Source organism: Malaclemys terrapin, chromosome 4 (assembly GCF_027887155.1).
Source record: "Malaclemys terrapin pileata isolate rMalTer1 chromosome 4, rMalTer1.hap1, whole genome shotgun sequence".
Lineage (NCBI taxonomy): Eukaryota > Metazoa > Chordata > Testudines > Emydidae > Malaclemys > Malaclemys terrapin.
The window spans coordinates 11,331,706-11,401,207 of NC_071508.1; the positions used below are offsets into that span (position 1 = coordinate 11,331,706).

Here is a 69,502-nt window from a genome sequence, read left to right on the forward strand (position 1 = left end):
TCTAAGGCCTGGATGAATTGATCCAGTTCATGAAGTGAGGGGAAGGGCAGAGGGCACAGGAAAAATTGGGGGGCAAACTGTTCTGCAAATGGAAATAAACTTTTAATCAGGCAGGTTGGAGAAGGAAGGGCATAACCCCAAAGTGTGCAGCACGAGGCAGTGTGGGGAGAAGGAGTACAGTACGGTCTGACCTGCATCCCCTGGATTGTTTTACTAGATTGTCTGTATTGTGATGGTGCCTAGCAGTGCCAGTCATTAACCAGGACTCCATTGCTCTGGGTGCTGCAGAAACACACAACAAACAGAGGGTTCGTGCCCCAAAGAGCTTACAATCAAAGGGTCTCTCTTCATTGCAGAGTTAGCCCATGGAATCAGCCCACTGCTTAGCCTAGCTTGGGTGTTAGCTGCCACACTGCAAAACCAAACTCAAGTCATTGGACCCTCACTAGCAGGGCCGGCTCCAGGGTTTTGGTCGCCTCAAGCAGCCAAACAAACAAAAAAAAGCCGCGATTGTGATTTGCGGCGGCAATGCGGCGGGAGGTCCTTCGCTCCGAGCCGGAGTGAAGGACCGTCCGCCGAATTGCTGCCGAACAGCTGGACGTGCCGCCCCTCTCCGAAGTGGCCGCCCCAAGCACCCGCTTGGTAAGCTGATGCCTGGAGCCGGCCCTGCTCACTGGGGCCAGGACTCTTGGTTTCTTGGTGTTTGCTGTAAACTGAGCCCCTCTATGATACTTTCCCAGGGAACTGTGGGAAAATGTGTCCACCCTTCTGATCACACAGCAGGAATTGCGGGAAGGCACTGAAAGACTATCAGCACTTTACTTGAGTGGCTTAGCCTGCATCCTCATTGCAAAGTATGTGGGTTACCAGCCTGAATGAAAAGAGAAATGCTTGGCTCGAAACCACATCTCCGAAAAGGGCCAGTTAGCTTGGGTTTAAAGCATCACTAAATATGGGTGATGGGGTTTGTGTGGGGACAGGAGCAGAAGCAACACCTGAATAAAAGGCCGAACTAACTTTGCAGCGAAGACAGACCCTAAGTAATCTAGTAACTTGGATCTTATCTGTGTGGATTCCCACAGGAAGACCTTTGAAAGGTGTGGATGCTGGGTGCTTTGAAAAATTTGGCTCAGGGTTTTTAATAGTCACTATTCTTGGCTACCGTGGGCTTTATGCTTCATTGCATGATGGCAAAATTACCACCATTATAGCTGAAGTGGTGCCCAGAGTCAGGAGATAGATGAAAAGTCATTGCTACAAACAGATACTTTGGGCTACCATGTATTCAATACTCAAAGTACATTCACAAGCAAAAAGACCCAGCACACCTGTCTGGTTTTTTTTTTTTTTTTTTTGAGTATTAACATTAAATAGACATGTGTGGACAGTTAAATATGTGTAATCCGAGTTTTCACTCAATGTAATCAAATCACTAGAAATGACAGGTCATAGGTATTGTAATGATGCTCACTCTGTAATATGATAACACCCTGTTAGAGAGATCGGATTATTATATTCCTGCTTAATGTTTCTTTAAACAAACGTTCACTGTGGCAATGATATTTTTGTTTCACATGGCAAGCGTTTGTAAACCTATTAATACTTCCTAAATACAAAAATAGTAAAAAAGAGAAGTCATTGCTGTTAATGCTGCATTCGAGCAGATATCATCTAAGCATATTTCTGAACGAGGTGACATTATAACATTCCCAAAGTTATGCTTAAAAAGCTAAAGGGCCTACCCTGAACAGACATGGCAAGGAGATTCTAAGTGAACACTGTCACTTCCTCCATGAAAAACCTGCACCCCCAGCAACAGCATTTGAATGTGGAACACCTGAGATACTCAGTCCTAGATCCTAAAAGGCATTTAGGCATCTAAATCCAATTGATCTCAATGTGAGTTAGGTGCCTAAATACCTTCAAGGACTTGGCCCTTGGAAACCAGCTGTCCTCTGCCACAAGCTATGGCAGTCCAATATCCTACAAGCATTATTCCTCATTGCACATCCCTTACCTTTCCTTTTCCTGATAAAGTAGATGGTTGTAAATACCAGCATGGTCAACAGGACGGCAGAGATACAGGCCACCAATATGTAGAGGAACTCAGGTCTGTTAGTGCACAGAATACAGTGGGTTAGAAACAAACAGCTCCCCCCTTTCCTACTCTCTGTCCTGGCTACCACACTGGCCAATACTATCTCAGCACCTCAGGGCCTTATGCTGAGTTCAAACACTAATGTTACCAAAACCTCCGGAACCACGCCCGGTGCACTGAATTCAAATCAACAGAGATAGATGTTATTGGATAACAAAAATCACATGTCAACAGAGAGCTGCTATTTAGCGGGCCAAAATTCCAAATGAGAGGGAAGAAGAAAGAACCTAAGAAAAACCTGTGTGATAATATGAGATGTTTGCAACTAATAAGTGTGTCATTCAGATATTGTTATTGGCATTAAAAGCATTACCACAGGTTATGCAAGCTGCAATATGGACCCTCACATTCATAGGAATAAATATGGGTAACAAGATCAGCAACTTATTTAATTCTAAGTAATGGGAAGAGACTTGATCCAAACAGACCAGATTCAGCCCTGATGTAACTTCATGGAATTACACCTACTTACACCAGGACTGAGCCTGGCCTGGTAATTGGAAAGCGTTGTACTAGAGACCATAAAACCTATCTCCCATTGAAGTTGATGTCTTGAAGTGGAGCAGGATGAGGACCTCAGTGTATGTTTTAAAATGTTTTGGCTTTTCACACCCATTACGGAGCCTGAGTTTCAAAGACATAAAAATGCTACATTCAGAAAATGAACATAAATCTGATGAAAAAGGTAAGTATGTGAAGCAAACATACACATACAAAAATATCCTTTCACTTCAGATTTAAACTCAAATATATACAACCACCCGACCACAGGGATATTCACTGAAGGCATTAATCTGCTGGAGGCAGATTATCCAATTCACACACTAAGAAATATATTTCAGTTTGCAACCTGCATCTCTTGTGGCTGGAGAAAATCTCTGGGGGCGGCGGGGGGGATGGGGAGACAGTAATGGGTGTTTTTACTAACAGTTTATATCTTTGAAGGAGTCATGAGGTATATTTCTGCTCATTGTACATTTATGGATGACAAGATTCCACTCTCATATGCTCCAGTTTAAATCAGGAGTTACGCTGCTATAGTCAATGGAGTCACTCCTGATTTACAACAGCGTAAATAGGAATAGAATTTGGCCTGACATTTTCATTTCCGTGAAATTTTGAAAAGCTAAACAGTTTATCACAGCATCACCACTGGGCATATCACATCAGCCTGTCAACTTACATTGTTCTTCTATTATCTCATTTAAATCAAAATGTGGTGGTGAATGTATCAGAGAGTTATCATTTTCATTTAAAAACATCTCTTTTGGAATCTGATGCAGCACTTACTTCCAAGCTCTTTATGACTTACTGGTTATGTGGTTTCCATTAGAATTGCATTAAGGGCTGATGAAGAATACATATTGTTTGAGTATCAGCAATATAAATATATAGATTCTGAGCAACCCTTTACAATCAGAAACATTAAAGTCACTGCCCGTAACAACTCTCCTTGGAGTCTGTGAATGATCTCACGCCACCATGACAATTAACCCACAAAAATAGTTCTTGTTTACTTATCAAATATGGTCTTGTCTCTTGTAATCATGACTACTGTAGTTGTGCTGGAACTGGTGCTGGCAGTGGTGGTGCTGGTTGCAGGTGATGGTGCTAGAAGTGAATACAAAGAGCATTAAAACATGTTATCTGTTTCTTAAAATAAGTTTCATTCTGCAGCAGTGTTTCCAGTATTGGATCAGTTCTGCCCAGAGGCCCATGACCCACAAGGGAGCTATTAATGTACATTAGCGTGAGAACGTTCTTTAAAATCTTCTTTTTATGTTTACTAATTGGAATGAAAGCTAGACTATGGTAAATCATGCTGCGAGATGTACACAGCCACACTATCCCTGCTGTCCAATGATGACCAAATATTATCAACTACACTAATGTAGCTCTGTTGAAGTCTTGGGATTACACCAGTGTAACTGAGAACAGAATTTGGTTCATTTCCTCCCTGTGCTGGGTTGGACCCCCCGTCAGGGATGTCACCTGATGTACTGTGGTTTTACTGAGCCTCTCCTGCTCCACCAGCCTGGATTCCCTCTCCCTGTGTCGCTAAATTAGGCTCTCCGGTCTCCTGCAGCGTGCACACACACAGGTAGGGCCACAACCAGCTGCAAACACAGACTGAAATCAGCGCTGTGTGAGAAGGCTCCCCCAGCACTCACGTGCACACCCCTTTTGGGAGATATATATTGTTTTGCACTGTATAGAAAAATCTGCACAGCGCAAACTCATATCATAAGCATATTTTCATAAAGGATATGGAGTGTAACGTCACACCCCCATGCAAGATGTAGTTACCTGGATGTGATTTGTGATTGTTTTTTGAGCTCCAACTTCCCATTCTCTCTTCCACTGGTAACTAAGGATAAAAAGTATGTATATACTGTTTAGAAAACTCTGTAGATTCTGGGTCTCTGATTTCTAAGATCATTAGATTGTGTTCTAAAGTCCTGGTCTGATTCATGGAGGCCAGGTGTCTCTGGGTCATTATTAATTACTAGTATTAATAGTTTGTACTGGAAACCAAAACTCTGGGTCTAAACAGCCCCAAACTCTGGGTCCACTCTCATTTGTACTTCTCTGGAGGCTTTCATCCAAGGAGCTCAAAATGCTTAAACTGCAATGGATTAAGCCTCATGACATACCTGTGAGCTAAGAAAGTATTATCCACATTTTAGAGTGTATGTGAACAAACATGGAGAGGATAAGTAACCTGCCCAAACAGAAACAGCATGAAGCCTCCTTCCTCCAGCAGCCTCCATGTTTCCTTGCTCTCAGATGGAAAGAACTTTAACTAGGGGTCATACTCAGGAAAATGCTTTTCAAAGGGTGACGGAACTATGAAAATGAGGGGCAAAAACACCCTCCCTCCCATTATCTCTCCCTACCCATCTCTCTCTTTTCACCCCAGATTAAACAAACAGCCATTGCACTTTGGGAGCAGGCCCTGGCCTGAGAGATTGGTCAGCAGTCTTACTGGAAACCTGGGGTAATGGACTTCACTTTAGTTTGTTTAGGTTAGAAAGCATTTTATCTTTATTTTTCTTATACCCATTTCTGAACTTTAATACCTCATTACCTGTAACTCAACCTAGTTTTGTTCTTTAATCAAAATAATCCAGTGTTGTGAATTGTTTGGGTAACTCGATTTAAGGTGGCAAGGTGTTGTGTATTGATCCCATTAGAGGGGCAACAGACCTATGGACTGGACTGTGCAGGAGAGGGCTGGATAGTGCAGAACACACATTGTGGGGGAAAATTCAAGCCTGGAGCGTGTTGTCACCCTGTAACCAGTGCTGCTGGAAGCCAAAGTGTGGGCTGGTGTGTTGCTGTCAGGCTGCTGGGGTCAGAACTGCTGGACTCACACGGTAGCTTTACACAGACACTCAGGGAGTAACCTGCACGTTGACAGGCTGCTTCTGAGGAACCTCAGTTGGAGTTACAACAGCAAAGTATTGTGAGGCACCCAAGGTTGCAGAGCAGGGGTGACACAGCCCCTCACTGGTCAGCATTGCACTCTGAAATGTTCTACTAGGCAATACTCAACATATTTTTCCATGCTTATAAACAAAAGGTCTATCTACTCTTAAAGACACTGACTAAAGTAAATCCTGTTTCAATATCAGAGGGAAACAGCCAACTTAAAAACCTCACTTCTGCATGAAAATTTTTATCTATTTTGTGCAGCAGCTATGAATATAAATGAAAGGTTAGGAAAAAAATTTCTTTTCAGTTTATGTTGTGCATTTGACAGCGCTTGATGTTCCCCGGTATAATCAATTAGTCCTCTATTGTTTGTGTAGGTCTTTCACACATCAACAAAACAGGAAAAAGTATTATTTTTAAAATCTCAGGAGATGATCTGAAAACGCTCAGAGATCTGAAAATACTGATTTATTGAAAGGCACAAGCCCTTAAAAAAAAAAAACTTAATTGACCAGATTTGGCGATAAATATGACTGATTTATTCTTTAAAAAAAAAAAAAGAGAACACACATTTTTACTGGTAATTAAGATAAATGAAATAACTACCTCTTACCTCCTTCCATAAAATTGTTGCCCACTGGACACCAAGAAAATGTTCCAAAGCTTTCACAGCTGCAAAAATGACTTGATTTTCCAAAGTAGATCAGTAACAGCTATCAGAGGTAATTCAACATATCTACAGCCGTTCAGATGTTGAAACATCTGCTGTCAGAGGAAGTTTAGTAATATCAGATTTTTGTAACACAAGAAACCACCCATTTTCTTTCATGTAAACAAGACCTATTTTTTGGCCAACAAATATGTTTGAAATCAGGTGTCAAAATTCTGATTTACTTTTTATTAAGGGAGAGTGAACACAGGCAAATGTTTTGGTTTTGCAAATCTCTTGAATTTTTTTTTCCTCCTCTGAATTTAAAACTTTGTTTTTAACAAAGCCAGTCAAAATTTTGGTTGACATTCTGAATTTTTGAAATCTTTATGATTGGTTCTATTTTTTTTTTTAATTGAATCACCATGTTTAAAAAACTAAAGCTTTTTTCCCCCCTTGTGTTAAATTCTCATCCCTTTTCAGCACAGCATTTAAACACAATAGTCTTATTTCAATGGGAAGTAATTTATGAATAAATTACTTACCAGAGTAATGTGCATAGCTGAATAAGGATGAGATTACTCACATTTAAGTGTTTTGCTCAGTTGGGGCTTGTATTAGGGATAGACCTCCACCCCAAAAAGATCAGACAATCAATAGAAGGCCCTATCTATGCAGTATATTGATTTTTTGTTTAAAATTCTCCACTTGCTCCTTTTTCAAGTCTCCAGTAAGTGGAACACACACTCAATAACATTTGAGTCAAGATGACTGAATGGGTTCAAATGTAAGCCAAGTGATTTACCTATCCTTACTCAACATTTATACTGGTGGTTTACTTTCCACAAGGCACATTACTGTTGTACTTGGATTCTCACTCTGCTCAGGAACTGTTTATATCCCAGTAAAACTATTTTCACATTGAAATTGATGTTTTTGAATGGGTAGGGTTAATAGAAATGTTTATTAACCAAAGCCTAAATTTTGGGCTTATTCCACCATTGTTCAGTTATGAATTCTGTGCCTGCTTTTCTAGTACAATTGGTGCAATGGATAGACAGTAGGATGGAAAACTGGAGGGTAGTGGTCTCCATTTCTTTGGAAATATAAGCTATTTAACTCCTGTTTGCAAAGTTACTTTTACCTTAAACCACTCTACATCCAGCAACCATAGTCAGTTCTGCAGTGAAAGCAGGTAGATGGGTAACAATACACTGAAGTTGAGGACACGGAGTAACAAATATCAGCTCCATTACAGAACATCTGAAGGAAGGGGGGGGAAAAAAAAAAAACCACCACACTAATTCAGTCTGAAACCACAGAGAGAAGGAAATTGCACTTCCTTGAGTTTTAAGTAACTGGTTAGCAGATTAGCAACCATTTTCTTCTCTGCTTTATTTCTTTGCAATAATCTGTCCCCAAACACATATATAGCAAGTCAGGTTCATATCTGCCTTCAGTGGTACTTTCTGCCCCCCACTTCCTCCCCTGTGGACTAGTAGCTGGCCCCATCTTAGCTCACTTTTCATTGTCAAGACACTGCAAATTGGAACAGTAGAGTTGTTAAATGTAGAATCCACAGAAATTTATATGGCATGAGTACAGAGGAAAGGGACACTGACAATTCTGATTTTTCAGTTTGCTAACTGAAAGTCAAAGGGTATGTGCTTTGGAGGAGACAAGTGGCAGACAGCGTGCAGAGTTGGAAGATTGTTTTAGCCCTCAGAACCACTGATAATTTCTAAAAGCAACTGTACCATACCAGAGGGAGCATGATCACATCCCTGCTTGTGGAATAGATTGTGGGAGGGAGCCATATATTCATCCAGAAAACAGGGGTACCGTGCTAGAAATGCACAATTGAGAGCATTAGTCTTTAACAAGATCCACAGGAAAGTTAGACAGACAGAGGTTGAGTCTTTGTGATTTTTTTTTTTTTTTTTTAAAAGGGAAGAACAGCCCCTTTGATTAAGATGCTTCATAACAAAATTTCAATTTAGCATTGTGAAATACAGGTATGATCTATGGTCTGCCAGCAGGGCTTTATCGTGAGAACTTCTGCTTGCGAGGTGAACCAGATGACAGACTTATCATATACTGAAATTGATCTCTGCCTTACAACCATGAGTACTGAGAACCTAATGTGTTTTCCCAAAAGTAAGCACAGAGGGTGAGAAATATAGAACTGGGGAGGGGGGGGGGGAAACTACCTTCCTATGCTCTCCCCACACTCTTCATACTGCCTCTCTCCTTCCCTCTCCCCACCTAGGAACAAATAAGCCATGGCTGTCCGTGTAATTGTTAGGCCATAACCCAAATGTATATCTAGTGTAAACACTGTTTTTTCATATTACTCAAGGATATCAAAGTGCTTTACAAGTATGAATCATGCCTCACTCTCCCCGTTCCCCATATACTTATTTTACAGAGAAGAAAACTGAGGCACAGGCAAAAGCAGTCACTTGCCTAGACACACAGTGAGTCAGTGGCAAAGCCAGTCACAAAGAAACATGAACTGTTTGGCTTTAACAAAGGAAGAATTGTTTTTATTCATCTGCAGAACCCTAATTTCTGCATAAAAAACTGGAACAAGTACATAGGTCCCTGTTCACATGTCAGAATTAACTGCTATAACCATAGTCTGGGACTGCTGCTAGTTCAGTGCTACTAATCAGACAGGGAGAGTACAGAACTTATTTTAATTTAGAGTTACAGTTGTACAGTTTCCAACAGCAGATCACAGAAGCAACGCAGAGCTGACTGGAATTCAATGTTGTGCAATTATACTGCCACCCGTGTGCTCTTCGATAACATCTTCAAATCGGAGATGCACTTGGCAATACTCTCCTTCTCCTGCAAAAGGAAATGGATAGACTTTCACAGGCCTTGAAACAACTCAGGGAAGAGAATCATTTGCATGAACAATGTGTGCACACCAACCATATTCAGATTTTGCTGGGTAAAAATTGAAGCCAGGTACAGAAAGGATCTAGTTCCAACTCATGCACGATTAATAATTTGCAAAACCATCTAAGAAAGTCATGGAGATGGAAATCCAAATATTGGGCTATGTCGTTTGCTAATGCTTGAACAATCTAGATGATTAAAATCTGATCCTACAAAAAGTCAGCCTGCACAATTCACAGGGGACTGCAGGATGTTGGCAAGTGTCAGGCCAACCTATCTTGAGGAACAATAAGCTTTGGGAAGAGTGAGTGGATCCTCCAAAGTGCAGGTAGAACTGACCGAGGAGAGATGACAGAGTTATGTAAATGAACTCCCCATCTAGTGCACTTCAACTCCATATCTAGGTCTACCCATTTTCTTCACCTCCCAGTGTGGAGACAGTCCACTGAAGCGTCTTTAGCCCTGTGAGGTACCAAGGAAGGGAAATGTGCAGGTGCTCTAGTCCCATCAGTCATCTTAAAAATCCACATTTAACCATCCATGCTTTACATCAAGGGATGCTGCAAGGAAGTACCCCAGCCTCCTGGGCACACCTCCCACCCACAAGCCTTCTATTGTGCAGGAAAGTATTCTCTCAATTGGAGTTACTGGGCCTGATTTTCAGAAGCAATCAGCAAACCAAACAAAACCAGGAAATGCTGCAAGTGCTCAGCATTTCTGGAAAACAAAACAAAAACAAAAAAACCACACCACACACACACACACCACAACACACAGATCCCATTGGTTTTGCTCAAAAAAGTAAGAATGTGCCTTGGGTGCTCTGGAAGCCAGCCAGAGAAGAGTTAGACAAAGAAGTACTAGTCATGTTTGGCCAAAGATGTCAGGCAGCTGAGAAAAACGGTATTCTGTATTAGGACATGGGAGGCACAGTGAACTGCTAGAAGCTCAGAAGCTTAAAGTACCTGTTGAGCAGTGAGGCTCTGGACGACGTTTTTCTCTATCCAGTTGATCATGTGATCTTGTTCCTTACGACGTGTCAGTTGCTGTACAGCAATTTGATAGTCTAGCCGCTTCTTCACTTCATTGTATACGGTGAGCAGTCTTTCTCGGTAGTTAGTCTCTAGCAGCATAGCAACGTTATTCTAGTTAGAGAAAAGATGCATTTCAGTTTTCCATTCTGACTTTTCTGACCATCTTATATTTCAGATTTAAGATTTTTATTAAAGCTAATGTTAAAAAATTATATAATACTACACAGGTTAAGAAAAGTGTCTGTACATCTGGGTATAGTTTTTAGATTACCCACAGATACAAAGTGTGTTTTAAAAGTCATAAGATACATCAGCAATAATCCAAATTTAGATGAATACATTTAATACAGTTTAGATATTAGCATCCTAGTATTCAGATACATCAATCCTGAAAAGTTATACACAGAGTTGGTTGTGGAAAGCAAATACATCAACGAGTGAAAATTATCCCTCAGTAGTTGAGAATTTAGGGTAGGTTGTCCATTAGAAAATACAATCCATCCGGAAAGTATTTAAGTTACTTTCCCGACCGCGCTTCTCATTGGCATTCCAGCTTATCCCTCCCTGGTATTGCCAATGTCCAGTGATGTGTTCTAGGTAGATGTCCCTCGACCACTAACTCACATGTTGCTTTTCAAAGGAACCTAGAGTATTTTACAAAAATTGGCTATGTGTTCATTCACAGATGGAGGCACAGAGAAGTTAAATGACTTCCCAAGGTCTCAGAGACAGGAACTGAACCCTAGAATCCCAATTCTATATTATATGTTAAGACTATAGAGCCTGTCAAAAGCGAGAGTCACCCTATTTAAATATAGGTAGCATTAGTTAAGTGGATATGGTATTTTAAAAAATGGGCAGCATTTTTAGGCTTTTCAACTGAGAAGGTCTTTATACTGAAAATAAATAAATGGCAAAAATCTAGCATAATGCAGCTCTACACAGGAGCTCTCACCATAATGTTCTTTTAAAATAGACCGTGTAATTTTCTAGCTTTAAAAAAAAATGGAAAAAATGTCACATCAACACCCACATGGGTTATTAGCAGGGTTGGAGCCTTTAGATCCACAATACAGACCTCTGCCACTGGAGCTTCGGGAGTGGTAGCTACAGCAGTAGGTGGCACTCTTTAGGTGGACCAGGACTAGGAGGATGAAACACTTTGCCAGTGGGTTTCACAAATATTTGGAAAGGAGATGACAGACCGTTCCCTGCCCCTCTGCGACATCTCCTAACCCATCCCTGTCCCACTCATCTCTCTTCTTTACCCCCCAGAATCTTTGTCCCATTCCCCACTCTTCAGGCTTCTTAGCCCATTCTCCTTGTCCAGACAGTTCCAGTTCATTCCCTGGCCCTCAGCCCCTCATCCCTCTCTCCTTCCCTATGTTCCTCATCCCATTTCAGTATCCCATTCCCCCCAGCTTCTTGTCCTAGTCATCCCCCTGTGCTCAAGCACTTCACTTGATCTGTCACCACTCCCCCTCTTACCCAACCAAAACTCCATCCTGTGGAAGCAGAATTAAAAGCAGGGTAAATGTTTTAGTCAATTTAAGGATAAAGTGAAAGGTAGCCCTAAACCTACCCACGCGAGAGTTTTAAGAAATGCTGTTTCTCATCTCACTTTTAGTTAAAAAGGAAAGAATGCTGATTTAAGCAGAAACCTTAAGATAAGGTAAAGTCTGGAGGGAGTTTGTTTATACAAAGGATAACCATTGGCCGTTGATGCATGTAACAGGAAGGTATAAATACTTGTCTTCTATTGCTTGTAGGGGGAAGATCTGCCTAAGGTCAGGGGGGACCCCCTGTCCAACTGAAGTCTTCCCTTGCAATTGCTCGTAAGAAACTGTCTCTGACTTGTTGCTAACAAACACAGAGTAAGGACTTGTTTTCTTCCACAATCCCAATCTACACCCATGCAGGTCTGGCTCTTGTCCCTTCTGCATTCAAATTAGGCAGCTTCCTCCTCCATGCTGCCTGGGCCCAGGACAGCACAAGATAGTCTCCCTGCTCTCAGTTCAGGTGCTCAGACCAAACACTTCCGCAGCAGCCCAAAGCTGCAATTGCCAGGAAAGTCCTGCTTAGCCCTATCCTGCAGCATGGATGAAGTCTGAGAAATTTAGCAGCTAAACTCTAAGGAATCTCTGTTGATCGTGTGTGAACTGTGATCTTTCAGAGGATTACAATTTGGCCAAATTTGGGATGGTTCACAAACTGCAAAAGGAACATCAACACAGAGGCCTCCCACTGCCAAATTTCAAGTCTCTGCTCCATAACTTGCAGGTTCTAGAACTTCCCAAATGAAAGGTCGCCAGAATGTTTTAACCATGTATTTTTCCCTAGCTTCGTTTTCCAGAAACGAACCATTTTCGAGAAAGATTAAAAAAATTTAAAAAGCCTGGGGCAGATACCCAAGATGGAAAAATTAAAGCCTGAATAATTCTGGTAAAGTTACATGCAACTGAAAATAGGGTCTTATAATGGGAAATGTCATACAACTTTAGTTGCCTATGTGACCTGCCACACCTAATGTACACATAGTCAACGTTTGCTGCTTGTTAAGTACATAGAGACAGTCAGGGTCTGTGGTTATGAGGGCTACGTAACTATGTAAAAAGATATTTGTAAAGTTATATTTGTAATAACGTACCCGCTTGGCATCAAAGAGATAATTGCGGCCTTCAACCCTCCATTGCTCCTTCTTTTCCTGTTCAATCATTGACTCCAAGTGGTTGATTGAATCATTTTTCACAGCTAAAGCTTTGGCAACTTTCTCCTGAAATAAGAAGGAACTTTAAAATCCAGACTAAAACATAAGGAAGAGAAAGATCAACTGCTGATCTGATTGTTCAAAATGGCATCATCTCCTTAAACTGTAACTTATCAGGTCTGAAGGTGAACAGTAATTGCCACTGAAGTTCCCATGTTTAAAGCTTAAGCCTGGTCTACACTTAAAATATCCATAAATGCAGTTTTACCAGCACAGATGAGTTTCTGTCAGTATAACTTATTTCACTCAGGGACCCAATATAAGCCACAAGGCAAGCATTTTTCTGATAAGGCCTTGTGTATACTGGAAAAGGTTTACCAGTACAGTTATACCTGCAAACAATCCTAGAGCAGACGTAGCTTATTCTGGCAAAGACGTTTTTACTAGTAGAGCTTATACCAGGTTACCCAACTGAAATAAGCTACATCAACAAAAGCATTCCTATACCAGTATAACTCAGGTGTACAGTATGAGTTACTTAGGCCAAGACTAGAAAGAAACTATAGTTATACCAGCAACCCTTTTCTAGCATAGAAAAGGCCTTTGCAGAAAAGAACCAAGGAACACATGTAAGAGTACAGAAATAAAATGGCAGGCCCCCAAAATATGAAGAATGAGTCAACGAGGTCTCTAACTTCCAGACTAAACTCCATTTCATTCTGAAGTAGATGCAATAAAGACTGCAATGCACTGGCTCACAATGCACCTACATGGTTTAGTTATTTCTAAAAAAACCCCACCAACTAAAAAGCAGCGAAGGTTGAAAGTCAGAGGCTTATGCTCCCCAAGCATTCAAGTCACTGCTGAAAATGGGACTTAAGATGCTTTTGAAAAATTTTACTAAAATTCTACATATATGGATATTGATTCATGACACCAACTATAAATGCATACTTTGCCCTCAGCCCCTTTAATTTTAGATTGACACCCCTGACAAAATACCATAAAATAAGCATTTTGCAAACAGGTGGCTTCTTAACATGCATGACAGAGTCAAGTTCTGGCTCCCTTAGCCAATAGGGTCTGGAAGTACTGTTCTGATGAGTTTCATTTATTTCTTCAGGATTAGTAGGCTATCAGCCAAAATGCAAGAACACTCAGTTGCGAGACAGTCACTACTGTACCCAATTCTACATCGAACGTGCCCATGAATTTAGATTAAGTTGCCTACCCTGTAAGATTTATTTGGCAGAGATCACCCAGTGTAAAGTGTCATGTAGGCTTTCAGCACTGTACAAAGAGAACAATCATTAAAAAAAGCCATTACTTTTCTTCACTATTAGAAGAAGAACTGGTGATTTTTTTTTAAACCACACGCAACTGAACACCTGGAATTGTTGCATTGAGAGTCAGTGTCAAGTTAGATTATGTTCTTTTTTTTCCCCCTCTTACCTCATTGAGCTTATCAGCAAAAGCTGCTACATCACCCCCATATTTTTTAACTATATAGATGATGACTCCCACCATGCAGGCACCTGCAACTGTTTCATGGTTGATTATATAGATTTCCTTGGAGAGCAAGTAGAACAGTAGCCCAGTCCCCAGCATATAGGGCCCTAAAATAGATAAAAGGATACTGTTTTAAATACATTACTTGGAAACAGACCCATTCCAAGTTCAGTTGGCTGAAAGCAGAGCTAGGCATTTTAATTTTTTTAAGTTGCATAGGAATATTGAGGGACTTGTCACTCCTCTCCAAAAAAAGGATGACTCAGGTAGAAGAACCAGATAGAGGAAACTCCATCTTACACCCTTCCCAGAGATATACTGCTATATGAAGACTTCCATCACCAAAAAGTAACCATGGAATTCCTAATATGTTATCTGTAGCCTCTGCTGCCCTCTCAGCATGGGGCATTAACCTCCATGTTTAGAGGTTACTGGGAGCCAGGAGCTGCAAAAACTTTTCTGCTAATCAGGCCCATCACACACACTTAGGACTTATCCTTTACCGAAAGCTAAAGTCTGTAAGGTGCCCTCTGATCAACTCCCCCATTTGCTTCCCAAACTTCAAAAGAGTTGAAGGTTCTCAGTATTTCAGAGGGAAACTTATTTCCATACAGGACCAAGCCCATAATTAGTGCAATATCCTAAACAGTGTGTGTTCTTTCCCACCACAAAAGCAAATTCATCATCCACATCAATGTCAAGTTACTCACACCAGTAAAACCTAAACTTTTCAGACACTTTGCCTTACTTGATGGCCATAGCAGGTGTGCAGCACCAATAATCAAAATGAAACCCACAAAGGTACAACATACTAACCTGTGACTCCTGTTTTAGGATACAGGAATTGGAAAAATTCCTCTGGGATCAACCCATGACGAACTTGCCCTCCTTTCTCAGGGAGAGGTGGTAAAGGAACCAAGCAGTGCTGACCAGTGTGAAATGGTCTAGACGCATGCAAAACACTATGAGTAAAAAAGAGATTTTCTGAGAAGTGTATTCCCTCGCAAAAAAAAAAAAAGTCTCAAATGAAGTTAGGACACTTGTTCTTATATGCGGGCCCCAAAATCTTTTCAGTTATACAGAAGTCAAAACTGTATACCAAACATTCAAAATAGACTTTGGTTAACGCACATACAAACTTACCCTTGGTAAACATCTATTTATTTGCCTAGATTGGGTAGATTTTACCCAGTTTCACATAAGCAAATGGGCACACATGGAGGTTGCAGGTATATGGAGGGGGAAAAAAAACCTTCACGATCTTGTCTCAAGATTCACAGCAGAGGCTTCTTAAATGAGAAATTGTAGTAAATCTATACTTCTACAAGAACACTTTTCATTCCTTTAATTTTCTACTGAAAGATTTCAAGATGCTTAACAAAAAATTAGTCTTACACATGCATAAAGGAAGCAAATCCTATTACCACAATTTAACAGGTAAATAGACTGAAAAATTAGGTGACGTGCTCATGGTCCAACAAACTCAAGCATCCCAACCTCCAGAATCCTGATCATATTAAAAAGTTTGATTAGAAGCTACCTGAGTGTTGCCATAGCAGGGCGGATAATAGCACTCACATAGCTGCCAGAAGGTAGTTCAAAATATTAAGGCCTGATTAACACACAAAGTTGCACCATTCAAGCTAAATGTGTTATTTTATACCAATTTAAACTGGTCTAACTTTGTTGATAGGTTTGAGCTGAAATAAGCCTTTTGATATTGTATTTGCTGGTACCTATAATAGACAGAAGCTAGCTAAACCAACATAACCAGTTTGGAAATTACCCCCTCTATAAAGGGCCTGGAGATCTACTCACAAAAAGTGCGATATAAAAACTAGACATCATCATCACCACTCCAGTAAACAGATCAATGAGTGTATACACTATTGTGTTGAATTAAGCTGGCATAGGAGTTAAACCAGCACAACCTCAGTGCTTCAGCAAATGCTTCACCTAACCTAAAGCAGGATTCACAGAAGCGACTTTAGCTCCATGCCGAGGTAGGTCATTTCTAAGCAGCAGCCAGCAACTCTAACCCCCAGCCCCAGGAACGGGCCCCGAGAGTCTTAATTCCTAGCCCCCCTTCTCCCCACTAGACCCCTCGAGAAAAAGAACCCAGGAGTCCTGACCTCTCCCCTCCCCCCCCCCCGAGGAGAAAAAGAACCCAGGAGTCCTGACCTCTCCCCCCCCCCCCCAGGAGAAAAAGAACCCAGGAGTCCTGACCTCTCCCCTCCCCCCCCCCGAGGAGAAAAAGAACCCAGGAGTCCTGACCTCTCCCCTCCCCCCCCCGAGGAGAAAAAGAACCCAGGAGTCCTGACCTCTCCCCTCCCCCCCCCCAGGAGAAAAAGAACCCAGGAGTCCTGACCTCTCCCCTCCCCCCCCCCCAGGAGAAAAAGAACCCAGGAGTCCTGACCTCTCCCCTCCCCCCCCCCCCAGGAGAAAAAGAACCCAGGAGTCCTGACCTCTCCCCTCCCCCCCCCCCAGGAGAAAAAGAACCCAGGAGTCCTGACCTCTCCCCTCCCCCCCCCCCCAGGAGAAAAAGAACCCAGGAGTCCTGACCTCTCCCCTCCCCCCCCCCCCAGGAGAAAAAGAACCCAGGAGTCCTGACCTCTCCCCTCCCCCCCCCCCCAGGAGAAAAAGAACCCAGGAGTCCTGACCTCTCCCCTCCCCCCCCCCCCAGGAGAAAAAGAACCCAGGAGTCCTGACCTCTCCCCTCCCCCCCCCCCCCAGGAGAAAAAGAACCCAGGAGTCCTGACCTCTCCCCTCCCCCCCCCCAGGAGAAAAAGAACCCAGGAGTCCTGACCTCTCCCCTCCCCCCCCCCAGGAGAAAAAGAACCCAGGAGTCCTGACCTCTCCCCTCCCCCCCCCCAGGAGAAAAAGAACCCAGGAGTCCTGACCTCTCCCCTCCCCCCCCCCCCGAGGAGAAAGAGAACCCAGGAGTCCTGACCTCTCCCCTCCACCCCCCCAGGAGAAAGAGAACCCAGGAGTCCTGACCCCCCCCTCCCCCGCCCGAGGCAGGGCCAGAGCCCCGGCGCCTCGCCCGGGCCGCACTTACCCCACGGAGAGGGAGGGAGCCAGGCTCTTCAGCGCCGCCGGAGCTGCGGGAGGACACAGAGCGATCAGTGCAGGCCCCGCGCCCGCCCCCCGGCTCCCCCCGCGCCCCCCCCCCGGGGACGGGCCCCACTCACCGGCGCGCAGGCCCAGGCGGGACAGCATCGTCGGCAGAGCTGCGGCGCGGCCCTCTCCGTCCCGGTGACCCCGGCGGCGGCGGTAGCAAGATGGCGGCGGCGAAGGCAGCCTCGCGAGAGGAGCTTAGGAACGCCCCACATCTCGCGAGCGGTGGGGGCGGGAGCGGTAACCGTGTCGCGAGAAGAATCGTAATCTCCCGTGATAGGGCGGAGGGCGGGGGTTCTGGGGAATCTCGCGAGAGGAGCGCCGGGGCGCCGGCAGGGGGCGTGGCCCAGTCGGGGTGTCCCGGGAGCAGCACGTGGAGGCTGCCGCTGTCCGTCTGCTCGTGCCGCGGGGCTGGGAGTCGCGCGCCGCCGCCGCCGCCATGCAAGAGCCGGAGCAGCCCGACGGGGGGGCCTCGGGCGACCCCGAGTGGAACATCCCGCCCAACGCGCCCGCCTGCATGGAGCGCCACCTGGACGGGGCCCACTACCGCCCAGGTACCCCAGCGACCCCTGCCCCCCCCAGGGCACGTCCTTCCCATGCACCCTGCCCTGCGCCCCTGGAGCATTGTCCCACGCTGTGCCCCCGGGGCACCTCTTCTGTCCTGAGCCTGAACCCCACTCTGCTCCCCAGCCCTGACCACCCTGTGGCCCGTGCACGTCCTGTCCCAGGCCCACGTGAACTTCCCCGGGTGATCCCAAGCACTGCGTTCTGGGGGATCCCGAACATCATCCGTCCCTGGTGGGGGGACAGTGCATCACAGCTACTGCCCAGTGATGCTCCCCATGCCACCTCCTGGGATACACTGCAGCCAAGTGTTACCCTCCTGAGAGTGAGCTTCTGAACAGTCTCACCCCCAGAGAGAGAGCCCCTGGGTTGTCTATCCCTGTGCCTCTCTTGGGACCTTGCAGGGCTCTACAGTTTTCTCACACCTGCCTACAGTGCAACCACTGGGCATTGCTACCCCATCCCCCCAACATCTGTTCATTCAGTGCAGGTTTCAAGGACACCATTCATACCCCCACAGAATTTAGAAATGGAATAGAAAAATCTACACTCCTGAGTGACACGGTTAAAGTGACCTATCCCCTAGTGTAGCTAGTACTAGTTCAATGGGAGACTTCTCCCATTGACCTAGCTACCCCTTCTCTGGAAGCTGGAGTACCTACGCTAATGGGAGAAACTCTCCTGTTGGTGTAGGTAGTGTCTTCGGTGACACGGTGCATCTGCAGCACTGTAGCATTTTAAGTGTAGATAAGCCCTTATTTAGCATGTGTTAGCTAAGTCAAACCAAAACTTTTATCGGCCAAGATGATGCTTTAGTTATGTTAACCTAGATAACCTGAGTTCTGTATTGTGCTTTACGTATAGGCTCAGTATATCAGGAATTGTGGGATTTAACTCTCTCTCTTCTTTTTATCTCTTTTCCAGATGGAGCTCTTCTCCTGGGTGCTTCTAGCTTGAGTGGACGTTGCTGGGTGGGTTCCATTTGGGTATTTAAGGATCCAGAACGGGCCCCTAATGAAGGCTTTTGCTCTGCTGGGGTTCAGACGGAAGCAGGCGTAGCGGATCTGAAATGGGTAGCGGATAAAGGAATACTAGTGGCCTCAGATTCTGGTAAATTAAAATGGATTGAATTTTTGTAGCTCTGAAGTTTGTCTGTAATGTGTGAGCATGATCAGTAGTTGGTCTCCTGCAGCTCAAGGGAGTTGTCTGGGATGCCACGTGGAAGGAAGTGGACAACATGAAGGGGACCAGCTCAGTGGTCTGTATTGAACAGAAGTGGGGTGTTTGTGGGATTAAAAACTTTTCATAATTTTTTTTTTTTTTTAAGCAAACATTGTGGGCATGCAGATTGGTCAACAACAATTTGCTCCTGTTTGAAATGGCAGGGGAACATGTAAAAAACAGACTTATGTGTACAGACCTACAATGCAAAATCAGATGTATTGCTGGATTCCAGCCCCTCACCCTGGGCTCTTAGCTGAGACCATGACAATTCTGAACCTTTGTAAACAATGCCTGAGCACAGATTTGGAATTAAGACGCCTGAAACATGTTCCTGGCCCAACTGTAAATCCATGGACAAGCCATGTCACCGCTCTGTGCCAGTATTCCCATCTGTAAAATAAGAATAACAATAGGGACTGTCTTGTTTGTTCTGTTTGTACAGCACCTAGCACTGTGGGGTCCTGGGCCATGCCTGGGGCTCCTAAGTGCCATGAGTAGTAATAATAATTTATCTCAGAGGGATGTTCCAGATTCTGTAATTTAGGGTTTTCTGTGACGCTCATCTCCATAATATTGAAGCATTGTTAAGGTTTTTGATTGCATGTGTTGTAATGTGCTTTGAAAATAAAGACCACCGTGTAAATGCTACCTAATATTCTTAATACGATCATGGTGGCATTTTTGAAAACTTTCTTGCACTTTGTCTCTGTTAATTGATTTGTCTATGGGGGTATTTCCATTTAGATCCCATCTAGTTTGCCGCAGGGCCCTTCTGGGTAATGAGTCCTCTTGGGAAGAGAGCATCTTCTCCCCCAGGCTTTTGTATTGTTTCTTGGTTGAACCCTCTCGGTAAAATGGTTGGCTTTCCCCGTTTTCCTTTAGGTGCTGTGGAGCTCTGGGAGTTGGATGAGAACGAAACTCTAATAGTGAACAAGTTTTGTAAATATGAGCATGACGACATTGTGACAACAGTGAGCGTTTTCACTAACGCCACTCAGGCGGTTAGTGGCAGCAAAGACTTCTGGTTAGTTTCCTTTGCATTCCTGCTTCTCTCTCTTGATTTGAGTGAATCATCCCTCGCTCTTCCTAACTGGTTGTGTTCTTACTTGTAGCGTGAAGGTTTGGGACATCCCACAGCAAACAGTGCTGCACTCTTACAGAGGTGAGTGCCAAATTGACTTACGGATTTTGCTTCTCCTATTCACTTCTAGGAGCTGCTTTGGGAGTCTGGACTTCAAATCCAGCTGTTCCCGATCTAATAAAACACACACTGCTCTGCAGAGCTGATATATGCAGCATCCTGGCTGGTGACCACACCATAATCTTTGACCCAAGATTATTCACTTTGGATTTCTTGCCACTAACCCCAATTGTATTTATCCTGATTATAATGCATGATGCTCAGCTTTCAAGCAAAAATGACAGTACAATATATTTCAGGTGGACAGTGTTCATGATTTAACACAATTTATAAAGTTGTCTGTTTTGTGGGATTATCCGTAGGAGGTTTGTAGGCTTCCTAGAATTTTTCTAGCCCACATCTTTCCAGGGATGTGAGTCATTTCCCTCGCTCTCATTTCTTCCTCCAAACGTCATACTGACAAGTGACAGTTCTCCTCTCCCCTCTCGGTGGATCCATTGTATGGTAATTGTGCTGGGCTGAAAATATTTCTCCCCTAGAATTTTATATTTATTACTTTCTAATGCAAGTTTTTGTGAATTTAGAGCTGATGGAAGATGGTGGTGTAACATCCCTCCTAGCCACAGCCCAGGTAGAGGCAGTGCAAGTGAGCCACCCAGTGCCCCTCTTTGGCTAGGTGTTGCATCCAGCCTTGATCCACATTCCCAACCTTTCAGTAGCTTTATCCTTTTTTTTCTTTTGATAGCTCATTCCAGCCCAGTGACATGTGTGGCCTCTTGTCCTGGTAAGGATACCGTGTTCCTGTCCTGTGCTGAGGTAAAACTAACTCTGTCTCCAGATCTCTATGGTATAAATCTGATTTGGCCTGTGAACTCTGCAGTTAAAACATGTATTTACGTTTTCAATAAGTAGCAGGTGTTTTTTGACATTTTGAAGCATTCCAGTTTGGCACATTCATTGGTCCATAACTTACAATGATAATTTGTATTGACTACATTGAAATATGCTGTTGGTTTGTTAAGGTTCAGTCTGTATTGAGGGTATATCTACCCCAGTTTAAACTCTTATTGCAGATCACAGCACCAAAGTAATGCAGAGGTTGCACTGGTCTGAAATCAGGGTAGGCTGCATTGGTGCACTACATCTATACTGGGAGTGTACACTCATGTAACTACCATGATACAAATAATCTCAGTTTAGAGCGACCTTAAACCTGGGGTGTGGGAGGGAAAAGATGGACTTATAATTAAAGGATGGGAAATTACTATACAATTGCAAAATATATTTATGAAAATATACATAATAAACTCTGCTTTTAGCAGTTGTCACAATTTGAAAGAAAACTCTCTTATATGAAATCATCTGAATCAAAATATTTATGTATGTTATCGGAGTATTGTGATTCAAATACACAATATTGCCTCTAACTGATACTACTTAGCAGTTACACAGCAGTACTTACCCTTTGAAATGCTATACAAACACTCTGGTGTGGTAGGTAAGTGTGACTGTCCCCATTGTAGAGAAGGGGAACTAAAAGCACAGAGTGAATTATCTAAGCCCATGGAGAGAGTGAATGGGAGAACAGAGATTACTACTCCTGATTCCCAGTCCAAAGCTTAATTCATTGATGTGATATGTGGAGGCACAGAGTTCATAAAACCTCTTCTCTCTTTTTTGTTTTTTTTTTAATGTTTTTCTTTTTCCCCTCCATTAACTTTGAATGTATAGGATGACAGAATTTTACTGTGGGATACCAGATGCCCCAAACCAGCTACTCGAATTGGTAAGTCTGTGGATATACAATACATGGAATTTTCTGGGGGAGAGGGGGAGGAGATAAACTTGCAATGTTTCATTCATTAAGTTTGTATTGTTCTACTACCACATAGAATTTATCTCAGCCAATGATAGTGCTAGGATGAAAGCACAAAGAAACCAGTCATAAAATAGCATCACATAAGTACAACAACAAGTTTAAAAAAAAAAAAAAAAATCTTAGCCAATTGGCAACTGAGGGTGCTAAAATAACATGGGAATATCTGAGCTCACAGTTCTCGTCACACTCACCATAGTTTCTTTCTTGACAGTTTGCAGTGCCTCTGCTTACCTCCCTACCTCAGTTATGTGGCATCCAGAGCAAAGTGACACATTTGTTTTGGGTAAGGAGCTATCTTACTATTAACTGATTGTCATTATCCAGATTACACATTGTGACTGAATGCTCTTTGTGTTCTCTGTTTGATTTTCCCTAATAATCCCGTTCTCCTTTGTTCTTTTAAAGGTGATGAAAATGGGACAGTTGCTCTTGTAGACACGAAGAACCCAGACTCCGCTCTAAGTTCAGCTGTGCACTCCCAAACCATCACTGGGTTTGCATTTTCTACACACAGGTACTGATGTTATGGTGGAATGAGGCAGTTTAGATGCTGATAGATAGACCTTGTTGGCTCTCAGAACTAAAGCAATTGGAAGTACTCTTGGCCACAGCCTTTTGTAATAGGCAATGTGTAAAGTTGATTTGAAGTGCATAGGAATTGGTGTCCCATGTATGTGTAAAGTCCATTCACCTTGCTGCTCTGTCTACTGTCTTTCCAAATCTCTGTGTATATATTGCACCTTAACAATTCTGTCCTGTTCTTTTAAAAAAAAAAAAAAAGAAAAAACCCTCTGAACCAAGAACCACGTGGGGAAAGATGTTCATGCCGCTCTGCACTAAGAATGGGGCTAGCAGTGTATATTTGACTCCAGAGTGATGTGGAAGTGCGTGTCAGTAACACTTAAGCCACTTTGAATCATCTTGTACCTTCATTTCTTTTCCTTTATGCAGTAACAGAATGTTGCCTGTTAATACTGATTGACATCTATAAGATATTCATAGAATATTAAACTATTGGTCAAAGAAACTTGCGCAGATATGGGTTATAATATTGCCTGGTAGTCTTTGTTCACTTCATTAAGAAGCATATGTTGTTTACTTTCGAGCTTTCAGGTATATATAGTAGTTTTAACATCAGTCTTTCTTTTACCCTCCAGTTCGCCCCTTCTGGCTTCAATTAGTGAAGACTGCTCGGTAGCTGTTCTTGACTCTAGCCTTTCAGAGGTGTAAGTACTAACTCCAATTAATACTTGGTGCATTTTGAAATTTTAGTCATTAAATGATCGTTAAGCGCGTTTTATATGCAAAAGAGGTCAGTTTTTTTTTGTTTTCTTTTTGTAGTACTGCAGAAATGGATCAAATGCACTCTCACATATTTATAGGAATGGACTTGGCTGGGGGAAATAACAAAGCAACACTAGAGCCTTTTTTGAACTTGAACGCCTGTTTGGGGATCAAGAAGGGGGTAGATGATAAAGAAGCTTATAGCATATTAATCAGCAGGATTTAGTTACTGAACACTGCCTGGCTGTGTGAGTGTTGGGATTTTCCAGGAATGACAATGCAGCTAAGTAGTAGTTCGTAATGTAAAGTAACGCGGTGGGGCCATTCAAATATTTTATCTGTCTAATCCCATTTTATGTCTTCTGCTTTTCCCAGTTTCAGAAGTCGCTCTCATCGAGACTTTGTGAGAGGCCTATCGTGGTCTCCCTTGAACAAGGCCTTGCTCTCTACAGTTGGATGGGACCATCAAGTTTTACATCACACAGTTCCAACACAGACTACTGAAGCTGCTGGGAGCAACAGTGTACATGACTAGTTTTATAAACTCACTGGTCCAGATTTATCCCCGGTATAACTCCACATGTTATGCACCAGGGATGTATATGGCCCATTGCCTGTCTCAGAACTTATGGCTTGCAACCAAGAAGGCAGGTCCTGTAGCAACTTTGCATTAGGCACGAGCTAATTACAAAAACAGCCCCTTGATGTAGAGTCCAGATTCACCTGTGATAAAGCTTTAACATGTTGCACCAGAGAATGCTGATTTCAGGCACAAGGAATTGCAGGGAAGTGGGCAATTAGGTAAAAATAAATAAATAAAACCATAAAGGGTTTGGCTTTTATTCTTCTTGGCATATCAAACCACTTACAGAAGTAGCAGAATAGAATTCTCCTGCCAGTTAAAAAGTTTGGCAGTCTTGTGGGGGCCTTGCCTGAGTTGGGATTATGGAACAATGAGATTAAGAGCAAGGTAAATTAACCCTGACAGATGAACAGGAAACCTTGGTTCAATATTTATAGCACAGAAAGGCTCCACCATTACTGTCATTCATGCAACCTCCGGTGCAGTTAGGGATGCTCTATCTTACCTCTGAGTGTGTGAATCCCATACGCAGGCACAGAATCTGCTAGTCTGTACTTCTGTCCTGTGAATGGACATCTGAACGTTCAGATAGTCAATAAGAGAGAAGATGGAGATCTGTGCTGTTCAGCAGGAATGCCAAGCGCAGCTCCCACAGTGTCCAGTGCAGCCTTTGAGTGCTTTCATGGTGAAGTATTATCTAGGGAGAACTATGATCTGGGCTCTCCAGGATGTGTGTCTGCGTCAAAGATGTTTGTAGTTTAGTTGGCTGCATTATATTTGACACTAAGGGCACGTCTACACCCTCCGGAGCGATCAATCCAGCAGGGGTCGATTTATCGCGTCTAGTGAAGACGCGATAAATCAACCACCGAGCGCTCTCCCCTTAGACTCCGGTACTCCAGCTGGGCGAGAAGCGTAGGCGGAGTCGACAGGGGAGTGTCAGCCGTTGACTTAGCGCAGTGAAGACACTGCGGTAAGTAGATCTAAATACATCGACTTGAGCTACGTTATTCACATAGCTGAAGTTGTGTAACTTAGATCGATTTTCCCCTCTTCCCACTCCCAGTGTAGGCCAGGCCTCAGTGGAGCCCTGAAGCCACAGCAAGTTACCACTGGGGCTTTCCCAGGGTCAAAACTTCAGCTTCCTTGCTTTGCAGATACTTCACTTAAAGGATTGAAGAGATGAAGAAAGCTGAGGGGAAGAGCTCCCTTGTTACAGCTTGGAGTCAGAGTGAAGATTTGGAAAGCTCAAATTACTTGTTTCTCTTTTGAAAGTCACTAACCAGCTGCTGCCGGTAGCTTTTCATAAAAGGGTGACTTCTGTTGTACTACTTATGTTAAGTGGCTTTTTGTGCTGGAGAGCGGGGCATACGCCCCAAATTCCTAGTATTGGCTTTGCTTGTCCTTTTAGTATTTTTGTAACTTATTGCATAACGTTTTTAAAACCTGGCTGTTTCCCTTAAACTACAGTATGGTTTTGAAAAACTCCACTGCTGCGTGTGTTGCCAGCTGCTGTTTGGATATTTTGTTCACCATATGGTTCCTGCCCCTACCTATTCCTCTCCACAATTTAAACAGGCCATCTATTATGAGGCAAATAGACAGAAAGTACCTGATTGGAAGCCACTTCCCTTCTTCTTAGTCTGTAACATGCTGTTCTGTATGAGCCAAGAAAGCAAAATGAAGGATAATGTTATCATCATCTGATCTCCTATACAGATTATATCATAGCAGACCCAAATTGTGCAGTGCCCACAGTTAATTTGCAGGCAGGTAGATTAAGTTTCCCTGTGTATTTTTTTTTCATTTGTTCATTTAAAACTAACTTGGCTCTCGTGAATTCCAACATAGTGAAATGTTTCACAGAGAACACATGCTGATCCGGTTCAGTGCAGTGTATTCAAAAGTGAAAGTTATAAAAGCAGACACCTTTCTTAAGAGCTATTTTAAAATAAAAGAAGAGAAAAAACCTTGTACTTATTATCATGGACCTCTGTGACACTAGTGAGAATGGAAACAAGTCTTGTGCTGTTTACATGTGAAATGGGTGGATGTCTTTGAAAAATGGAAGGCAGCTTTTAATAAATCATAGTTTTAATTTCTAAATGGGTACAGATTCACTGGGACACTTTCTTCAAAGACTTGCATTATTTATCTTGCATTCGCTTCAAAGAGTAAACCTGAAGCCTATAACTTGCATAGAGGGACCTGCAATATATTTGTCTTTTGGTCCTGGATGTGAATTGCAGAACCTTTTTCTTGGTAGAGGCCTGATCTAGCAAAGTACTCCTAAATCAGGAAAGGATGTAAAAACATGGACGCTACCACGGAGGTCAGTTATCCTCAGGGAGGATAAAATTCATCCCTGTGCAAAGTGACGAACATACGGCCTTATGCATTACTGGCCTCCTGAACAGGAGTGAATTTAACCTTAAGTGAGGCAGACTCTCTTTACTGCGAAGATATATTTGTTGTCTCCAGTTCCCCTCAGCCCAGAATCCATGACAAGCTGCTATAATCCTATGGTATTTTTTAATGAGTTTCCACTTAAGACCGCTCTCAAATTTTGCAGCGGGATTGGCACAGCTGTTCAGTATCACGTTTCTCTGCCCATGAACACTAATCTCCAAAATGTCAAAATCCATGGATGTTTTAAAACCAAATGCTGAAACTAATGGAGTCTGTAACTCCCATGGCATAAGTGAAACTACTCACATTGAAAAGGTGGGTGATGCTGAGCTCAGGCTCAGTGGGGCTGGGTGTGTGTCCGAAGACCCCTAAGACTGTACTGGTTTTATAAAATTGTATGTTGTCCGATCAGTATTCAGTGCTTCTGTTAATGGGCCAGTAGCGCACAAAGGCTTTGCTCTTCCCCTTCAAACTTTTTAATAGTTTATTCTGAATGCTAAGCTTCCCTGCCTCCTACCACATGGGGGCAGCAGCTATCTATTTCTGATTGGGTTACCTAATGAGGAGCTTTTGATTTCATAGTTGAGAGCAGCATGAAAGAATCTTGTTTCTCTGAAAGTTGAGCTGTTTCTTTTAGGTAAATGAGTATCTGCCAGGATCATTATGCATTAAACCGGTAGGGTCTTCTCCATCAGGATATTTCAGCATAATGGGAAATGAGACATTGCAGTTGGAAAAAGCCATTATCTAGCTAGTTTAACAAAGTTGTACATAGTCTTCTATACCCAGTACTGCTCTGCTTTCATATTACGATTTCTGACAGTTGAATATAAACCCTCCCTTTCTTTGAGGATAGAAATATCTCATCTTTCAGCCCATATTTTTTTATTATTTATACTGTGGAAGTATCTAAATGGCTCAATTAAAATCTAAGCCTCATTGTGGTGGTGGAGGAATACATACTTTCCACCCTCAGGAGATTACATTCTGTGGCCTTAGGGATGCATGTGTTGCATGCAATAGAGTGTCTGCTCATTGATAACTGAACTGGTAACTTAATTGGTTAACAGAAATCTTAGTGCTATAGAATATGAAACAATAAGTTATGTTGATAACTCAGTTGCATAGTGTTAAAATGTACAGAGGTATGTTTCATTCAAAGTATGTTTATACAGTGCTTTGGGTAATGCTAAGTGCTATATAGGTGCTTAACTAAATTATTTAGGAACAGATGGAACATATAATGGTATTTTTGTCATCTCTAAAATGGCTTTTTATCTAACTTGCTCATTGTGCCCCTGTAATTTAGGGGACTGGCAGGGTGTGTGTGTGTGTGTGTGTGTGTGTGGCAATTCACTTGTATATCCCTTGATGCTAATATTTTGCAAGTATTGCCAAAGCACGGCTATCAGATCTGGATATAGGTCAAGACAGGAGCTGTGCAAGGTGATTTAATGCTCACCTTTGTACTCTGATCTTGCTTTTTGTAGTTACAGCTACTTGAATTTACGTCAGCTGCAGAGGACCCATTTTTAAATGTTAGTGCTCAGAACATTCATTTGTCCATAATGGGTAAATGTATAATTCTAGAAAGGATTGAGTTTATTCCTCATACAAAAGAGGTTGAATCCCTGCTTTAAGTGCAAAACTTGACTGCCTTATCTGGAGTTTTGACTAATGCCTCCCTAATAACTGTTTAGTGCCTAGTTCCCATTGAAGATAATGGGAGTTCAGTATGCATAGCAGCTGCAGAATCTGGCCCCAGCTAACTTAAATTAAGTCTGTAAGCCCTGTTTTAGTTGTTATAAACCACTGTTTGCCTTTGGAGAACCAGTGGATCCTGCCAAAAAAAATGGAAGAATGAATAATTTAATTATCCATTTACATCTGTTCCTTTTCTACAGGGCGAGTTTTTTATATGGAGCATTCGGCTCCCGTTTAGGCACCTAGAAAGAATGGTGTTGGCAGCGTTCTGGAGCCAGCAGGCTGAGCTCCGGGAAGATCCAGTCACTTATTTTGGTGCTCTAATAGCAGATGAGCTCTCTTGAAAAAGCTGACCTGGAATGCCAGGCTAGTGTAAGAACTAACTTACCTGTAGTGGGCTGCATAGATTGTGTAAAGAAAGAGCTTAGTGTGTGTCAGAGGAGACTTGTGTTAAGCAAGTTCACCCACCCTCTGCCTACAGTGGTCTCGGCCAGAGAGCTTCCACTGTGTTTTGTTTTTAACTGATACAGCTGTTAACTTTAATAATTTAAACAGGAATCTTTATCTCCAGAGATGCTGGTATTTTTGGCCCTGGAGTGAAATCTGGCATGTAGGTCCGTTCTTGATAGCTTTGGAGACCAGCATACCTGGTTCAGTTATGGATGAGCCTTTTTGTTTGGAGGGTGGTGGTTTGACTTTTGGTTTCTATTCTGACTCATGTGTACTTCTGCCTCTGCAGTTAGTTCTCTGCCAAATGTTGAATGAGTGTTTCTTCAGTAAATATCTTTCTAAATGAAGGGAGCAGCAAACAAGTTCTTCCCTGCTCACATTCCATTAACCCATTTTGCACAAAGATGTCATTGGCTATTAGTATCCATCTTTCAACCAGTTTTACAAAGCTTGTGCGTCTGAGCTTCTAAATCAGACATCTTTTCTTATAGTAATACAATCTAGGAGCCCTACTCATGGACCAGGACCCTATGGTGCTAGATTCTGTACAAATACAGAACAAAGAGAACCTCAAAGAACTAAGTAATAACAGCCTGAGGTAGCTATATGCTATCTACACTGTACTTAAGGGAACAAGCTTAAAACTATTATTTTTCTGTACAGCAACAGACTTCAATAATCTGAAGTAAGTCTGCTGAAGGGATCTCAGGAAATTCACACTGATGTTAACCGACTGATGTAAACTGCAACCGTGTAAACTCCATTTTACATCAGTGTATGGGATCTGCTTTAGGGATTTGCACCAGTGCGTTTACAGCTACAGCCATCTGTGTGTGTGTGAGCTTCCTTAACATAGGCAGGGCCTTAGAAGCAGTTTAAAAAAAGGGGGGTGGGGAGGGGCACGGACCATAAACCCCACTTTATGTAGAAGCCCTGTGTAAAAAGGGCTGTGGAAAGTTAGATTCATTGATGTCTCCACTATTAGACTCATTCGCACACTGATCTTAGTTTTTGGTGTGCCTCCCAAGTTGAGTATTCATTTAGGATTTTTTTTTTATATATAATATTCTGCACTTCCCGAGTAAAGAGTCCAGGTCTGTAACCAGAGCTGAATGAAAGAAATGCAAATGTGTATTTAATGTGGAGGAGTGGAAAGAAAGAGGGAGGCTATGTTTAAAACAAGCCTCAGTCTTTTCTCTTCTCATTGTAGTGTGAGTAATGCAAGCATTTTCCATTTTAAAAGACACTCGTGTTAGGACTTGCAAATGCATATGTGAGTTTCAATGCTAGTGAAAGAAGCTGGACTGACAGCTCTAAAGACTAGAGTCCTATGATTCTATAGAACAAGGGTGGTATAGAGTATAAATAAGCTTCCCTGCCCAGATGTCCTAGCCAGAACTAGAGAGGGGGCCTATAGAAGGGCAAAGGCAGTTCACTGTTTATACCCATTCAGGCCTTGGACTCTCTAGTGCCCCTGCTACAGAGGACAGTACCAACTGCAGTGGTGTTTTGTTATGGACAGTCAGCTGGACTGATCCATAGACAGATGGTGGTAATTATACAGAGAGGCTGAATTTCAGTTACCTAGAAATGAAAGGCTCTTTTGTCCTTTACCAATGGCAGGAGACGGGCAATCCCTACCACCCTCCTTTTTTCTCCTTAAATCTTAAAGTTGAGGGAGATTATGCTTTTGCACCAGATGTATCGGGAGCACATTGTCTCTAAAACAACATTTGGATAACCGAATAAGTCAAACAAGGTTTTATTTAATTCGACAACCAAACATAACCCAGCCCTTTCAAGCAAAAACAAAAGTGAAACACATTTAATGAGAGAGAGAGATTGCACAGTGTGTGACATTAATACAGTCTATAAATAAAAGCTTGTTATACATTTTACAAGCAAAAAATCAGTTATACTACCTCCAGTGTAGCTTATGTGTAAAATACTCATTTGCTGGGAATAACTACAGTTCTGATAAATGAGTGACCAAGTTTTCATTAAAGTTAAAGCAAATTGTTTAAAAATACTAGAAGGTTTTAAACATCAGGTTAATATGGACTATAAACCACTTATTCATTTTGGAAGCGATCTATATCCGTGATTTATATACAGTGACCAAGTAGAACATATATAACCATTAATTCATCTGGGTGATTTTATATTTAAAAAAGCAAACAGACTGAACCCCATTATTGAATGTAGAAAGCTGGTGAAAATTGCCAAATTAAAAGCCCTGGAATTAAAATGAAGTCCTGTGTTGATCTACAGCACAGTGCAAACTACACATGCTGTCCTGTTAAAGTGCTTCCATCCTGACCTGGAGGCACCTGAGTCCTTCCCTAAAAGTCTCTCTTCATTGCCCATCTGGGTTTTGCCCCCCGCCAATAACTTGGATGGTGATTTTTTGCAATGTGGCAGCTCTCCACTGGGAGCCAGTCCAAGCACCAAACTGAAGCTCTCCTTGTAGTCTACAGAGTTTTGCCATTGAATTCAGAGGGAGCAGGCATTCAGGAAGTAAAATATAAATCATACTACCCTCCCTACCCACATTTATAATAGTGAACACAAAAACCCACTTGAATTAACACTGGCTTGAATTAACCACCACAGACACCATCTTATTGTTCTCCAAGAAACTGTTTCATCTATTTATAAGGGTAGGTGCCCGTATTAAATTAAAATGGAAGTTGTTTTTCTAGTCCACAAAATAAACTAATCTGTTTTATCAATATGAACAATGTAACTATTTAATTTATCATATACCAAATTTTTGATGGAAGTAAAACCTTCCCAGACTACATAAAACAGCAATACAAATTGGTGTATCCAGTGGGACTGCGTGAAATACAAGCAACAAAATTCAAATGTGTTTAAAAAAACAATATTTCAGATTTTGTGTTTTCGTAATAGCAGGCTAATTTTACAGGGTTTTGCTTGGAAAAACCAAAACCCAAAACAACCTAGGCCCATTCCTTAGTGAAAATGGATCATTTATGAGCAAAGCTTCAATTTCCCAAGCTTGTTTTTGAACAGTTTTGACAGGAAAGTTGGCATTCACAGGTTATTAGAGGTCAATGCCAGAATCTTAGTTTGCAAAAAGTTACATTAAGCAGCAAAATCATGCCTGTGTGAAACTGAAAATGGTGAAAAAAAGTGCATTGCTTTACTCACAGATGTAATCCCATAAACTTCCACAAGAACTAGGTACAATATAAAAGTTGCTTGTGTTCTTAAGTATTTGCAGGATTGGAGCGCTAGTACTTTTGGCAACAACTTACAATATAGAGAAAATTATTGCTTCCATCAGTACCCATTCATTTTATTTTTAAACACCACACTGGCATTTCATGTGTTAGTTATTGCATACCACCTGGAGTAAGCTTATTTGGAATTGTGTGTCATATGTGTATTAGGGGAATTGAATTTCAGCCATTCCACTCATCATATTTGCATTCTCATTGTATTTGTAGCAAAGTAGAAGTCCAGAATACTTAAATTTATATGCACTATATAGGACAACTGTGGAATAAGGCCAGAAGTTAAGTCATTAGTATAATGAATTACAAATAATGGTACACTTACTATCAATTTACAACATGACATTCATACCCAAAAAAACTTGTTTTAAAAAATTGCATAGTGTAAGCCAAAGTTTTTCACTTAATGGTAAGAGTCCAACAGCAAAAATAAAAACCTTTTACATATACACACACACCACATGGGAAAAGCTTCAGTGAACTAAAAAGGTATTGCATATTAGTGAAAATAAAAAGTGCTTTAAATAAAAAACGACTAGTGTCTCAAAGTGCTTTTTGTTTGATGTCCATAACTAGAAAATGTTCTACATGTTTTTACATTTTTTACAGTCATTTTAATTGAGTTTATTTTGATGCATACTAGATTTTTGTTTTGTTTATGTATCTTTTACCAACTAAATTAGCTCACCAAACGCTGGTTATGTAAAATGAGATATCCCCATGTGTGTGTTTATATATATATATATATATATATATATAGGGAGAGAGAGACTCAAGTCCCCTGTTTACCTACAGTTACTTTCATGGCTCCCATCTCATTTGGATAACCTTTGTTTGACTGTAATTCAGACAGATATTTGAACTGGAAGACAGCAGACACAGTGCAGCATCCTTGCATCCATAATACATTTACAGAAATAGATAAAAACAGACAATGCTATAAACCACTAATATTTTACTAATGGCACACTACAAAAGACAGTGTGTCAGCTACTTAAGGACTATATTAAAAATTAGCTGACCCCAAAGTAGGCTAAAACTAAAACCACATCCTTTAGGAGACATGAATGTATAGGAAACAAGTTGCTTAACTGTTTGGAATGGGGCATTTAAAGGGGCAGTCTTCTGAGGGACAAGAGAACTGTAAAACTCTACACAGTTTGTAAGTCACAGTGATGTCCATTAGTATGGACAGAATTTAAGGACAATTATCACTTAGTGTCTTCCATCTCCAAAGCACTTCACAAACCTGAACCAGTTAATCTTCTCAGCACTCCTCTGAGGCAGGGGGTCATTAGCATTAGCACCATTTATAAAAGAGCTAAATGAAGACAAGACATTAAGGCCTAAATTTTCAGCAGTGGCTTTTAAACGTGCACACCTCCATTTCTGGCTGCTCAGTGAGAGAGCACAAAGGTGATTTTTTCCAGAGATGCTGAAGCACCTACAGCTCCCATGGACCTCAGGGGTCAAGACAGGCCCTCAAAAATCAAAAGCCACTTTTGAAAACATGCAGCTAATTGGCTTGCCCAAGGCTAATGAGTGAGTCTGTGACAGAGCTAGGATTAGCTTCAAGGAGTTCCAGATCCTCCATTCTCTGCTCTGATCACATCTCTCACTGTTCTGTTAAAACTCCCTATTTCTACATCCCGTTTTTAGCATATTTGGATTCAGACACCTTCCCCTTGTCATGCAGGTTCCCAGTGGAGTTTTTCCCCCCTTCCAAATAAATTGCATTTAAAGTAGGTTTAAAACTGAATTTAACCAAAGAAAATCACTAACGAGTAATTTTGTATCACGTGCTTTTAAACGGCATGTTCTTTCTTTTACATTTTAAAAGTCCTAATAGGCTAGAGCATTTACCTAATGTTCCTGTGGGGGAGAGAGAAGGCATTCCCCCAAGACAACAGTGCAGCAACTGGGCCTCTCCAGTAACGACTCTCCATATCTGTTTTTTTTGAGAAGGGTTTTAGTCTCACCCTCGCCACCAATAATTTGCATGCAGTGCATTTACAGGATACTCTGGGAGCCATAGCAGACCCTTATGCTCCTACAGAACCACTCCTGGATAGACTTCATCATTAATGACACGTCAAGGTCCATCCTGCGTCACACCACGTTGGAACAGGCTTGTGGGGATTATGTAACTGGAGACCGCAAAGCAGCCTCCTGAACCAACTTATCGATGGCTACCTTGGTACGTGTAGGAAATCGGCTGCCGTGTCCCAGGCCTGACAGTGAAGGTGTTCACAGGAGAACTGTACTGTGGGTTGCCCTGGGTAGGCCTGAAGGAGGAAACAAAGGAGGAAGTCATCAAAAGCCATGGAAGCCATTTATAAAACAAAGCAGCAAGGCATCCAAGAGGGGTAGGGGCAAGCATAACTGTGTTCCTGTAGTTATATTTTATCCTGCACCCAGGGAGAGCAAGCTGTAGTTCTCTCCAGTGCCTGTTGCCATAGTATCCAACAGCCCAACTCTGAAGACACGCATGCAGGGACAGATATGGCTGGAATTGCCCGAGCCAAACTACTCTGCCATCTGCATGGCCCGTACCAGTGGGCACACTGTGCCTTTAAATGTGCACCATTCTTTTATCAAAGAAGACGTACCTACAGCGCCCCAGGCAAAGGAATCCCTCTGCTCATATTTTAAATCTGCTTCAAAACACGCTCTAATTAAAACCGATTCAGGAGCACGCTCCTTGGGAAGAATATGTCACATGGAGGGGACACACCTCTCCCTGCTTTGCCAGCAGAAGGGTCTCAGGATTCCGGGAAGAAGCGAGGATAAGGCTTGTTCATAGTGCTCTTTCTGGCTTGTATCTGTATTGCGGCGCCGCCCAGATGCCCCAATCATGATTGAGACCCTGTTACTAGTAGGCATAGTGCAAACGTGGAGCAAGACATGGTCCTGTTCCCTGCCTGGCCTGCCCTTCAAAGAGACTGCTTTAATTTGGGGATATTTTCCCCTTAAGCAAACCCTCCACACCCTCCAGAACAAGTTATCATTAGAGATGGCTGTGCATGGAACCAGACAGTGCCTGAGTCAGAGGGAAAACCAACTGAAAGTCAGGCCTAGGACTGAGGTGGAAGGAAGAATCAGGTCTTGGGTTTGAGTTAGAGAGAGCACCAAAGATGTTCTCAAAAAGACGTCAGTTGCACCTGAGCCAGTACTGGGGGAGAAGCCTCTTCCTCTCTTGGATGTGACCCAGGATGAGAACCACAGGTATGGGTTCAGACCTGGGGATTCAAATCGGACACCCCTCCAGCCCCCCATTCCAAGGGGTTCCAGCATCAGCCCACCTGTCCTCGCAATAAGTGGAACATACCTGCTGGTTGTTGCTGCATTGGCGGCAGAATAGTCCCCATTCTGCCCTTTATACTTGGCGTTGTTCATGGTGTTGCTACAAGACATGGTTTTCCCAGGGGGCTCCAGTGACATCCGCCTGCCCTGTGTGCTGCTGGGGGCACTCCTGTGGGTGGAGCTGACCCGGCGCATCCCCTCTGCAGCCTGGGAGCCATACCCCACCATGTTGTGGCCATAGGTCACGGGTGTGCTAACGTTCCTGGAGGATGTGGATGTTCTCGTGTAGGACCGATCGGGTTCAGACACGTACAGGCGCTTCTTGATCAGCGGGCGGCTGTCTGCGCTGTAGACAGGAGGGCCAGGGGAGTAACTGCCACCTGGGTAATGTTGACTGAAGCCGCTATTCCTCGTACCGCTGTCTGGGGCCATTTTGGAGGGCAGGACGTAACTGTTGCCATAGCCGTAGCTTGGACGTCGGATATTCTGCTGCCTTTCCCAGGGTTGGCTGTAATCTGGGAAACTGCGGTCTCTGCGGCTCTCTGACACGTTTGAAGAAGCTTCCTCGACCCTGTTGGCGTCATTGCTGAACTCTGGAGGTGGTGGGATGATCTCGAAGTCAAGCTTCTCTTCATTTTCTTCCTCCTCCTTGGGCAAGGAGCTAGGAGGCGAAGAGACAGCGTACAGGGGAAGGTCAGGTTTGGGGGGCAGGTCCTGTGGTCTCAAGTGTCTGGACTCCAAGAGGCCTTGAACTAAACTGGAGGCACCAAACCTGTCTGGCTTGGAAAGGCGCTGGGACTCCCCAGCGCTAGTTTTCTGCATGCTCTGGCTTTGCTCAGAAGTGCTGGAGAACGACAGTGGTTTGTAGGCTCTCTGTCCTGGTTCCGAGAAGCCCAGTGCCTTGCCTTCAGGTGTGACCATCCTGTCATGCTGCTTTCCCTCCAAAAGGGCAGGTGACTCCTTCGGCGGGGACTTTGGTACCACCACAAAGGAGTAGGGCTTGGACTCACTGTAGTAGAAGTTGGTCGAGCCAGTTTCTGACTGGCTGCTGCTGCCGCTGCTGAGTTTCTCGGATAGCTTAACGGGGGGCTTTTTGGACAAATAACTGTTCTGGCGGGAGGCAGATTGCCTGCCTCTTTGGGCCCGCTGTTTTGCAGCCAGGAGGAGAGCCATTGGAGAGCCTTTCTCCACCTTTTCTCCTGTGACTGGGTGGATCAAGGCATCGTCATCCTCCTGGTCTGCATTCATGGAGGAAGAGATTGGCTGTGAAGGCACCCGTGGCTTCTCAGCAGAGCACAGGATTGTGCCTCTTTCTGCATCATGTTTGTTTGTACTGACTGGCCCCTCCTCCACAGTTTGGGAGGGGGTCAGAGAGGATAGACTGTCTGTGGAGCTGGTCTTGGCCCGATGGGTCTTGTATTGGACGAGAGAAAAGTCTGTGTATGGCCCAGAGGTTTGTGTGGGAGAGGTAGCCTCTATAGAAGAGGGTGAAGAGGAGGCTAGAACAAAGAGTTGGTCCTTTGGTTTCTGAGGTGGGTCTGGAGACTTCCGAACATTTTCAGATGGCGGGTATCCTGGAACAGGGTTTAAGTTCTCCAAAGTTTTATTACTGGTGAGGGCACTGGGAGTCTTACGATCCTCCTGTGTCTTCTCAACTTCCACTGAAGCTGCTGTGGGTGGGAGCTGATTGGCAACAGGTTTTGGCAGCCTGGAGTCACCAGAATTTGTCTGGCTGCTACCAGAATTCAGGGTAACTCTGTTTGTACCTGGACTTTGTCTGTGATTTGTAAGTCCTATTGGTGGTTGACCTTCCTTTGTTGGGGAGAGTAGTGCTTCCAGCTCGTTCCTGAATTTCATAACACTGTTTGCTTGTGTGTTGGTGGGTTTATTGACTGGAGCAGAGAAAACAGAGGAGGAGTTCTCTTTTGCAGTGAGTGAATTAGTAGGTATCTTCTCTTTCCTCTCACTTCCCCCCCCTGCTGGTAACTGTGGGTCCTTCAAAGTAGGTTTAGCTTGTTTTGACCCAACAGAGCTAAACCTATCATTGCTAGCATGGTCAGTAATACTATTGGTAGGTCTGGCAGTTATGGGTTTATCCAGCTGTCTCTCCTCCCTTTTCGAAGAAGAGGACAGCAGAACTGACAGTTCTTGCTTCAGCCTATTTAGATTACTGGGTTCCTTCCAGTCATCATCAGATGATATGTAGTCTGGGGAGGGCACGTCCAGTTCCTCCTCTGCAGTAGGAAGCTCAGATTTTGGACCTAAGTCCTTTTCAGCTTTCTCCAGCGGGACCTTTGCTGCCTCTGACAATGAGGATCGATAGCTATTAAAATTAGTCCCTTTGCCAGAGTCTGACCCTGGTCTTGGGCTCGCGGGTTCTGTGATTTGTCTGACGGGCTTTGTTACCATCTGCCTATCCAAGGTAGATTTCTGCTCAGCTTCTCCAGCTAAGTGCACCTTTGCTGCAGGTCTTATGGTAAAGCTCGGCGGAAGGGGAGGGCGGGTGTGAGGCTGTCTGGAAATAGGCCCATCTTCCTCACCGGAATCTTTTTCTTCCATGGAAATGGATGAACTTCTCACCGGGGCAGCGGGAGGTACTTTTAATGATCTGGGGAAAGTTAGGTGAGGTTCTGGGGTGGACTTCTGGTGAGAGGCTGGTGGAGTGGTGACAGCGAGAGAGGAGACGCTGGCATTTTCCCTGGCGTCTGTCTGCCTCATGTTCAGAACCGTTTCTGATTTCCACTTGGAGACGCCGTTCAACATAGGAGTATGAAGTGTGGGAGGCGCTGGAGGGGGCAGAGGCGGCGCTGGGGGCACCACAAAAGCGAGTGGAGGTGCTGGAGGAATGAAATCCGGAGGGGACAGCGGGCTGGGAGAAGATACGGTTGAAGACGAAAGCAGAGGCGGAACCATGGATTGCGGAGATGCTGCCGTTGGAGGTAGTGGTGGCGGCAGCGGCGGTGGAGGTGGAGGTGCCGTGCATGGTGGAGGTAGTGGTATTTCCATTGGTGGGGGTGGGGGTGCCATGGAGGGTGGAGGCGGGGGTGGGGCCATCGGAGGCGGTGGAGGAATATCATTGTCCAGATAGTCCCTCTCGAAAGCCTTTGGCCGCAGGTCTCCAACTGAATTGTACAGTCTGTAGTTTCCATTGATTTGGGGCCTAAGGCCTATGGGAAAGAACATTGGTATTAAACACATTGCACATTGGCAAGGTCCATACAGAGAACATCTCCAGCAAAACTGTCCTTCTAAGAAGAGCCAAGTGTCACACAACCAGCTGGAAGCATTTCATTTAAAACAACCTGATTAAAAATGATTTTAGCAGCAACACATCCATTGCAACTCATTCCTTAATAGCGCGCTTGCGTTCAATACATCTTTAGGAGATGCTCAGAATAAGGGCCTGATTTTGCAACTAAAATCCCAGGGGCAGACCCTAATGAAGCAGGTATAGCTTGTACTAGGCTCTCTATGGAGTAGATGAAATATACTAATCTCTAGGTCTTTAATCTTGAGGGTGTGCAGCACCCTCAACTCCTGTTGACTTCACTGGCAGTTGAAGGCACCTCCTTAGGTGGCCTGGATAATACCTGTAAAGCTTTCAGCCCAGGTGGAATGAGTCATCTGAAGAGCCTAGTTCATAATTATTCTAACATAAGAGTTATATCTCACCACTAAGAAAAAAATGGATTGAGCCTTTTCTTAAAAACAAGTTGAGGTTAATAGACAAGAGAAGGTCTCTTGGCTTCTTTCTGCACTGGGAGATCCTGCAATGTATTTTGTGCTCGTTTGGTCATGAAAATTAGGGAGGAACTAATAAAAAAAAAAAAGAAAAGACAGTGTAGACTTCTATCAGATACTTCCATAACTTATGGAATTTTGATTGGGGTTCACGAGTTTTAAGTTAGCGATTGCTACTAACTTATTTTGTATTGTATTGTACTCTCCCTCGGTGTGTCTCTATCTTTTCTGATGCACTGATTTGCATATAAAATATATGAAACCAGATAAACTGGGTCCACAAAGGAAACAACTAGAATGAGATTGTTTCAGGACTCCCAAGACATTATGTAATACTTGGCAGAAAAGCATATTCAGTCTCCTGACTTCTTATTATCACAGTCACTATCTAGAGTCAAGACAAAATTTAGTTACCTCCTATGCTTCCTACTGAATAAGGGAACAAATTAAGCAACCAAATTTCCATGTCAACAATGGAATAACTTTATATATGTTTAAAAAACTCTTGATAGTTGCCATGGTTGCATCACAGAAAAAACTAACCCAACGTGCTTTGCAGGTGTTGGCTTCATCTGATGACAGCATCTCGTAACTGTGTTTCAGTCCTTTTCCCTAAAGACACTTGGAATCCTCCTCAAGTCAGCCAGCAACTGAAAGCTTATTCAGTTCGTGTGGAAACACAGGAGGCCAGATCCTGACGCCTTGGTATATTGTCTTCAGCCAAACTAGTTGCATGATTAAGGAACGGTGATGGCAACATAAGCAGATCTGTGCATTAAAGCCATTTTAAAGACTTTGAATACCTCAGCAGAGAGGACACCTTACCTAGAGATGCTTTTTCTTCAAAGCCCTCCGGCACAGAAGGGGTTGGCACAGCCACTCCATGTGTCTCCTGGGTGTTCTGAAAGGGTTTAATAAGTGGATGGTAAGAAAACTCACAACTGTATATACACAACACTTAGAACAAAGGGGTCCTGATTCATGCCATTCACCGCGCCATCGCTGGTAAGTAGTATAATGGCTAATGAGGGTCTGGCTGGAGAATCTTGCCTACGTGCTCGGGGTTCTACTGATCGCCATATTTGGGGTCGGGAAGGAATTTTCCCCCAGGGTAGATTGGCAGAGGCCCTGGAGGTTTTTCGCCTTCCTCCGCAGCATGGGGCAGGGATCGCTAGCTGGAGGATTCTCTGCTAATTGAAGTCTCTAAACCACAGGATTTGGGGACTTCAACAGCAGAGTCAAGGGAAAGGGTTGGGACGGTTTTGTGGCCTGCATCATGCAGGAGGTCAGACTAGATGATCATGATGGTCCCTTCTGACCTTAAAGTCTATGAGTCTATGACTGGGGCTCCAAGGCTCAACAACAATACAAATAAATAATAAATAATAAAAACACCTCAAATACCATGTGTATAAAGTGCTGGGCATGAGTTTTACCCATGTTAGGTCATCTGAATCTCAACTTTCATGTATATATGTTCATAGGCCTCCTGGTTGTGAAGAAAAGCTTGAAAACATGACTTGACTGTAACCAGTGCAGACTTGTCTGCCTGCATGTGCAGACAACCTCCCACCGGGGAAGGAACACCAGCTATTGCCAGAGAGCTACCACCATTGGTGCACCCGCTGCTGGCATGGTGGCCTTGGGAAGCACCCCTGTTGGGAATGGACTTGGCACTCCAGATTGCCTTATTCCATCTCTACTGGACAGGGCAGGGCAGGGGTGAAGATAGTCTCCACCAAGCATTGGCAGTTGCTCACCAAAGTTCACGCGCAGAGGACACTAACTCACTGAAGAAATGGCATGAATTCTGTGGAGGGGCTGTGGCATTCAGCACAGCCTAACAAGTTAAGTGCCACTGACACTGCCCTCCACCTCGCGACCCTCATGAGTTTGCATTCCTCTCCCTAGTTAGCACCGAGGACTCACCGCGAAACCCAGCTGAAATTGCTGAGTCGACTCTTTTTGCATCCGCACTGCAAATTCGGAAGCATTTTGATGCGCAAGCAAAACAGGAACTGGCCCATATGCCCAAATCTTGGTGACCCTGCTGAGCTTCAGTCTTGTGGAGCTATCTGAAGCCAGGGCCATTTCAGGTCATTTGGGTGCAAAAATTTTATTCAGCTCCAGTTCATGCCATTTTTTCGAGAAGCGGCCTCATTCATGGCACTTTCAACTAGGCTGAAATGCTGAACAAGGGCCTCCTGTGCCTCCCAAACACAAACTGCCCAACCTGCCCCTCCAGTGACTCAATGTGACGATCATTCAGCAAAAGCGTTTAAAGTTTTTGCTGCTCGCTAAACATACACTAATGCATTAAAATTACAGACCAAGCCCTGTCAGGACTGGAACTCTGTAATTCCTGGACCAACGCTTTACTCAGCAGTTTTGAGCCTCGGCTGCACCTTCTCGAGACTTCATTATAGACATTCCAGGCTCAATTCCTTCTTCGCCTGGCACCGTGTGCAGTCACCTACACCTTGTGCAAAGTGCTACCAAATCAGAAGAGTGGTGTTAGACACCCACTTTGCTGTGACTGCACAAAGTGCTGGATAAGGCTGAATTGGGCCATCCTGTACAGAGAAATTTATACCAGTCAGATGGTTCCTGTAACAGGAGTGCTCTTTATCGATAGCAAACATACATTGTTAACAGATAAAGAGCCAGCAGCTAGAGCTCAAGAACAGATAGCACAGTTCCTGGGTTTTGTAGGACCCATAAAATGTGGGGTTGTGCACTGCCAACGGCTTCTTCTAGGCAGCTCTTTACAGTCTTTTGTGCAAAGAGAATTTTGCCCTAAGAGCAGTCTCCACCATTGCACAGCGTGGCTGCGTCCCCTATACAAACCCCTGGATAATGCTGTAGCCAGTGCCCTTTGCCTTTCTTTGGGCAATATTGTTACTTTTGCAAGAGATTGCAGTAGGGTTCCAAGGTCGCACTGGCCAAAGTTTCAGTTTAACACATAATCTACTCCACCATCATAAACACGTTGAGAGTCTTGGCTGTAAAGGCACTGGGTGTAAAAAGAAAGCAGTGTGGGATAATTTAGGGACACAGGAATTTCCAGAGCAGTGGCACATCTAGCCCAGTCTGTTGTCTCTGACAGCGGCCAGCACCAGCTGCTTCAGAGGAACCCCGTGGTAGGCAGTTATGGAATAACCTGCCCATGGGGAACGCTTCCTCCTGACCCCCAATAGTTAGAGGTTGGCTTGTGCCCTGCAGCATGAGGGTTTGCATTTCTCACTGCAGCCACTGTGGCTGCATGCAGCCATCAGGGGATTTTTCTGCAACCACAACAGTCTCTTGGGCTGAGATGGGGCTGGGGCACGGTGGCAAAGCAGCGACCCCTCCCAGTAGCGTCCAGCTGTTGCTCCTGGCTGCCATGTTGGCACCACCAGTTGGGGGGCTAGGGGGAAATCAGCGCCTTGCACCACGCAGCCTCTTGGGGGCTCCGGGCAGCACCTTCGCAGACATATCGGGCCCAGTGTGTGTGCGCTCAGCAGGCTTCAGGGTTCAGCCCCTGGGCTTTGAGCCCAGTGCGGCGGGGTTTGGGCTTGGAAAAATTGTCAGAGCGGCCACCAGCAAGGGTTAGTGGCCACACCCTGAGCCACCAAAAAAAATTGTTCTAAGAACCACATACCCTATTAGAGTCAAAAAGAAACACTGCAATTGTTTGGGTTGTGTTTTCCGCACCACCTGATAATTATACAGCCAATACATGTTACTAAAAATAGCTTCCTTCCTGGATTGTACATAGATCCAGAACATTGCTGGCTGAAACGTGACCATTGTCCTGCAATTTCACACACACCTTCAGACACTTGAATGCTTAGGATTCTCAACCCCACCCACTCGGAGTGTTGCTGATATGTATCAAGGATGGGGTTTTTGCAAAAACTGCCTTGGCCTGGATTCATGAATGCCAGGCTGGCTGCTATTTACATTAATGCTGCCAGGAAAGGGGGTCCATTGAGGACTATAATATTGCCAACTCACCAGAGTGCTATTAAGCGGTCTCACTCAGGGGTTGAATTTTATGTCCCAGAGAGATCACACTCAGCAGCAGCAGGTAGGATAGGAAGGAACGGCTGACTTGTTAAAACACTCCCTTTTAGACTGTGTTGGGAGCAGCGTGGCTGGGCTCCAGAAGAAGCAGTGATCAGAAGTGGCAGAGAAACCCGAGAGGATCTCCCAGAGAGAAGAATATTAAACCCACCCCCACGCTCACCCAGAGTTTCCTGTCAATTCTTGACAAAATGGACAATGCAGATGTTCCCTCGCTGTGTGCTTTACGGAGTCCCAGTCACAGCCTTCAGCGCCTGCCCTAAACTGATCATGACACAGTCAGGAGACCATCCGCCTCAGCCCCAAAATGTATGTCAATATTCAATTGACCAGGCACATTAACAGTGGTGAACAGGTTGGCTACTTTTAAGGCATCAGGTATCAACGTCTGTCAGAGGCCGACTGCCAGGCTAGATGGACTTCTGGCTGTTCCCATGCAGGACATTCTGTGGTTCCTGGAGATACCCAAGATAATGGGAGGGAACATTTTGGGCAAGAAACCTTAGCTTTTGTCGAAGGGCAAAGGAGAACAGAGGGGAGAAGGAAGCATTTCAGGATTTCTCCCCCTTTGCCCTTGCCCAGCGGCACCTCTCCAGCGGAAGATGTCAGGCCATGACTTCAATAGGATTTCCTTGAGGTCTGCAACTTTGCCAGCAAAAGCCAAACAAAGAGCTGTCTAAAGGCATTTCATACAAGCTCGCGTGGCCTTCTCTGGTACAGCCATGAAAGCATAAGGGAGGCGACAAATAGAAAACCAGCAATTCTTGAATCTCAGGAGCGCAATACACACAGTAGCTTGTTAACAAGGAAATAGAGTGATTTCTAAGCATTCATTTGCCCCTGCATTCGGAGAAGTGCATGTGTCACACACTGGATTACAGGGACACACCCCTACAGAAACGAACAAGAGGAAGGCCTATATTTTCAAGTGTCCAATAACTGTGTGTGTCCAATTTTTTGAGCTGTCAAAATGAGATGTTTAAGGGTTCTGTCTGAGCACCTGCTGCTCCCAGGGAATTCTTTTGGAGTTGTGGTTGCTCCGCACCTCTTATTAGCCCCCACAATGTCACATGTTTGTCTTCCAAAAATGGAGGAAGCCCAAGTCAGTGGCCTCTCTTGACAATGCTGGCCATAGCAACTGCATGTATTTGCTAGGCATGTGACTAGCTTTACTCAGCCTCCCTCTGACTCATGGTGAGGTGCTTCTACTCTCCTGAGTGGTTCGCTTAGAACCAGCATTTCAGGTTTGAGGAGGTTTTCTGTGCACTGAGCGCCCTGCTTGGGATGAGCATTCACTGGCATGCAAAGGCGCTCCTTCATGAATGTGGGACAGAATTAGGCCGTCCCTCTCCAAGGAAGCTTCTCTCACCCTTCAAATGCTGATGAGAGAGCCCTGCCTGACTGTCCTTTGCCCGGTTCCACGATCTCCTATCACGAGGACCTACACGTCCTTCATTTGGAATGACTTTGGTGCGTCTCATTGTGGTTCCCAGAGGCAAGAGTCTGTAGCAAAAGATGACCCAACCACTGCCACAAACGGGGACTAATCTCAGAGAGGCCGAGGGCTGACTGAGCTCCCTCCTAATCCCTCTTGGTGGCTCCTCCAAGTAAGGGGTGAGGCAGATCAGGAAAGCTTTTCCTGCCCCTTCCGCTGCTGCCCCTGCTTGGTGGTTTTAGCTAGTGTGCTTTGATCTCCGGGCTGTCAAGGCAGCACCTTGCACTGGCAATGAGAATGGAGGAAGTTGTGCGAGGTGCAGGCTGTTGATCACTGAAGAAAGAGCCACTGCTCCCAAGAGTACATGAGTTGCAAGTACCCTCTCATTAAAGTGCCTACTGGAAAACATCGCCCTTGGTAGCAAGGCCACTGCTGAATGCTATAAGGGTTCATGCGGGAAGGAAGTTAGTCTTGCAAGGGAAAAATTGTCATACAGAGAGGAATGTTGAAGAGGTCTGGGCACAATTCCAAGGCAGGGTGTACACAAACCCTAAGCCACTTTCAATATTGACTCACGATCGCATCTACGTCAGCCTAGCAAAGCCCTGGCAATGCAGAATGTCAGTTGCTGTGTGAAAAGAAGGGGTTGTAGATTAATAAATTGCTTATGTGTTGTGTGTTACAGCAAGGCTACAGGAGCAGGAGAGTGGGTCTCCGCTCCATTCATTTCACATCACAGCTAGAGCTGGGTGAAAAAAGGCAAGGTTATTATGCAAAGAAAAAAAACATGTTTAAATTACATTTTTCATTTAATTCAAATTTTTTCTATTAAAAATTTCAAAACAATTTACTTCTACCTTAGTGGGAAAACCCCCTACTCTCCCCCCGGTGCCCCAATTGGAAAAAAAAATTGAAGAGTGAGACATTTCCCCTGCAATGCCAAAAAAAGAAGACAAAAATGAAGTTTTTCTGCAAAAATTTCAGTCACTAAACCCCCATTTTTTGGAGGAGAACGTCATTTGCCAGTGTTAAGAATCCCCATTCCCCTTCTCCCCCCACCCCTCCCGCAGGGGTCATGTGACACTGTGTAAGCATACGTTCCACCAGGCCTCCCTGCTATAGAAACACTTGGGCCAGAAGTACCTCTACACTGTTCTGCTGTGTATGTGTGGGATGCAGGGAAGTGCAGCCGACATTCAGTAGGCGGGAAAGCTCTCATTTCTCTCTGATGCCAGACAGGCCGAGTGACAGGGCAGCAAAGCAAAGCAGGGAGGGAGAGACACTACTTGAGGAGCTTATAGGGCAGGTTCTCACTGCCTGCAAAGGCACAGCTGGGCTGCCCTTCTTTTTAGCCTTCTCAGTGACTCATTCCTTTGGTTTCTCCATTTATTTTTAAAAAGGGAATTCTGAGAGTGCAGAGAAGCTAGGAAGCATCGGGGGGCGGGGGGAGGGGGGGAAAAGGCAGCAATACCATGACACTTGTTGGAGGATGAGGGACTATGTAAGCTTGGAGTCTGACAGCTCCCCTCCTGTAGCCAAATAACACACCATGGGGAGGTGAGAAAGTTGCATTGTTGAGGCTGAGTAAGGGGATGGTGCTGCATGTTTATTCCAAAAGACATTTGTGCTGCAGAGACCTATTCATTCCCCCTGCCCTGCTTCTCTTCCCCTAGTAGCCCATTTCAAGCAGAGGCAGAAGGCCGGCTGTACCACAAGCATGGATCTCCCCTGGAAAATTGACCGCACGGGGTTCCCATGCTTGTTCCTTCTCTTTGATTCCATACAAGATACAAGTTCTAAAAAGTTTTTCAGCTAAAAGCCAGCCCTGAAAACTCAGTCTGTGCTCTCCCAATCAAGCAGGGTTCTCTCTGTCTATTGCAAAAAGCTTTAAGAAACGTTCGGCAGGTAAGTCATGCCTTCAGTGACACCTGTGCAGCTCCATTGCTTCCTTATTATTCCTTCAACAATACCTGTGTAATCCCACAGCCTCCTAATTGTTCCTTTAATGACACCTCTGCAATTCTATTGTCTCCTAATACCCATAACAACACCTGTAAAACTCCATTAATATTTATGCAACCTAGTCGCTGCAGTGCACAGGTGTAATAACTGACTGAAATGTTGTAAATGTAGCTATGCTGATGAGGCACAAGAAGCAACAGAATCTGGCTCATTCTCTCTTAGCTATGTCAGCTCTTCAGGGCTAAGAATGCAGGATTTGCATGACCAGACCAGTATCTGGTAAGGACAGTATCCCATGTCTGGTATATTACATGCAGTTCAGCTACCCTGTCTCCGTAATACACCTAGGCAGTTGTGCCCTATTCCACACTCCTTATGGGACTTGACCCTTGGGAAGGATCATCATGTGAGGAAAAATATACCCAATTCTCATAGCAAATGGGGAGATTTTACTGAATTTGCAAGGAGTACTCTCTCCTTCTGATTCTGGAGATAGAGAGACTCTTCTGGAGATTTTTAGGGGATCCCCATATCTAGCCCTGCTAACTGTACCTCCTAACTTCAATGTTAGCATCCAGTTGCTATTTAAGTGCTGATAATCCTGTCTGAGAGAGTCCCTGTCCCAAGGAGTTTCTATAGAAGGATCTGTCTAGAGGTTACGTAAAGATATGGGAGAACTGTCTGACAGTGCAAACAAGCGAAACTGATGCACTGAGAGCAAAAGCCCAAGAGATCCCAGGGAAAAGCTCTCAGCCTCACCCATCATGGAAGAGCTCCAAGTCACAGGCATAGAGCAGCAGCTGCCCTTTGTTTTTGGTGCACTCCCTGACTTTGATGTTAAGCAGCTGTGGCAGAGCTGAGCATGTATGTGGTTTGGTACACAGGGAATGAAACAAATAAAGAAGCTATTTTCATGGGGTTAATTCAACCTGACGTAGACATACCAGTCTTTCCTCCCTCTCAGCTCTGTTAGTTACATGCTCACCTTAAGAGCGAGGATGGCCAGAATCATGACCACCATCTTAATGCAACCTGCGTTATACAGGGGAGGAGGGAAGGAGCTGATGAAGAACCCCCAAGTGGCATTTGCTGAATTTGGGCCGATTCTAATACAGGACTCAATTTTTTTAATCAGGACAGGAGTTTTGTCTGCATCCTGTCCTGGGCATAGTCTGAGGCTCTGGAATGAACTCAGGACCATCACAAACCTTCTCCAAGTGCCACATGTATTCCTTTGACCTGCCTTCTCTAATATAAACACATAACAATGGGTATATTTATTTAACAACAACAAAATTCACCACACGTCTACCAAAACATGACACTCCACTGCACACACTCCTCCTCCTGGAGAAAAGATGAGAGAAACAACAACATGTGACAGATGTGTAGTCACGTTGCTTAATGCACTACTGGAAGGCACTCAGATAAAAACCTATCTAGAATAGAACAGAACAGTGATAACCCTTGAATAAAGAATTATGTCCCACTCACAGCAGCCTAGAGGATCGTTCAAAATAGCCTGCAAAAAGGGTCTGATTCTCTAGGTTTTTAAAGTAATTTCTACAATAGTTTAACCCCTCTGAATTCTGTAGGGGTCTCCTATCACACAGTGGGAGGAGGATTTGCTTTTGGAGCTGGCAGGCACGGAGCCACACACTGACCCATAAATATCATTGGGTGTAAAGTCCTGTTATACCACATCAGGACACCAACTGCTCCATTGTTCCATTCAGCTCAAGGGGGTTTTGCTCATTTATAGCATCCCTGCTTAGAGCTTTGCCGATTTCCCTTTCCCCACTTCTGCTTCATGACCTCACTTTACTAATGAGGATCTCATAACTGAGCTAACGAGAGGGCATTACCAGTAGCAGTGAAATCAGAATACTGTACTCACAATGACAAAGAGTCCTGTGGCACCTTATAGACTAACAGAGGTATTGGAGCGTAAGCTTTCGTGGGTGAATACCCACTTCGTCAGATGCATGCACAAAGTGGGTATTCACCCACGAAAGCTCATGCTCCAATATGTCTGTTAGTCTATAAGATGCCACAGGACACAGTCTGGATCTGTAAAAAGCGACAAACACGGCCCCCCCCTCTGATACTTGTACTCACAACCTGATTCTGATTTGTTACCAACACATTCAGCCTTGTATTTACATCAGAAATGCTAATGCAGTTTACCAAGTTCATGACCAATGTAACTTACCTCACCTCACAGTTTCCTACTTGGCTATTTTGCCTATGTCCATCATAAACTATGGGCTCAGATCAGATTTCAGTCCCTGCCTGTACCTATCATCATTAAAAAGTGGTTTTGCTTCCGATCTGATTTTCTTTCTGCATATAGACGACAAAAGATATACCGGGCACCACACCAATCCAGCTGGTTCTAAACACCATTTGCTAGAGTGGCAGAGCAAGCTCCTTTGACCTTGTACCACTGGTGCAGTGAGACCCCTGCATTTCAGGGCCGCATAGAGCGGGGGGGCAAGTGGGGCAAAGGGGCCCTGCGAGCCCTGGCCACTCACCCAGCGGTGGTCCGGGTCTTCGGCGGCGGGTCCTTCAGTGCTGCCGAAGACGCGGAGCAAGTAAAGGACCCGCCACCGCCGCAGACTTGGAGCGCCGCAGCGGGTGGCGCCTTTTTTTTATGTCCTCTCCCCCACTTTGCTCCAGGCCCCCTGAATCCTCTGGGCGGCCCTGATTCAGGAACGTAATCAGGGATTTGGAAAATACTCACGAGGGGCATGAAGGTCAGTAACGGTCGGACTCTTGGCCGAGGCTTAAGCGTCGCTGTTCCAGAATCAGTCACTGTAGTAACGCGATTATCCTCATAATACAATTCGACAACATCACCTAAAAATAAGGAGAATAGAACCTGTGAGACAAGAATAAAGCTAACTGCTGTTAAAACCAAACACCGTCATATAAGAAGGCCTGGTCTACACTACGAGATTAGGTCAAATTTAGCCGCGTTAGGTCGATTTTATAATGAATGCGTCTACACAACCAACCCCGTTCTGCCAACCTAAAGGGCTCTTAAAATCAACTTCTGTACTTCTCCCCGATGAGGGGAGTAGAGCTAAAATCGACCTTCCTGGGTTGAATTTGGGGTATTGTAGATGCAGCGCTGTGCAATTTGATGGTATTGGCCTCCGGGAGCTATCCCAGAGTGCTCCAATGTGACCGCTCTGGTCAGCACTTTCAACTCCAATGCACTAGCCAAGTACACAGGAAAAGCACTGGGAACTGTTGAATTTCATTTCCTGTTTGATCAGCGTGGCGAGCTCAGCAGAACAGGTGACCATGCAGTCCCAGAATCGCAAACAAGCTCCAGCATGGAGCGAATGGGAGACACTTGATCTGATTTCTGTATGGAGAGAAGAATCTGTGCAGGAAGAACTCTGATCCAGCAGAAGAAATGCTGATATATATATATGCCAAAAATCGCACAGGGCAAGGTGGACAGAGGCTATACCAGGGACACACAGCAGTGCCGCATGAAAATAGGAGCTCAGGCAAGCCTACCAAAAGACAAAGGAGGCAAACGGTGGCTCTGGATCAGAACCCCAGACATGCTGCTTCTGTGATCAGCTGCATGTCATTCTCGGCGGGGGACCCTATCAGTACCCCAACACTCTCTGTGGACACCTGGAAGTTGGCAGCCTCACGCAACATGGATGAGGAAGAGGAGGAGGAGGAGAATACGCAGCAGACAAGCGGAGAATCTGTACTCCCAGGCAGCCAGGACCTTTTCCTCACCCTGGACCCAATAACCTCCCAGGGTATATTGTTCTCAGACGCTGAAGGTGGAGAAGGCACCTCTGGTGAGTGCACATTTGTAACAACACTACAAGGGTTAAAAGCAATTGTGTTTAGTGTTTGATTTGCCCTGAACAAATGGGATGCATTCGCGGCCAGTATAGCTACTGGAAAAGTCTGTTAACGTGTCTGGGGATGGACCAGGAATCCTCCAGGGACATCCCCATGAAGCTCTCCTGGAAGTACTCTGAAAGCCTTTACAGAAGGTTTCTGGGGAGAGCTGCCTTATTTTGTCCTCCATGGTAGGACACTTTAACACGCAAAGCCAGTAGCAAGAGGTCTGGAATCAGCACAAAGCATGGCAGTGAATGGTCCTGGGTTTTGGTCGCATTCATGCAACATTCGGTCTTTATGTTTCTGTGTCAGCCACAGGAGAGTGATGTTATTCATGGTCACCTGGTTGAAATAGGGGAAGTTTTGTAAGGGAACAGTAATCCCCTCTGTTTGGTGATCCCGGACACATTAGACCCCGGGCACGCTGGGCTGTTTGCGCTTGGCTAAAAGGGATCATCCCGGAGAATAGCCACGCAGGCGGGGGAATGGCGGTAGAGGTGGGGGAGGGAGAAGGGGTATGCTGCACACTCACCCCAAAACCCAAGCCCCTCCTTTTAAATGGCAAACCCAACCGGCATTGGTTGCTATGGGAAAGGAGGGCGCTGCAGTTTGAAACCTTCCCACATATTATGAATGCAGAAGAAGCCAACCCCACGTACCCTTTGGCTTACCATGGCTGCCTGGAAACCGAATTCTGTTGCCCAGCCATGCATGATTCATAGATTCATAGATTCTAGGGCTGGAAGGGACCTCGAGAGGTCATCGAGTCCAGTCCCCTGCCCGCATGGCAGGACCAAATACTGTCTAGACCATCCCTGATAGACATTTATCTAACCTACTCTTAAATATCTCCAGAGATGGAGATTCCACAACCTCCCTAGGCAGTTTATTCCAGGGTTTAATCACCCTGACAGGTAGGAACTTTTTCCTAATGTCCAACCTAAACCTCCCTTGCTGAAGTTTAAACCCATTGCTTCTTGTTCTATCCTTAGAGGCTAAGATGAACAAGTTTTCTCCCTCCTCCTTATGACACCCTTTTAGATACCTGAAAACTGCTATCATGTCCCCTCTCAGTCGTCTCTTTTCCAAGCTAAACAAACCCAATTCTTTCAGCCTTCCTTCACAGGTCATACTATCTAGACCTTTAATCATTCTTGTTGCTCTTCTCTGGACCCTCTCCAATTTCTCCACATCTTTCTTAAAATGCGGTGCCCAGAACTGGGCACAATATTCCAGTTGAGGCCTAACCAGCGTAGAGTAGAGCGGAAGAATGATTTCTTGTGTCTTGCTCACAACACACCTGTTAATACATCCCAGAATCATGTTTGCTTTTTTTGCAACAGCATCACACTGTTGACTCATATTTAGCTTGTGGTCCACTATAACCCCTCGATCCCTTTCTGCCGTACTCCTTCCTAGACAGTCTCTTCCCATTCTGTATGTGTGAAACTGATTGTTCCTTCCTAAGTGGAGCACTTTGCATTTGTCTTTATTAAACTTCATCCTGTTTACCTCAGACTATTTCTCCAATTTGTCCAGATCATTTTGAATTATCCTCCAAAGCAGTTGCAATCCCTCCCAGTTTTGTAATCATCTGCAAACTTAATAAGCATACTTTCTCTGCCAATATCTAAGTCGTTGATGAAGATATTGAACAGAGCCAGTCCCAAAACAGACCCCTGCGGAACCCCACTTGTTATACCTTTCCACCAGGATTGGGAACCATTAATAACTACTCTCTGAGTACTGTTATCCAGCCAGTTATGCACCCCCTTATAGTAGCCCCATCTAAGTTGTATTTGCCTAGTTGGTGATGTGTCACCATACTGGCAGGCGCTCAATATAAAAGGCAAAATGCAACCTTGTACCTAAAACACATGTGCTGTCTGCTGTGAATTTCTTGATTCACTGTGAAAGAGTCTCCCTTTTGTTCTCAGAAATGTATCTATGCTATGGCGTCTGCATGGATAACCCAGGAAAAAAGGCGCAAAATGATTGTTTGCTGTTGCTTTCAAGGAGGGAGGGAGGTGAGACTGACAACATGTACCCAAAACCACCTGCGACAATGTTTTTGCCCCATCAGGCTTTGGGAGCTTAAACCAGAATTCCAATGGGCAGCAGGGACTGTGGGATATCTACCCACAGTGCACCACTCCGTGAGTTGATGCTAGCCACTGTATTGAGGACGCACTCCGCCTACCTAATGCACTTAGTGGAGACATGAATGATCGACTTCTATAAAATCGACCTAATTTTGTAGTGTAGACATGCCCAAAATGGTGTGGTGAATCCTAGGTCATCTCCCTCCCATTACTAGGAGAACTCCATCTGTTTGGATAAGAAAACTCAAAGTCTGATGTTTAGCCGGATCTCTTGGGTTGAAGATGCCATGAGAACAGGCTTATATACGCTTTCAGGTGTTTGGGGAATCCTCAAGAGAAGGAAGGTCCTTGGTTCTGATACTTACTCACTCTGGTCCATCGGAACCTCTTTATAGGTACTTTAGGACATGATGCACGTCAGCTTCTGTCCGACTGTTCCTTAATAGCAGGGGTTTCAGTCTGTTGGTCAGCCGGTGAACATAGAACTAGTTCCCCACTTGCTTAGGGGCTATGTTTACTGTGTGGATCAACTTTCTGGTACCATGTGGAAAGGTGCCTAAAGAATCACCATAATTAGAGCTAAATGGAAAATGTCAACAAATTCAATGTGGAGGAAGAGCCAGAACGAAATTGTTTGCAAAACTTTGTTTGCGCTTTTCTAACCAGCTCCAGTTGCAATTCATTTACAGTGACCAGGGCCCTCATCCTGCGAACACACGAGTAGCTGTTTGTATGGAATAGGCCCATCGAACTCAGTGGAGCTTCCTATGTGTTCAGTAGTAAGACACCATCTCCAGTGTCCGGTATGTGCTCAGTGCTCTATGTCACAGGGTGTTATATCTGCAGATTAAATGAGCTCTTGTCATAGGAAATAAAAGAAAAAAGTCTTAATAAAAACAGGCGAGAAGAGAGCATCTGAGCCTAAAGAACACAGATTTATTACAGCATGTGGGTCTGCTTTAGTGGGTTATTTTTACTGCTGTTCAGTATTAATAAAGGTCTGTCTCAGGTGGACCAGACTTATAAAGCTGGCATCTGATTCACCCTTTGGGAAGGAGGGAGAAGATTCAGATACAACTGGAAGAAAACAGATGATTGTGCAGGGAGACTGTCTCTGACAGTCCCTCAGGCCCCTTCCTTATGTAAAGTAGCTTTGTTGGTTTCATAGCTGGATCAGTGGCTGGCAGGAGCACACAGACTGCAGGGCATGGCTGATAGACAGTGTCGGTCTTCTCTCTTGCTGGTTAGCAACCAGATGGATTTGGGGGTGACCGAGATCAACTGATGGCCTCTCTTTCTACCTCTGCCACAGAATCCCTGCTGAATCCTGACCTACTACCCTTGGCGCCTGTCCCCATCCGGACAGTTGCCTATCCCTACAGGCAGGGCGGTGGCCTCCAACATGTGGGTTTTGCTGCTGGTATTATAGGCTGCTGTAGCTCTACAACAGACCCCCATCGTTTAGTCGTGCAGCAGAGAGGGACAATGGGCCCTTAGTGTTGCTCAGTAGCAGTATCCCAGCTCCCTGGGCTTGGCAGCCTACTGCCCAGGCCGGGAGGGGGCTTTGGGAATGTTCAGAGATAATAATGCCTTTGGTTAGGTCAACAGTTGGGATTGAACCTGGACCTTCTAACCTGGCTGAACCATAAGGTTGGTGTCAGCAATAGCTGACAAACTCTTTACATGGTCCAGCCCCAAAAGGGTGACTAAGGGTATGTCTACACTGAAAAAAACAAAAACCACCCACTAAACCCATGGAAGTGAGTCTCAGAGCCCGTGCCTGCACACTAGGGCTCACAGGGATCATGCTACAGTGTTAAAAATCGCAGTGTAGATGTTCACACTCCAGCTGGAGGTTAGGTTCCAACACCCATCCCCCATCACCGGGCTTCCAAGCCCGAGCTGGAACATCGACACTCAAGTTTTTAGTGCTATAGCATGAGCTCTGTGAGCTGGAGTCAGCTGAGACAGATTCGGAGACTTCTTGCTGCTACCGCGGATTTTTTACGTCTAGACGTACCGGAAGACACGAGTCCGCCGTGTGTTATACGGACACAAATGTCATTGATTAGGTAGGGCGAGGAGTGAAATTAAACCTCCGCCCAAAAGTGTCTAATCAATGCAAGTAGCTCTAGATTGAATTTACTGAGACTCTTGTTGGGCATTCAGAGATGTAGAGCCAAATTCTGCTTCCACTTACTCCCAGTTTACACAGGGGATTTATGGCTGTAGCAAAGCAGTACTTGGCAGTCAAACTATTAATCCACCTCCATGCATCTCTCTTCTTCTAAATGAATCACTTTGCACGAGGGGGATAAAGTGGGAACATGCCCAAGCCATATTTCAGTTGTTTACTGTAGGGGGCTTAGTCAAATCATGAAAACAGGTAGAACACACGCCCAGACATAAATAGCTATTCAACAAAATGCTTCTTTAGTCCCTGCGAAATCCTTGTTCCTCTCGTCATCAAATTCAGAACTCAGTTGTTCCAGTGCTTCTTTCAACTACATATTATAGCAACACAAAGGAGGATCAATAACACTAACAAAGACACGTTGAGTCTTCAAAGTACCTTACAAATAATGAAGCCTAAAGACACCCTCTGAATTAAATATCATTATCCCCATTTTACACATGTGCATGGCAGATAGTTGACATGACTTGGCCCTGACCTCTGAAGGTGATGGAATAAAACTGATGAATTCCCAGTCCTCTGCTTTTACCATTGGACTACACCTCTCGTCCGATTGTTCTTTCCGACAGTAAATAGAGCCCATAATTTACTTGAATGATGTTCTCTGTGGCTGATTAATAGCATGAATTAAAAGGCAGAGGCACCAAAGGTGTAAACCCCACCTTTGCCAGGGGGATAGCTACTGAATAACTTGCTACCAAAAGAATTAAAGCAAAGCAGGAGAGTTTCAAAAAAAAAAAAAAAAAAAAAGGGGGGGGGGGAAAGGCATGTAAAATAGATACACCTAGAGATAAAAATGGAATAAATTCCCACATGAAAGAGTCCACACCCATTGAAATCAATGGGATTTTGTTAATGGTTTCCATGGGAGGGAGTTCATTAAAGTATAATGTAAATAGCGTTTTTAATTTGGGAGCATGATGCTCACACCTCAGTGCAGAGGAATCCAAGGTTCAAATCTGAGGCATGGGAGAACCATCTGATGGTTTCCTTTAATTTCTGTGGATTATATGGCTAGAAAACTAGGATTGTGTGATCCATGCAAACAAGTGAAGGGGATAAGTTGCATCTTTTGCTTGAAAACCTCATTATGGTTTTCATTCAAGTAAGAATCTCTTTTTATAAAGGAGACACCTATTTATTTGTCTTGCCAACCAGTTTGTGTCTGAGATTGTTCGGATTGCTGGTTGCCATTGTAGCCCTGCCAACAGGTGGGAATGACACCCATTCTCTGCATCTCTGTCATGTCTTCCCAGCCTAGTTTTCCTCCTGAATGACTAAATCAATCGACGTGAAGCAACAGAATCTCATGCTGAAAGGTCCCTGACGCTAACAGTCAGAGACATGCCCCAGATGGTTAGCTGGAGGAAATGTGAGCCAGCAAAACAGATTGTTTGTGTTCTCAGGTCTCTGTTGTGGAGTGTGATTTGCATGCAATTGGGATCATTAATGCAATCCTCAGAAGTATATATAAGCAGAAGGGAGAAAGCAAAACATACCTATCTTTCGAGAGGAACAGAAGCAAGGAGAGTGTCAGTTTTGCAAGAACCTATCTACTAGTTCTGGGTTTACAAACGAGAAACACATGAAAAAAAAAAGTTAATTTTCATCAAAAATTTAGATGACATTTGTCAATTTTATTTAGTAAATGGAGGCGGGGGGGGGAGGGGAGGAGGGGAAATCATTTCCTGACCAACCCTGTTATTAATGCATCTCTGCTGAGCTTGGATTTTGGATCCATACACATACACTTCTCCTCTCTTTCTGAGAATGTCTTGTGGCAACCAGGTGGCCAAGGACAAAAAGGAGACTGAACACCTGGCAAGAACACCACATCAGTCTTCGTTTCAACACCTGCATGGGCAAGCCTGAGTGCAGTGAGTCAGCCACAAACGCCATCCCGATTAATAAGACAAAAACTCAGTCAGCTTGGCTGATTGCATTTCCCTAACCGCGTCCATCACAGGCACAAGGTTAGCAGGGATGGCTTGAGAGCAGTCTGATGGACTCCAGCAGCATGCGCTTTTCAGGCTGACGCTCAGAGTTGGATGAAGTGCTCCTGGGTTGAGGAAAAAGTTGTTCCCAGAGAACAGCCTTCAAGAGTGGCAGCGTCACCACCCACCACACCATATCACCCAGCAACAGTACACAGGCTAGAGCGCACTGTGCGAAATGGCTGTTTATTTCCAGTGTTATTCCAAGCTGCAACAAGGACCATTGGAGGGAACGCACGCACATTTGAAGTCCTTAAACAGCAGAACTTCCCATACAGGCCCGTGTTCAGGCCCAAGAGCGTGACATTGGAGCCTTTTACTGAGTTTTATAAAAGGTTCTAGTTGTGACTCTCACTCAAATCTAATGCAGCTTCACAGAGCTTTTGATTCAAGCAGTTCAAGTACCGTATACACTCGTTCAGTTGGCCCGTTCGTTTATGCGACCCCCCTCCCCCAAAATGGATAGGTAAAAATAGCAAAAAACTGTATGATCCTTTCATAAGCCGACCCTATATTTCAGGGGTTGGAAAACTTTGGCTCCCGGCTCGTCAGAGCAAGCCGCTGGCAGGTCGGGATGTTTTGTTTACTTGGAGCGTCTGCAGGCATGGAGCCCCTCAGCTCCCTGTGGCCACGGTTTGCCATTCCCAGCCAATGGGAACTGCGGGAAGTGGCACACCTTACTCTGGCAGGCTGTGTGCCAAAGGTTGCCGATCCCTGTATTAGATATTCAATTCAATGATTCCATAGAGTTTAAAATCATCAACTTTTGGTGTAGACCCATTTATTCGCCAACCCCTGCTCTTTGATGCATCACTTTTTTACCAAAAATATTCGCTTATGAACGAGTATATATGGTAATTTAGTAGAGAGACTGAATGGTCAAGGGGCTCCAAAATCACGTGATCTTTAAATTGAGCAAGACACCAACTGCAGCCAATCAGAGGCTGGATTACAGACCACAAAACTTTGCCCCAAGGTTATTAAGAATTTGCAGGCTTTGAAGCATCTTTAAGAGAGGAGCCTGAATGCTTTTGATGAAAAAGGAGGGGAGGGGAAATGCTTGTACTTGTATTTTCCTTGACAGATAAATAGGATTTGCCTGTTAAAAGACCACCAGCAATAACAGTTGTAGTCAAATGAATGGAGATATACCCATCTCATAGAACTGGAAGGGACCCTGAAAGGTCATTGAGTCCAGCCCCTGCCTTCACTAGCAGGACCAAGTACTGATTTTGCCCCAGATTCCTAAGTGGTCCCCTCAAGGATTGAACTCACAAGCCTGGCTTTAGCAGGCCAATGCTCAAACCACTGAGCTATCCCTCCTGTCATAGCTGAGCAGCATTCTCCTCTGACCTTCCTCTCCAAGTAAATGCATGAGCTATATTTTAAGACTCCCTGGGAAACAGTTAGCCCTTGGATTGTACTTTGGGCACCTTCGGATAGATAGTGTTTTCTGGAGACATTTGCAAATGTGACACTGCCTTGTTTTAAGAGTATCCTGCGTTTGAACGGACGCTCTCCTAAAAAGACTGTACTGTACCAGAGAATCAGTTACGGGACTTGACAGAGGCTACTCACAATTCGTAACGTATTGTAATTTCAGTGGTTGCATCACGCATGGTAGCTGTGGCTGTAACGCTAGTGTACCCTATCTGAGGGAGGGCATGGCATTAGGCACTAAATTCAGGAATCTCTGAGTCAGTCACACGCAAAACCTACTCCCTTTTCTTGTTGCTTAACCTTTGTTTACTTTGCAATATATCTGATGCAAAACTAGGGTGGGGATTAGCATAAGCAGTGAAGCACCTTGTAGCATATGAAAACTCTGCAGGAAACGTTCCAAGAGAGAGGCAAGATACAGGGCAGGGCTTTGATCGGGCAGAACATACTGTTGTCAAAAATCAAAATGCAACTAAATCTGCACCTAGACTGCTTAGCGGTGAGGCAATAGCAGGCCTGGGATAAATGCACTGATAAGTCTGACCATGCTGGCTTGAAAAACTCTATTTAGTATCTAAACATCCTAAATAAAGTATTACAATGCAAGAGCTACTAAAGGCCTGATTCTGCAACCCTTCTTTGTTTGAACAGGCTTCCAGAAGTCATGGCTCTCAGCCTCTGCGACAATGTCCCTTGTGCCTCCGGGGAACCCCATTGACTTGGAAGGAAACAGTCGCAGGGCTGAGGCCTGATTTTGTAATTAACCAAATGGACTGCCACTTTAAAACAAAAACCCACCACAGGAAAAATACTTGAGTCCCTCTTTGGATTTATAGCAATGATTAGAAGGGAACCATTTTTGAATAAAGTCTCATGACACTTTTAATAGTGCCTACTGTCCTCATCTGAATTTCCCCAGCCTAAGGTCTGGCTGTAATTCCTCTGTATATCTTTAGCTGTGTAGCTGACACACTGATAAAAGTTAAATAAACAATACTTCCACCCCTGAATTTACAAACGTTTATTGGAATCTAAAAATCCAATCCAATCCACATTCTGTTACCTGTAATTTGGTTCAGCTCTAATAATATGTATCTGGCACTATCCCACCTAAGCCTCCAGGGTGTTAAATCTACAACGAGATACAAATAAAATCCACAGGATAAACAGACCTGACACCCCACAGTTCCTCAAAAACAAATTACCTACAAAACACATGTCCAAAAGCTCATTTAAAACCCAGAAAAGAAATGCAGGTCAAATGTGTTAGCAAAGACTAGAACAAAGCAAGTCACAGACCACATTCTTCAGAGATCTGAGAATCCCTTATCAACTCACATATTAAGCCAGATTTCCCAGTTTTTGTTAGCTATTAAAACTTGTTTAGAAGCCTTTTTATTTTCCTTGACTTTACAGAGTTTATCACTTGCTGCTCATTCAGAGGATCACAGGTTCAAACATGTTTCCTTTTAATCTGCTCAGTTCTAACAAATACCTCCCATAGTTTCCCAAACTGCATGAATGATTAATGGGGCTCTGTCTAGCAGAATTCATACTGTCCACACCAGAGCTCCCCAACAAGGCTATTGCTGCCCCCCCCCCCATATCTAAACTAACCAGTCACTGCTTGGATTCAAAGCAGGAGGCTAATCAGGCCAGGTAGCACTTTGAGAGGCTGATTCAACTTCTTTACTGCCTTTCTCCTGAAAGCCCAAATAAAGAAAGATACTAACCGGGACCACCTCTGCCCTCAGAAGTGACCTCTTGCGTGAAGATCCAGGGTGGATTTGTGGCATAGAGGGAAGTGTTGTTGGTGTTGTTGGCATGTTTCTTCCCAAAGAGTTTGCTAAACGTCCCCTGCACAGACTGATTCTTCTTCATCTTTGCTCAAATCCCCTGCCGTGCTCTGCTCAGGTCTCCAATGTTTCCTTTAGCAAGACATATTTCCAGTGTGCCCTGTCACCACCCAGCTGAAGCTAAAACAGGTGTTGGTCTGCAGAGCTACCTTTTCGGCTGCTTTAAGGGTAAACACCTGAGCAGGTAGAAGGCTGGCTGCTCTTACCTGGCCACACCCAGCAGCAGCTCCAGGCTTGGTCACATTCCTTCCTTCCTGCTACAATGAGCCATTGTTAAACTCGGCCAATCTCTAGTCCCTGCTGCGCAGGGATGTTTCGTGGATCTCTCCAAAACACTGTGATACCCACCAGACGATCCATAAAGCTGCTCATCTGCTCTTCTCTGGTCAAGATAAAAACATTGACACTTTTCATTCTCCCTCCTGTTTTTCAGAGACAAACTAACAGCAAAAAGTGTTAGTCAACTAGTGACTTTATTTCACAGCTCACCACATCTTTTATCTGTCTCTTCTAATACGGAGACACAAGGCTGGGGCACTGAAAAATAAATACTAATGCATAGCCAGTCATTTCTGTGTGGTGCTACTGTGGATTAAATATCTTGGTCATCAGTAAATGTACTTCTAACTAGCATACGCATTGAGTCAGGGTAGCAGAAGCACGTACTTAGAGTCTGTGATTTTTCTCTTTCGATTGTTACTTCCTTCTCCTTGGCCCTCCTTTGCTCCCCACTTATCTGTTTATTCATCTGTTACATATAGTCTAAAAATCCTGGAGTTTGATCCAAGAATGTATTTGCTCCCTTGTTTGTAGAGTGCCTCTTGTAATGGGACCCTAATCCTGTTTGAGGTCCTTAGATGCTACTGCAATAAATAACAATTGTCTTAGGACAACCAATCAGTTTAATCATTTTGCTCCATCCTGTATTTTCCAGAATGCAAATTGGCAGCTAGATTGTAGCTGGTGTGCTAATAGCTAAGAGCCTGATCCTGCAAGCTGATCCATACTGGTGGGCAGGGCCCCTGTGCCTGTGCAAAGACCTTCCTTCAGTGGGACTGTGTCTAGGCAGAAGAGTCTGTCTGTGCAGATTAGTTTATAGGACTGGGGCCTAAATCACAGTCTAAGAGCTAGTTAAAGTTTATGGAATTTAACCCCAACTATAAGAACATAAGAACTGCCATGCTAGGTCAGAGCAATGGTCCATTTTGCTCAGTACCCTGTGTCTGACAATGGCCAGTACCAGAGCTTCAGTGTACAGGAGAGTTCAGAACAGGGCAATTGGAGTGATTGACCCTTGTCTTCCTCTCCCAGCTCCTGGCAGTCAGAGGTTTAGGGTCACCCCAAGCACGGGGTCGCATCCTTGACCATTTTGGCTAATAGCTATTGATGGACCTATCCTCTATGAACTTATCTAGTGCTTTCTTTGACCCAGTTATACTTTTGGCCACCACAACATCCCATGGCAATGAGTTCCACAGGTTAATTGTGCAGTGTGTGAAAACGTACTTCCTCTTGTTTATATTAAGCCTGCTGCCTATTGATTTCCTCATGTGACCCCATTCTTTTTGTTTTTTGGGAAAGGGTAAATAATGCTATATAATTAATTTTTCTCTTAAGTACAAAAATAGGTATCATTCCTTGAATTAATCTCTAACATTGCAAGATATTTTATATGTGGCGCAAAACAATATTGCGAGTTAATGAATAATAACTTCAGTTAATTATAAATCTTGGTAATTCCATAGCATTTTATGCCTTCAAAAACTCTTCAAACATTAACTAACTCTGAAAACAACGCTGTGAGGTGATGAATGAAAGTATTATCTTCAGTTGTACTTCCAAGTCAGCTACTAGGGTCAAAATGTATGTAGATTTCATTACTATAGTAAATTAGTAAATTTTGGAGATGTTGCCACCCGTCAGCTCACCTGTCCCACATTTTTACCTTGCCATAAATTACAAAAATATTAGAGCAATAGATGTAAAAGCCTTTCCAGAGTTTTGAATTTAATCTCCCAATGAACAAGTACCAATGTAATACTCTGAAAATGGAAATCCAACCCGACAGTGTATTCAGAACTGCCAAACACCACTGAAATGGAGAAAAAACGAATCTTATGTCCATGGCAAAATGGGGGTAATATTAATTGCTGTATTAATGTAAATGTCTTTCTCATCATGGACCTTTGTTTTTGTACTTTTCTGGAAAAATTGATTAATGGGAAAGAAAAACAGAAACCTTTGGCAGTGGGACCTCAGCCCCTCACTGCAGACCTTTGAGTCAGGAAATAAAACCTAACCTCCTATAGTTACCATTCCTGCGTTATGGGTTATAGTTGTGCTCAGTGTGGGGCATGAAAGAACCAAAGGACGGGATTCATAGTAGATATAAATTAGGGCTCAGATTCTGTTGCTTCTCTTACTCATATTGAGTAATCTCTTCCTCCAAGATGAATCCTCCTGAAGTCCAATAGGTCTCCTCTCAGAGTAAGCTACTACTCAGGGTGAGCAAGGGTGATGCACAGTTTTTTTAACAGCTCTTTTCAAAAATGTTTCCATTTGTGACAAACTGAGGAACCGATCTGGCCAACCTTGACACCTATGATTAACTTTATCCATGCCTTGAGTTCTCTGGGACCACTTGTGCACAAAGTTATTCTGATGTTCCATCTGGGCCTAAGTCAAGGTCAAAGTAAGGGAACAGTATTGCTTGCAGGTATGACAGGTAATAAGATAGATGCTGTAAAGAGACATTTTTCATAAGGGAGGGTTTGTGGAGAAAACAATGTTGGCTCTTTGCCAGGGCCCTCCCTTCCTGCACTCCAGATGCTTAAAGAAAATCTCCAGGTACCTCCCATGACTGGAAGTCAAACCAAATGAACGCCCCCCCACTCCAGTACCTAGTAATGTCAGCTTAATTTCCATCAGGTGTAGGGTAAATGCAAAGATATGTACATTATAAGCAAACAGAACACTGTATCTTTGTGAAATATGCAAGACATTTGGCAAGTGCCACCTGGTATTTGCAATGTTTGATCAAACCAGTTTAACCAGATACACGTATATAGACAAATTAACTCAAGGAACGGGGGGGAGGGGGGAGGGAAGAGAGGAGCTAATCAACAGAGAAGCCAAGAGACTAATATAGAGTGAGAGAAATCCACAAAGCTTTTGAGAAGAGCTGTTCCATGAAGGAGCTATGGCCGCAATCAACATCACTGCCCAGTGTTGTTATTGGTTAGTATTAAAGTAAGATTCAACTCACTGGCACCCCATTCAGAAAAGGTGCTTATATACCTCAGTGACGAGGGCCACGTAGGAGCTGGATAGAGAGAGGAAATCAAGGGCAAAATTTCAATGGGCTTCAATGGTGCCATGCTTTCACCTAGATTGGATAAATGACCAGACTTGGTCTCATTCATATAGATGTACGTATATGTTGTTGTTTTACAGGTAAGGGCCCTAACCTGAGTCTCTCTTTTCCCTTCCCAGTTGCAGGTAGAAGGCCTACCCAAGCTAACTCATACATCCCCGCAGGAGGTGGGACCAAGGGGGATAGCGGTGGGTGCTTGACCAGACTGCAGCAGTTTCAAAGGCCCTGGGAGATCAGGAGGGGGAAGGTGGCACAGCAGCACCTACACTTCCCACCGCCCCGCCCCACCCCGCCCACAGCCAGTAACAGTTGGGGAAGGAGGCGATAAAGAGAGACAAATTCCTCTCAGCATAAGGGTATGTCTTTACCAGTCTTTTTTACTTCCCCTGAACTTATTGCTAACTAAGGAGAGATACTTAACTGTCTTATAAAGGCTGTTGTGCACCCCCCCCCATAGTTTGCTCCAGACTACAAATATTTGTTCTTTACCCCAGACTCATCCCTAGGCTAGACTGGGCGAGGTCTGGGGAAGAGGACTGGGGAACGTTTGAAATGTGCTTGAAGGCCTCTGATAGGAGGCGACAGAGAGTTGGGATTTATAGGGTGAGATTTTCTAAAGCGCTCAACTTTTGTCCTAACTCCAACGGTTTTTCAATGGGAGCAGGTAGGCCAACAGTGTGGCCTTGTGGAAATCCCACCCATATACTGTGCTGGTGGGCGGGTTGTGCCTTAGACAGTGAGCAATGCAAAATATTGGGATTGTATATAGCTTGGCACGTCACTTCAAGTATTCTGCGCTTCTCCAAAAACAAAGGGCCAGGTACAAGCAAGATATTATTGCTACTTTGGAAACCATTGTAATTTCTTCATGCCAAGTCATTTTCTTCACAACAAAATCCTGTCTTGCTGTCCAAATAAGTTTGTTGAAAATGCACTGTTTCTAAAAACAGAAGTGGAAATATTTGACCAAGCACAGTACTTGCGTGTGTGTTCCCCCTCTTTCCTTCTCTGTTTTTATTGCATGAAAGTAAACACATGTGACTTATGAACTAAGTAAATACTAAGCCAAGAGTAGCAGAGAGAGAGTTAGACACTGATAACGAAGAAAAGCACAAAGCTGAGGAAGGAAAACTCTGGCTCTCTGGAAACCTCTTTCAGTTTAGAACCTGTCCATCAAGTTTTCTCTGAGCTTCACAGGGGCTTGGGAGCGGTATCACTGCTGATTGACAACTGCATTCTGCGGCTGTCAAGCTGTCGACTTTCTACTAGTAATTATTTTTCTTTGTCCAGCAGTTAAAAGTTGTTCACTGTCTCTAGGAGCACACCTGACGCCTGTTATGTCCATTATCTGCTATAGGAATAGCTTCTTTTGTGCTTAAAAAAAAAAAAACCAGCAGCCGAAATGCGGGTTGTGATGCCAGCCTTGTAATTTGAAGGAACAGTTCCACTAACCCAGGCAATAAGGGGGCCAGCAGACAATGGCCTGGCACATTTCCTCCAGTGGAGGGCAGTGCTTTACACAAACACATTCAAATGTTTAAAATTAGGCACCTACATAAAAACAGTCTGATTTTAACATGGGAGCTACAGATGCTTAGCACTTCCTTCTGAGTGGATGGACATTTGCATTTAGGTGCCTATCTGAAGGAACCCCTGTATGGCCTCCACCTATCCATCCCATCGTATATTACGAACCGCATCTATCCTTACATAATGACATTATCCTTTTAAAGCAGGTCTATTTGTGAGCACCACAGCTGTCAACTGAGATATTTAGAATTCCAACAGAAACAGCACACACATTCCACACACGCAGCATGCCACCAAGTTCCTGATTGTTAGTCAGAAATCAATGCTACTAGGAAACAAATGATTTAGGCTGCCAGAAACAACACAGTAGATATATGAGTTTTCATTTGGCATTCTTGTAGCCAGTGATGTCACTAGCACTCCCAATTTGCCAAACATCTGCCATGACAGGGACATGCCAGATTCCATACAAAAGTTTGGTCTATTTCCTCAATGAGTTATTGTAGAAAAGGCAGGTGTATGTTTGTGTCATATCTTAAAGCACAATACCTGTGGCAGGTTCCGTAACTCAGGAACACAAGACTTCTATGAAATACCTCTTATTGCATGAAGTGAGATATTCATGCAATGAAGTGACAAGAAACTTTGCTACCTGGTGAGGAGCTTGTGTAAATAAAATATGTAATCCACCCCTGCAGAGGTGTAGTCCCTCTCTTCTCAGATTTAGCTATAAGAGGTTGAGGCTGTAGCTCACAGACAGCCAAAGAACAAAGTGATTGTTGAGGCTGTGGCAGCATTATCAATGTCATATTTCATAGTTGTGACATCAAATCTATAAATATGAGTAACAAGCAAAACAAAGCAGCAAAGAGTCCTGTGGCACCTTATAGACTCACAGACGTATTGGAGCATGAGCGTTCGTGGGTGAATACCCGCTTCGTCGGATGCATGTAGTGGAAATATCCAGAGGCAGGTATAAAAATGCAAGCAAGAGTGAGTCAGGCATATTTGCTTGCTTGCATATTTATACCTGCCTCTGGATATTTCCACTACATGCATCCGACGAAGCGGGTATTCACCCACGAACGCTCATGCTCCAATACGTCTGTGAGTCTATAAGGTGCCACAGGACTCTTTGCTGCTTTTACAGATCCAGACTAACACGGCTACCCCTCTGATACTTAAGCAAAACAAAGAAATTTGAAATTTACAAGGGATTATAAGCTAAGGTCAAATCCTAGGAACATTGGCTTAAGTGACTTTTTTAAAATTCAAGTGAACAGTATAAGTTAATAAACATTAATGTACAGATTACTTAATATATACATACAATTATATAGACTTGTTAATGGAGATAGATAATATAGTGCTTTGATGATGTCAAGGCATCAGAATGGTATGCTAAGTATTCATATCTGTATTAAATAATGACAGATTTCAGAGTAGCAGCCGTGTTAGTCTGTATCCGCAAAAAGAACAGGAGTACTTGTGGCACCTTAGAGACTAACAAATTTATTAGAGCATAAGCTTTCGTGGACTACAGCCCACTTCTTCGGATGCATACAGAGTGGAATAAATAACCGGACAGTCTCTCCGCAAAAGAATTAATGGACACAAATCTGACATCAGGAATCATAATACTCAAAAACCAGTGGGAGAACACTTTAACCTGTCTGGTCATTCAATGACAGACCTGCGGGTGGCTATATTACAACAGAAAAACTTCAAAAACAGACTCCAACGAGAGACTGCTGAGCTGGAATTGATATGCAAACTAGACACAATCAACTCAGGATTGAATAAGGACTGGGAATGGCTGAGCCATTACAAACATTGAATCTATCTCCCCTTGTAAGTATCCTCACACTTCTTATCAAACTGTCTGTACTGGGCTATCTTGATTATCACTTCAAAAGTTTTTTGTTTTTTTCCTTACTTAATTGGCCTCTCAGAGTTGGTAAGACAACTCCCACCTGTTTATGCTCTCTGTATGTGTGTATATATATCTCCCCAATATTTATTCCACTCTGTATGCATCCGAAGAAGTGGGCTGTAGTCCACGAAAGCTTATGCTCTAATAAATTTGTTAGTCTCTAAGGTGCCACAAGTACTCCTGTTCTTTTTGTATTAAATAACAATTTCTTAATGTGCCTGAATTTTGAATAATGAACGAGAACTTCCATGAAAACACTGGAAATTAACACAGTCTGGCACTGGCCAAAAGTATATCAAAATTTGGAAAAATGACTTGTTTTCACAGCGAATTTTTTACACAAAGAAGATTTTCACTTTCATGCAGTGTTAATGATTATTAACTAGTCAGGCATAAAATAGGGTCTGTTATAATTTTGCAAAGTATTATTTTTTATCACAGGATGAATTAGTCATTTAATAATAATATGTTTCTGATATGTATATTCTTGAGTGATTTTGTTGAATTCTCTATTCTTATGAAAGTAAATAGCTGGTGTCACTTGAATAGATATGTGGACAGAGTTGGCATCGATGAGTTGGCACATATCTATTCAAGTGACACCATCATAGGACCTAATCACATCAGCCACGCCATCAGGGGCTCGTTCACCTGCACATCTACCAACGTGATATATGCCATCATGTGCCAGCAATGCCCCTCTGCCATATACATTGGCCAAACCGGACAGTCTCTACGCAAAAGAATAAATGGACACAAATCTGACAGGAATCATAACATTCAAAAACCAGTGGGAGAACACTTCAATCTCTCTAACCACTCAGTAATAGACCTGAAGGTGGCAATTTTGCAACAAAAAAACTTCAAAAACAGACTCCAAAGAGAGACTGCTGAACTTGAATTAATATGCAAATTAGATACAATTAACTTAGGTTTGAACAGAGACTGGGAATGGTTGGGTCATTACACTAATTGAATCTATTTCCTCATGTTAAAATATGTTCAAATATCCTCACACCTTCTATGGGTCATCTCGATTATCACTTCAAAGGTTTTTTTCTCTCTCCTGCTGATGATAGCTCATCTCAATTGATTGGCCTCTTACAATTGGTATGCGTACTTCCACCTTTTCATGTTCTCTGTATGTATAAATATTTTCTTTCTGTGTGTTCCATTCTATGCATCCGAAGAAGTGGGCTGTAGTCCACGAAAGCTTATGCGCAAATAAATTCGTTAGTCTCTAAGGTGCCACAAGTACTCCTGTTCTTTCTGCGGATACAGACTAACACAGCTGCTACTCTGAAACCTGTTATTACTTCAATTCAAATCTGGTTCATCACTGATAACATCTGAAAGACCCCTTTCCTCAGCTCAGGGATGCTTCAAGAAAAGATCAATATGGGGTTGGGGGGGAATCATTCACCCAGAATTATTCACTCAGTAAAAAATGCATTTTCCTTAAAAAAAAAAAAAAAAAGTCTGTAATCAGCAGGGCAGCTCCACACAGCTACACAAGTGAAGAGTTTTGTGCTGAGCAGTGCAGTGATATTACTGCCAATGGTTCTCTATTCTTACAAACAATCCTTATAGGACTGTAAAGCATTGTAATGCTGTGCTGTTCCTGCCTGGTCATTGTGCATTGGAAGAAAGTGAACTCTTCTAGCACATGTGTCTGACGAAGTGTTGAATACCCACGAAAGCTCATGCTCCAATACATCTGTTAGTCTATAAGGTGCCACCCGACTCTTTGTAGCTTCTTCTAGCACTGTAGTTTGGAAGGGGAGCCAGGTTCTTTCATTAGGTGTTTGGTTCTCTTGTTTTCTCCTAAACAATACTTGGAATGTAGACAGGGTCCCTTCCTTCAAGCTGGTCCAAACAGGCAGACCCCTACATCCACCCAGGAAAGTCAGCTCCTCACCAATAATTTGGTTGGCTTAAAACCCACCATATATATATATATTTAAAAAAACTGGGTACTTTTTATGTCCCTTCCACTTTCTGGGCCTTTAAGGTGCACACTGGTCAATTTTTCAGGCTTTTTCTCTGCAACTGTGAGGGCAAAAAGCAGCTTACTTTGAGGAATGAAAGCAGAGATTCACGGAACTCCAGGAGCTGGGGCTTTAGGAAAAACTTGAAATATCAATAACTGTGGATACATTGGCAAGAGCTGGGGTGGCTAGAGCCCGGCTGGAGTCCCGGGGACCCTGCGCAGATGCCAGGCTCTGCCCAGACAAAGTAACTCAGGGGATTAGGACCTTCATATTCACAACAGCCCCTGATAATGGCCCCTGTCCCCATCAAAGTCTATTCCCTTTGGAGCCCCGGGGGGAAGCGAGCCGGCTCGGGAAAGGGGAGAGAGGGATTCACCTCCTAGGCCGGGCTCTGTCCCTGGGAAGCGGCGTGCGCTGACTCCCCAGCCCTGCTCTCCCTTTTGGGCGCAGGGAGGCCAGGAGCCCGTGGGCAGAGCTGCCCCCAGCTGACGCCTCGGTCGAGTCACAATGGCCCGGCCCGGCCCCGCAGCGCCGCGGGCTCCCGAGCAGAGGACAGCGGTCACCATGCCCCCAGCGGCCGCGGCAGCACCAGGCTCCGCCGGCCGCTCCCCAGCGGCTTAGAGCGGCGGCAGCCCACGTGCGGAGCTGCCTGGCGGCGGGATGACGCAGCCGGGGATCCCCGCAGGGGGG

General features: G+C 44.1%; 4 protein-coding genes across 4 annotated transcripts in view; 2 read left to right on the forward strand and 2 right to left on the reverse strand.

Moving 5' to 3' along the window:
- Positions 1 to 8,760: 8,760 nt before the first annotated feature.
- Positions 8,761 to 17,702, reverse strand: ATP5PB (ATP synthase peripheral stalk-membrane subunit b). Its single transcript, XM_054025777.1, has 7 exons — positions 17,591 to 17,702; positions 17,458 to 17,500; positions 15,216 to 15,361; positions 14,343 to 14,506; positions 12,831 to 12,956; positions 10,115 to 10,294; positions 8,761 to 9,095 (listed from the first exon to the last, which is right to left on the reverse strand). Exons 1-7 carry the CDS (start codon positions 17,616 to 17,618, stop codon positions 9,024 to 9,026), a joined length of 759 nt encoding a protein of 252 aa, XP_053881752.1. The 5' UTR covers positions 17,619 to 17,702; the 3' UTR covers positions 8,761 to 9,023.
- A 150-nt stretch (positions 17,703 to 17,852) lies between these two features.
- WDR77 (WD repeat domain 77) lies at positions 17,853 to 26,165 on the forward strand. Its single transcript, XM_054025774.1, has 10 exons — positions 17,853 to 18,070; positions 19,005 to 19,190; positions 20,187 to 20,328; positions 20,417 to 20,466; positions 21,191 to 21,261; positions 22,177 to 22,231; positions 22,536 to 22,607; positions 22,730 to 22,838; positions 23,482 to 23,550; positions 23,984 to 26,165. The coding sequence occupies exons 1-10, from the start codon at positions 17,956 to 17,958 to the stop codon at positions 24,141 to 24,143; spliced, it is 1,029 nt and encodes a 342-aa protein (XP_053881749.1). The 5' UTR covers positions 17,853 to 17,955; the 3' UTR covers positions 24,144 to 26,165.
- A 6,748-nt stretch (positions 26,166 to 32,913) lies between these two features.
- On the reverse strand, positions 32,914 to 60,146 carry C4H6orf132 (chromosome 4 C6orf132 homolog). The gene is made up of 5 exons (XM_054025773.1): positions 59,863 to 60,146; positions 49,264 to 49,379; positions 39,884 to 39,959; positions 35,343 to 38,484; positions 32,914 to 34,299 (listed from the first exon to the last, which is right to left on the reverse strand). Exons 1-5 carry the CDS (start codon positions 60,008 to 60,010, stop codon positions 34,194 to 34,196), a joined length of 3,588 nt encoding a protein of 1,195 aa, XP_053881748.1. The 5' UTR covers positions 60,011 to 60,146; the 3' UTR covers positions 32,914 to 34,193.
- A 9,326-nt stretch (positions 60,147 to 69,472) lies between these two features.
- Positions 69,473 to 69,502, forward strand: part of GUCA1ANB (GUCA1A neighbor) — a 6,824-nt gene continuing 6,794 nt past the window's right edge. The window contains exon 1 of the mRNA XM_054025207.1: positions 69,473 to 69,502. This exon is cut by the window's right edge and continues 12 nt beyond it. Coding sequence (XP_053881182.1) covers positions 69,473 to 69,502 — 30 coding nt within the window.

Bases quoted from the DNA above. Each gene is read 5' to 3' on its own strand.
- ATP5PB (XM_054025777.1), bottom strand. From the start codon at position 17,618: ATGCTGTCCCGCCTGGGCCTGCGCGCCG. The intron at 12,957-14,342 runs GTAAGAGGGGGA...TTCTTATTTCAG, and splicing joins TTGCTGATAAGCTCAATGAG to GAGAAAGTTGCCAAAGCTTT. The intron at 10,295-12,830 runs GTACGTTATTAC...TTCTCTAACTAG, and splicing joins ATCTCTTTGATGCCAAGCGG to AATAACGTTGCTATGCTGCT.
- WDR77 (XM_054025774.1), top strand. From the start codon at position 17,956: ATGCAAGAGCCGGAGCAGCCCGACGGGGGGGCCTCGGGCGACCCCGAG. The intron at 20,329-20,416 runs GTTAGTTTCCTT...TCTTACTTGTAG, and splicing joins AGTGGCAGCAAAGACTTCTG to CGTGAAGGTTTGGGACATCC. The intron at 20,467-21,190 runs GTGAGTGCCAAA...TTCTTTTGATAG, and splicing joins AGTGCTGCACTCTTACAGAG to CTCATTCCAGCCCAGTGACA.
- C4H6orf132 (XM_054025773.1), bottom strand. From the start codon at position 60,010: ATGAAGAAGAATCAGTCTGTGCAGGGGACGTTTAGCAAACTCTTTGGG. The intron at 49,380-59,862 runs GTTAGTATCTTT...CCTTATTTTTAG, and splicing joins TGAGGGCAGAGGTGGTCCCG to GTGATGTTGTCGAATTGTAT. The intron at 39,960-49,263 runs GTGAGTATTTTC...AAACCCTTTCAG, and splicing joins TACTGACCTTCATGCCCCTC to AACACCCAGGAGACACATGG.